At 37.5% G+C, this 58,399-nt stretch overlaps 7 protein-coding genes and 1 long non-coding RNA gene across 13 annotated transcripts; 5 read left to right on the top strand and 3 right to left on the bottom strand.

The window, feature by feature from the left end:
- Positions 1 to 11,802: 11,802 nt before the first annotated feature.
- Positions 11,803 to 16,274, bottom strand: LOC126803116 (protein IQ-DOMAIN 11). Of its 6 annotated transcripts, none has more exons than XM_050530875.1 (7): positions 16,088 to 16,274; positions 15,908 to 16,013; positions 13,958 to 14,083; positions 13,552 to 13,875; positions 12,849 to 13,073; positions 12,615 to 12,746; positions 11,803 to 12,528 (listed from the first exon to the last, which is right to left on the bottom strand). In XM_050530875.1, exons 3-7 carry the CDS (start codon positions 14,036 to 14,038, stop codon positions 11,914 to 11,916), a joined length of 1,377 nt encoding a protein of 458 aa, XP_050386832.1. In that variant the 5' UTR covers positions 14,039 to 14,083; positions 15,908 to 16,013; positions 16,088 to 16,274; the 3' UTR covers positions 11,803 to 11,913. The 6 variants fall into 6 exon arrangements, with proteins under 6 accessions (XP_050386832.1, XP_050386829.1, XP_050386833.1 ...); XM_050530872.1 differs by lacking the exons at positions 15,908 to 16,013; positions 16,088 to 16,274 and adding exons at positions 14,251 to 14,452; positions 14,551 to 14,656; XM_050530876.1 differs by lacking the exons at positions 15,908 to 16,013; positions 16,088 to 16,274 and adding an exon at positions 14,687 to 14,804.
- A 3,351-nt stretch (positions 16,275 to 19,625) lies between these two features.
- On the top strand, positions 19,626 to 20,563 carry LOC126803120 (uncharacterized). The gene is made up of 4 exons (XR_007673059.1): positions 19,626 to 19,884; positions 19,971 to 20,063; positions 20,195 to 20,281; positions 20,416 to 20,563. It is a non-coding gene; the product is annotated as an uncharacterized LOC126803120 (long non-coding RNA).
- Positions 20,564 to 26,147: 5,584 nt separating this feature from the next.
- LOC126802703 (uncharacterized) lies at positions 26,148 to 28,059 on the top strand. The gene is made up of 2 exons (XM_050530370.1): positions 26,148 to 26,282; positions 27,008 to 28,059. Exons 1-2 carry the CDS (start codon positions 26,174 to 26,176, stop codon positions 28,057 to 28,059), a joined length of 1,161 nt encoding a protein of 386 aa, XP_050386327.1. The 5' UTR covers positions 26,148 to 26,173.
- Positions 28,060 to 28,265: 206 nt separating this feature from the next.
- Positions 28,266 to 31,281, top strand: LOC126802701 (pentatricopeptide repeat-containing protein At4g20740). Its single transcript, XM_050530369.1, has 3 exons — positions 28,266 to 28,271; positions 28,420 to 30,554; positions 30,748 to 31,281. The coding sequence occupies exons 1-2, from the start codon at positions 28,266 to 28,268 to the stop codon at positions 30,538 to 30,540; spliced, it is 2,127 nt and encodes a 708-aa protein (XP_050386326.1). The 3' UTR covers positions 30,541 to 30,554; positions 30,748 to 31,281.
- A 1,509-nt stretch (positions 31,282 to 32,790) lies between these two features.
- LOC126802700 (MADS-box protein AGL24-like) lies at positions 32,791 to 33,482 on the top strand. The gene is made up of 2 exons (XM_050530368.1): positions 32,791 to 32,996; positions 33,194 to 33,482. The coding sequence occupies exons 1-2, from the start codon at positions 32,791 to 32,793 to the stop codon at positions 33,480 to 33,482; spliced, it is 495 nt and encodes a 164-aa protein (XP_050386325.1).
- A 281-nt stretch (positions 33,483 to 33,763) lies between these two features.
- Positions 33,764 to 34,627, bottom strand: LOC126803119 (uncharacterized). Its single transcript, XM_050530880.1, has 2 exons — positions 34,313 to 34,627; positions 33,764 to 34,098 (listed from the first exon to the last, which is right to left on the bottom strand). Exons 1-2 carry the CDS (start codon positions 34,595 to 34,597, stop codon positions 33,982 to 33,984), a joined length of 402 nt encoding a protein of 133 aa, XP_050386837.1. The 5' UTR covers positions 34,598 to 34,627; the 3' UTR covers positions 33,764 to 33,981.
- An 820-nt stretch (positions 34,628 to 35,447) lies between these two features.
- LOC126803115 (glycosyltransferase-like KOBITO 1) lies at positions 35,448 to 41,503 on the bottom strand. The gene is made up of 11 exons (XM_050530870.1): positions 41,063 to 41,503; positions 39,814 to 39,963; positions 39,606 to 39,658; positions 39,270 to 39,378; positions 39,018 to 39,152; positions 38,814 to 38,858; positions 37,963 to 38,150; positions 37,738 to 37,879; positions 37,033 to 37,079; positions 36,816 to 36,903; positions 35,448 to 36,131 (listed from the first exon to the last, which is right to left on the bottom strand). The coding sequence occupies exons 1-11, from the start codon at positions 41,399 to 41,401 to the stop codon at positions 35,847 to 35,849; spliced, it is 1,581 nt and encodes a 526-aa protein (XP_050386827.1). The 5' UTR covers positions 41,402 to 41,503; the 3' UTR covers positions 35,448 to 35,846.
- Positions 41,504 to 50,631: 9,128 nt separating this feature from the next.
- LOC126803113 (ubiquitin carboxyl-terminal hydrolase 24) lies at positions 50,632 to 55,649 on the top strand. Its single transcript, XM_050530868.1, has 7 exons — positions 50,632 to 50,942; positions 51,451 to 52,113; positions 52,270 to 52,454; positions 52,849 to 53,096; positions 53,528 to 53,673; positions 53,915 to 54,091; positions 55,092 to 55,649. Exons 1-7 carry the CDS (start codon positions 50,928 to 50,930, stop codon positions 55,278 to 55,280), a joined length of 1,623 nt encoding a protein of 540 aa, XP_050386825.1. The 5' UTR covers positions 50,632 to 50,927; the 3' UTR covers positions 55,281 to 55,649.
- Positions 55,650 to 58,399: the final 2,750 nt, after the last annotated feature.

The following is a 58,399-nucleotide window of genomic DNA, read 5'->3' as shown; positions in this document are numbered from 1 at the left end:
AATTCAATAAACTATATTATGCATGTAACTCATTGAATTAAATGGATGAGTAGACAAATTATATGAGGAATATTCCTACTCATACCTCTATGACAATCATATCCAGTCTATCGAACTTGAGAGTCATGAAAAGACCTCATTTATGTTGTCTAATGGTAGTGAACTTGTCATTAATGAGATTTAATATCTTTACGTTTCAGAAGAACGTTATGAAGCATTTAGGATATTCGAACTAACGTTTATCATGTTGAAACAACTAGAAAGAAAATTAGTTAATTATCTTTGCATACTTCAAGTGTATGACCAAAAGCATACTTGGACTAATATAAATCCGTTTGCTAGAAGCTAATTGATTCAAGAAAATTATCTCTATGACATCCATGTTTGGGACTCCCGTGTATAAATGAGATATGTCATATTCTCAACCGATCACACAAGCATCTCCTTCTGAATAAGGATTTTGCCATTAATTTCAAATTATGTCGAGCTTGCTCATTATGAATACTAGATCATCATATGCAAAGACTAGTATAAACACTACCTAGTACCGCATAGAATGCGATAGAGAAAAATTAGTTGACATATCCAACCAAAACGCTGACCAGTTTAATAATTTTGGTTGACGCATCGACATAGTGATCACATATTATACTATTGTCTACAAAAATAGCTACTACTGCTAAACTCTCACACTAATCATGACATTTAGGTTTCACCAATCGGATTATCCCATAAAGTCAATAAGGTTTGATAGTACTGTAGAGTTTATATCGGAATCATACGATGACTATTGCATATCCCTTGGGATTGATGTTGAATATACAATTCCCTATGTCTCGTAGCTTGAATCTTGGGGTTGTGCACTAGGTTTCTAGTTTTTGCGTGGGATGCAATACTGCATAATACAGCCATGTTAGTCTGATTGAGGCACATTGCTACTATATTTTACTCTGTGTTACAGTTGGTGACTTGGTATGAACCTGATGTTTTGTACTTACGCGTATCTGAGTTTGCAGTTCAAGTGCCAATTGTGCCGCCACACTGTACAAAATTGGGTCCTCAACAAAGGATGTACATACATGTCGATGAATTTCATCCATTATGTGCTCTTTAGATCCCTTGACAAGCGATCTCTTTACCGCTATATTTGCGGATTGTCACTATAATGAGACAGTTTTCCCGCCGTTAGGGGGAGATAAGAATGTCACTATTTCCTAATGAACGACGTGAATGATGTGAAACATCCCCACAATGTCTCATCTTGATTCTCAAAATCGCACATGTAATATGGAAGTGCAAAGAATTCTAGATAAAGAGTTTAGCACATAATATGCCTGACGTGCGCTTCATCTAATCTAGCTAAAATGACGAGATCATATACTTGATGCAAATGTGCATGTAACGATAAACATCCCAGTAGGACATGTCATCCCAACTGGATGAAGTACGGTCATGGCGGCTAACCAGTTTTATGTCCCTGCCCAGAAGCGAGGTAAACCATTAGTTCGAATGATTCTTGTCCCCAGAAGAGGGTAAACTTGGCACAAAAATGAATCTCTTTAACATCAAAATCTCAAACCAACTCATCTCACAAGTTAAATCCGGATTATGGGTCCATCCTAGAATATATGATGTTGGGGGACGCTCCAAAATTCAAACACATCACGAGAATTGACAATTCTTGATAAATTAAGTGAGATTGGCATTGGAATGAGATTATCATCGATGAGTGTATATCTGCAATGACCACCGAAACTATAACAAAGTGATGATGTCGAACCTTACTTTTTTGATAAATGTCAATAAAGAGACGACTAGTCAATATGAAACAAACAATCCAGGTCTAGTTAGAATCCTTAACTAAGAGAAAAGTGTTTTTGGCATGTTGTCCCTACACCTCCCCATATTATACATGTAGAACTTAAATGGGTACTAGTAAGGAAGCGTAGTGAGAAAAACAAAGATACTGATATACAAGTCTTGAATAGTGGCGCAAGAAATTTCTCACCGCCCCGTGATTAGTCACGAGGAAACGTATTTTCCCGTAATGGACGTCAATTTTCCTACTTTATCAGTTGATAGTTTTCCGAAAAAAAAATGAATATGCAGCTATGAACGTGGTCATATCTTATCTCTATAGGGATTATAATACAGAGATACAGATGAAAGTTTTTGAAGAACATATGATACACAATGCAAATAGTTCTTGACCACATAACATGCTCGGGGTAGAATATTTAAATAAGAAGCTACGTCTATGCACTTTTATTAGAAAAAATATTTCGGGTTTGCTAATTATGTTTGTCTGATGATTACATGGATTTAACTGATACTCCATAAGATATCAAGGAAATCACAAAGCATAAGGTTAGAATTTTATTGAAATGTCTTAGGATATCAAATGATTATATCAACCTGGAGTTCAAGCAAAGTGTAGGATAAAAGTTTTGATTCATCAATCAAATTACATGCATAAGATGTTAAGATGCTCTAATGAGGATAAAGATGTAGAGACTCTTATTGTCATGTAGATGATAATTATGAGATATTAGTGCCAGAAGTATCATATCTAATTAAGTGCAATAAAGCCTATTATTTCATCATAATCAATGCCTTAGACTCTAGGCAAACTTGTGCCAACACGCTGCCTATGTAAAAGGCATAAAAGGATCCTGAAACATATATACTCAATTGATCATTATGTACTCTTTTGTTCTTCGTTCAGGGTTATTTTATCCCAATGAGTTTTGTTACCTGGCAAGGTTTTAATGAGGCACACCTTAATATGATCACCATATTGTTACTTCATCTTGATAATGAATTTAATTGACATATAAATATGCATTTGCTCATCTTTTCCCTTCGATCATGGGTTTTTCCTATTTGGTTTATTAGGCAAGGTTTTGGTGTAGCAACTATTATGCATTTATCTCCCATGGACGCATAGCTCATGGTTCAGATAAAACTACTCCACAATAATTAGGGGTTCTGATAGCCACATCTACATGTATGTTGCCCTATTTTTCTCCTTCGACCAGGATTGTTTTTATCAAACTGGGTTTTTATTTACTGGCAAGGTTTTTGACGAGGCAACACTGAAGCACACACACATCTAGAAGACTAATGATGAAGAATACCCAAGGGAAAGTGTTGTAAATATATTATTAGTGAGCATTCTTGTAATTAGTCGTCTAGGGATATTATTGTAATTTGTACTCTAACTTCATCTCTATATAAGAGAGGGTTCTCTACTCAATAATACACACTTCATTCTATCATTATATGTGTCAATTCTCTCTTTTCTCAATCTCTTTTAGTTCATTTTATAACAATTTGATAATAATTAAACTCATGGTATCGAAGTAGATGATGAATGAAATTTAGAACAATCCATATGTTTCTTCTATTACAATAATTCGTACTAAAATTTTATTTATAGTAAATTAAGTGTTTATTATTTAAAGTCCGAGAATGTGGGATATGCCTGGTCTCATCCCAATCTCATCTTGATCCAAACAGGATTAATCCCAGGTAAAAAATACAAATCTCTTCCCAAATTTAATGAGTGGGACGAGACGTGAGTGAGTCTCATTCCATCTCATCCCTTTTAATGCACACCCCTAAAAAAATATGGCAAAACTCTAAGAACGTACAGTTTCTTCTCCAATGAGAGTCGGCAAGTTCTTCTCGTGAGTCTCCACTCTTTTGTAATGATATTTCTTTTACCTAGCTAGATCAACGGCTAAAAACATGTACTATCAGATTTATTGTCCTTCCATATCTATCACGTCCTTCCATTTTGTTTTTGCCTTCTTTTTTATTTTTCCAAAACGTACCATCATACATGTCCTTTTGGATTCATACATGTCGAGAAGAGCTGGATTTTATTACCTAACTTCACTCGTAAACGTTTAACCTAACCTTCATACATACTCTTAGCTACGTACACACATATACATACGACTATATGAGTTTTAGAGTGTGTGAAACATTACTTGATGCATCATATACCATAATATGAAGTAACATTATTGTAATGCAGATATAACAAGTATGGAGGCTAAAACTATACATACATTGTGCCACAAGTGAAAGTTTCTGATGTCATCTCTCGAAAACAAAGTAGGGAATTACGTTCTAATGGGGCGGCGAGTAGATTATAGGTTCTTTACACGTGGGATTATTGATTGTCGAGCTTGTGATTGGGTAGTCGGAAAATTCAATGTTATGCAATGAAAATGTGGCAAGTGATCGGAGGACTGCCACATTTCCCATCCACTGTCCTAATCATCATGCATGCCATTCAGGTTAAAGAGCACTTAATATTATGAGATTATATAACAATTATTCTTACCATGTCCCCTAACCCACCTTTTATTCCACTTAAATCACTGTCTTCGTGTCCCTTCTAATCCCAGCACTAAATGCCCTTCCCAAATCTCTGTTTACATTTTTTTGTCGTTCCTCTATTCTACATCATCCATAAGGTAAAAACTGAAAAAACAAAAGCCCAATTAGTGTCTTCCGAATCTCTCATGCGCATGTAAAAACTAATTACCATTTAACATTGTTAAGGTAAGACTTGGTTCTGAACTTTTGATTAGAGTTTGGATACTGTATTGTGAAACCATAGAAAAGGGAAATAAAATTGAAAAGGGATTGGATGAGATTAGTGATATAAGCATTTTATGTTATGATTATTTTGTCTAATTCCTCATATTTGATATGTTATTCTCTTAAACATTATCATTTTGACTTAGTTTTATTATTTTAGGTGTTTTTGGAAGCAAAGAAGAGAATTGTGGAGAAAAGATGCAATTAAAGCCAAATCAAAAAATCTACCTATGCAAAACAGACAAGTTCGACGGATCATAGTGAGCAGCTCATACGGTGGAAAATTATGAATCATATATCTATGAAAAGCCCTATGCATCTACGTTCTAGAGCCATTGAAATCACAACATCATCATTTTCCTACAAAAAGTTATACAAGATTTAGCAATCAAATATCTGTCTGGCCGATAATTACGTTGTGGATCGAAAGTTATATTTCAAGGCCCGTACCACTTCAAGCAGTTCATGAACGACTTTTGAAGTATAATTCTGATTTATTGAAGATTATGAAGTTAAATTATGAGGCAAGTCAGAGAAATCCTATAAGGAAACAAAAAAAGACAACCCTGGTTTGAGAAGGAAGTTTTGTAACTCTATAAAAAGGGGACTTCTCCTCTCTCATCGGCTCTTCCTCTCTTCTTCTCTTCTCTGCCCTATGGGACAACAACAACTATATTTTTATGTAGCTAATTTTTCTTAGTTAGGGGCGAGGTTAGAAACCCCGAATATGTGATAGACATGGTTTGATTCTTGGTTTCGTTATTATTCAGTTTTTGAATTTGTTTATTTGGTTTTGTTTTATGGAGAACTTTTTGCTTGTTTATGTTCATGTTGCGTATTATAGAACATTATGAACTTGTGAGTGGGGGTATAATTAGGTTGACTGATCTCCTAAATGGTTAGAATGCCTTTTTCAAAGTAGTGAAACCTATTGGACAATAGGTGAAACCAAATAAAGAGGATTGCATGCTAGGTAGGCGTTTCCACACTAGTTTTGCATACTTGTTCGATCAAACTTCCATTGTGTTTATTACTTACGGTAATTCATTGAATTGATAACGTCTATACCTGGATTGGTTATTATAAAGGCTAAGTAACGGTGCACCATCTTACTCTAGTAATTGTGAGAAGTAAAAAACGTATGCAGTGCGTTCACGGTTTGTTCTTCTTAGCCCGGCCCAAGCTAGTTATTTTAATGGGCGGGGATGGGCCAAGATATATTAGCCCATGGGTCGGGTCTGCCCCGAGCTAGTGCAGTACGTTTTGACATATGTAACGTTTTAGAAATAAGATTATGAAATATGCTGTAGTATTTTATTTATTTTACTATTCTAAATAGTTATATAAAATAAATATTTTAATCATACAATATTTTTTATTCTAATTATGTCTTATATTATTTAAAAAAAATTGTATATGCTAATGGGCCGGCCCGGGTTTGAGCCATAAGCCGGGCCATGAATAATATTTAAACAAATAGGCTGGTCCGAGCCTGACATAATAAATAAATGGGCAAATTCGAGCACGACACTGACATAATTTTGGCCCGCTTAAAATTAGCCGGGCCGGATCGGGATCGGGCTTGCAAGCTCTAGATGAGATATACGCACGCTTGAACTAATTCCATGTACTATGAGTTTGGCTTGATAATCAAATTAATTGAGTTAACTGTCTTGTTATCGGTTGTTTTTTGTTGTCATTTTGGTACAGATCAATCAATTGTACGTATATAAATATATATCTATGCTATTAATAAATTAAACACACTTTGTCAACCAAAAGGGTTGTGAATAGACATGAGAACTCTCCGACCATATTTTATTTTTGATAAACTTTTAATATATAAAGGGTGTATTTGTAAATAACAAAATATAAAAAGTAAATATAAAATAAAATGAATAAGTATCCACAACTTTGCTGACTATTTTTATAAATAACTTCCTAACTTCTATTTTTAAATGTGGGTAAATTCATTCTCTCGTAGCATATGTGCTAAGACTAGTTACTATATATCTCGGAACTTGATTTAAAGTTCTATATAAAATCAGTGGATTATATAATCATCGTACAGATAGAAAAAAGTATAATTACTATTGCCAATGCCTTTGTCAAAACAGAATTTATATGAGGGTAAATTTGATGTTGGAGTTTTATCTTAAACAATGACAATATGGATTAATCATTGCTTTGATTTCAAAGGTGGAAAGCAGTTTAAGATTTGCAAAGAAAAGACGATGTAAATAATTAGCTACTTGCCACGAAATCGGGGAAGCTGTCTGTGTTTGATTTTTATTATCTGAGTCAATTTTCCCTCATGGCATCTTTTTATTATTTTACATACAAGTCTCTGAAATAATCATGCAGTTACGAAGAATTGATGATCTCATGGACCGCTATGTCTACCAGTGGAAGACATTACATGACTTGTATCCTGTGCATAATTCTGCCACCTGTGGCACTCTCCCTAATTTTACATTCAATATCCCTAATTGATCACATGTATCTCCCTAATTCACTTAATTTTACATTACAGATCACTTTCGTTGTCAAATTTCTAGTAGAATCACACATGTAAAGTATGGTATAGTGGTATTCGATCTTTAGTTTGATCAATCAGGAAACACATCATGCAAATCGTTAACGCTAAAACGTTTGTATAATGCACCAATAGAGATGTATGAAAGGAGACGTTCTCAAGGTACCATCAGAAACTTACGACGCTTCTACCAAACACTCATCTACGCCTTATTACTCGAAGAAACTAGCCTACTTCTGTAGCCCTACACTAAAGAATGTCATGATTAAGTTTGACAATTACAAGGGACATAATTATAAGACTATTACAACCACCTTAAAACCCTTACTTCCTCCCATACCCTGTGGTACTAGCTCTCGATCACCATTGTTCTGATCTTATCATTATTAATTTTCACTGTAACTCTCAACATTTAGTATCCCAAATTAAGGATGCAAGTTTTTGGAGAAGAGTGAGGCTAGAAGCATAGGTGGAGATCCAGGATTACATATGTGAGGTCATCAAGGAAAAAGTATGAAGCTTAACCATTGAAAGTTGAAACACATAAAAACTCGTGATAGAGGAGAAGGAAAAGAGAACAGAGCAAATAAAGAGAGGGAGGTGGAAAAATTAACCTATGGTGCTGAGCAGCGCATCCCCAAATATTATTGTTATTATTGTACGTGAGTGGTCGGGGTTTGAAGAAGTAAAATCAATTGTTAACAATAAAAATTTCAAATGCATGACATGCTCCGTAGCACTATAGACAAATCCGAATGAGGTGAAGAGAAAACAAAGGTATCGACGTCGACATTAAAACAACATTTGGCGGCTGCATCCTAGAGTTATAGAGTTTTCTCTTTTTCTTTGATGGTTTGAATAGGATAACATTTTCATTTTAAAGCAAATTCCCGTTAAACATTACCTATTTTAGCTAAATAAGTACGTTTGAAAATTGCTCTTTCCGAATATCAGAATAGCGTGGTGTTACATATTAGTGATCCTTTTATGTGAAGATCTGGATGCTGCGGCTGCCATTTAAGTCAATGTATTTGTTGATGATGGATTGAGTTCATTTGATACCCAAGATCTTCTCCTTTACATCTCCATCACTAATGAAGCTTACCTGTCCTTTCTAGCCTCTACCTATCCTAGCTCGTGCATTTTCTTCATTTCCATTTTTATGAAAGCTGCACAGTGTCAATCACCCAACTCAGTTGTATCAAAAAAATCACCCAACTCAGTGTATGTACGTTCATCCATACGTGGGCGCTGGATATATCTTTGCATGGGGGCCGGATTTATATCTGGTTTCCCAATAAGATCAACATAATTGTCCATTATTGCATCTTTGCATCATTGCCCTCATTTTATTTGGTTCCCCTTTCACTTCAGTTTCCATTATGAATTATAGTCCATCTGTTCCCAAGTTGGCATAGTACTAAATTGATACGAGCTTTTAGCCATAAAAATTAGTATTTCACTTATCGGAAATGCAGTCCATGCATAATTAGCCTAGTACGTAGTTATACGTTCGATCGATTATCAATAGCATTCGAATGTTTTCCTTCAATTCAAATATTCACGAGTCCTTACTAGCTCCACTTTGGTATATCAAATTACTGTCTTAATTAATATTGAGTAATATATATATTGACCGTTCATGCCGTATTGTTAATTATTACTTGTAGCAACAGTTCATGCAACTGGTACTTGTACCAACTAGGCACCCTTTTCTCCAATTGATGAATTGAAAGGCTCGGGCAAGTGATTCGAGCATCAGAGTACCTCCGGAGGAAACAAATGAAGCCAGCCAAATTGATTTACGTATATATGCTCGACTCGAACAGCACGGATGAAACAGATGATAAATATATAAAAGGGAAAAATAAAAGATAGAAGTAGAAAGGGGGACCTAATTCCATCGACATCAATCAATTTGGTTCAAACTTTGAATGTCATTATCTAGAATCAATGATAGAGGATGAAACCTCCCCAGTTCCCCACAAGTCTCGACAAGAAGACGAAGACTAAAACGAGCATTGGCCCCAATCGACAATTTCTAGCCTAACAAATTCAGTGGCTGCAACAATTATGTTGATCCTATTTCTTTTCCACAATTCGATCAACATGCGCGAGACTTTGAAACTCGATCAGTTAGTTGAATCATACGCTGACGTAACATGTTCTTCTTTCTATGTTACTTATATGATCTTCAATTTCTGTTTGTTTATTTATGTTAAACAGCGACAAACGTAATCTGTGAATTATCAATGTATCGATATTGTCATATTTTAACTACCTTTAAAATGTTGAGTTTTAATTATCTCAGTATAATTAAGTTTTCGTCCACTTATAAGTTATATTTTATTTATTACTATTTAAATGTAAGATTCCTCGTTTCTTAAACAATTTAATCTTAATTCCGGAGACTAGAGATCCTCAATATTTTCCATTTGTTCAAAGATATAATTCTGGGTTCCGTTGTGTAGCAATCAAACCAGTACAGTTACTGTTACTTGTAGTAGACATAATTCTGGGTTTCGTTTTGTAGCAATCAAACCAGTGCAGCGTACTGCATGTTACTGTAGACTTGTAGTAAAGTAAAGCGTACTGTTAATAATTCTGGGTTTCGTTTTGTACCAATCAAACCAGTACAACGTACTGTTACTTGTAGTAGCAGCACATGGAATTAGATTATTACTTGTAGCAGCTAGCTAGCTCTCCTAGTCTTCTTTTCAGAAATTTTGATTCAATTTCAAAGCACGCGTCACGCGTGATTGGAGCTAGCATTATATGAACTCAGGTAAAAAGGTAATTGAAGCCAGCCATGCATGAAAACATATCAGAAACCCTAATCCAATCAACATATATAGATCGATGGATGTGGTTCAAACTCCCTTGAAAATTGCTAATAATCTGGCAGGGATATGATATTTTCCTACAACTCTACACGTCTCAGAACGAATACGAGGCTCCTAAAAAAACTCGAAGACGAGACATCGAACAACTCATAGGCTATAGCCTAACAAATTCAGTGCTTCAGCCACATTGAGGCGAATTAAAAGGTCCCGGGCGCAAGAATTAATTATCGATCTTCTACGTTGCTCAAGAATATCGCTAGAATACATGATCGATCGATTCACTAGATTAGGTTACATTTAACTTTCAGACAATTACATGATCGAGTTTCATATTGTTCAAAAATTTGAGATTTGCATTGAGAAACTCATATATATATATGCATGTTGACTCTATAAATATAAATATACAAATACATGATTCTTTCTATTAAATTAAGAACAATGTCTGTGGACTTGAGAAGGTATCACAAAGTTGGCACTCCGGCTCTTCTGACGGCCGGCCGGCAGCAGAATAGTCTGAAGTAGCACACAGATTGGCATCAATAATTTGTTCAAGCTAAGTGACTGATCCGTCGGCGGCAGATATTTTTTTAGGCAAGACACACGTGTTTTATGTATCATTTGAATTGGGATTGGTTAGGTCTAACTCCAATACATATTGGCCAGATGCTTAAGGTCCTCAATGTCACATCCATGGTGGTCGACCATGCTTACTTTCCTTTCAAGCATAAAACTAGTGAATAATAAGTCTACAAGGGGTTGATTGAATACTACATTGGAAGTCTTTGATTGTTCTCCATTCTCCAATAAATTTATGTGCACTCTCTCTTGTCTCCAGCAGATAGTGACTACTGCTAATGATTCGTTTCAAGCAAACTAATGAGTCACATTTGCCGTGAATACGTAATCTAACGTTAGTTATGATCCATTTTTGGAGCGGAGTTTGCTGTCCGAACGACTCCTATGTCTCGTCCGATTGAAGCCTACAAGACTACAAGTCAGTTTCAGAATGATCGAGCCAAGATGTATTGTCATAGTTATAAGTCGAATACCAATAAATACTCGGTCATAATTGACCTCATTGTCTGTAGTGATTATCGATCGATCGACGCTGCAAATGACCCTGTAAATTAGGGTTTGATGTCCTTGGCTTTTTTCTCTTCAAAACTTTGCATGTACTTCATGATCTTGAGGTATGATGTCCAGTGAACCACCAAGATTGGAACTAGCTAGTCTGTTACTCATGTGGAGGTTCAAGAAGCTGTTTTACGTAACTGTATATTTACATGGGTCGTAAAATCTTACCAGAGTAAGAAGTCTGGGCTTCCCGAACCATGCATTGGTTATTGGTATAATTGATATTTTATGATACGTAGTTACGTACCCAAAATGAAAAAAAGATGATAAAAATTAACGCTTACGTGATCAGAATTCCCATACTCCCATAGTCTCATTACTGTCAATTTCTCTCAAATGAATTGAGTTGTTAAGGCCAAGGACCCAAATATTTGTTAGTATCCAACAACCTTCCCTTTGGGCTTTGCCGAGACTCACTGTTTATGTGAATCTGTCCCCAAGGCTGGCAGGCTGGGCAACCCTTGCCCCAGCTTGTTCCTCCAGGAATTCTTGGACTAAATTTGTAACTTGACTGGAAAGATTTGTGGTTCATGTATTCAAGACCTGGAAACACGTACTAATACTATTGCTGTATATATGGTCTAGTACGTTCTATGTGCTTTGCAGAAGGTACAAATAAGGAAGCTTCAAGAGGAAAAGTGGCCATGCAGAAATGAACTCAGGAAGTTGGTTAATAGGCTCTCCATTCCACTTAGGTTATAGTTACAAATTCAGTTCTGCACACTCCAACACAAGACACTAAATATTTAAATTATGTATCTTTATCTAACACAATTGAAATAATCATCTGTAAGTACTCTGTCTATCCCAATATGATATAGAGCACTCTGAATTAATGCTACGGTCCTTCATGGTCTGGCTTGATTTTACAGGACTTGGAAGGCCCTTCATGCTTGGAGATCGTTGCTGGATACCACCGGACTTGCCGATCCTTCTGGAACTTAAAGGCACTTCACTGTTGATGGAAGATACAAGAGAGATGTTGTTGTTCTTGCATGGTGAATAGCTCTCAGAGCAAGTATCCAAACTCCATGGCCTTAATTTTGGGGAGCTTAAAGCCCTCGCTTTCAATTTAGCAGACTTTGTTGCAGCCATGTAAGTAGGAACAATAGGAGATTTTGTAAAGGAAGTTTCATCTCCCAATGAACTCTGCTTTCTGTGGTGTAAGGATGACTTTCTTGGAGAATCCATTCCTTCGTTAACAGGATGACTATGCTGCCTTTGCAGGTTTCTAAGCCTAAGTTGTTTTGCAACTCCGAACTCCTCTTTTCTATTCGAAGCCAAAACCGTGTCCAAGTCTTCCAGTTCTTTGCTTTTAGAAATTTGGGTGTCAACCCATTGATCCAACCAGTATCTCCATCTTCCATTTACCTTTTTTCTTTCTGATTCTGCTGATTTCTAGAGGAAAAAGAAATGCATGCACCTTTAGAAGAAGCTAGTTTTGACAAGAAACAAAGAAAGAATAATATAGTAGAGGGACTTACCCTATGGCTATACCAGTATTCCTTTATTCTTTCTCTCTTAATCATAGCCTCTTTCTTGCTCAAAAACAAGGCCTCTGCCTCTTCCTTTGAAACAAGTCTGCCATCCCACCTTCTTTGGCTGTCTGAGTCCATCTAAACAATTGTAGAATATCAATGTCACGTGGAAGCAAAGAAAACCGAAAAGATCTGTGAATTTTAATTGAGATATCAGTTAACAATTAGCCAAACATATACCCTTATTATTTTGTCCCTCAAATTTTGGAACTGATCGCTATAATCATCACACTGATATGAATCCCCTTCTTTGCTTTGGAATCTCCTGGCACATACGTGCGATTGAATGTTTATAATGGACTGCAAGCACTTCAGTGTAGCCATTGCTTGTCGTCTCACAGCTCGTCCTCGAATAATAGCTTGGAGCTTCACTATTCCCTTCAATGCCCTCAAAGCTTTCCTTGCCTGCAATGTCCTTACACATATTCATCAAAAATAATGCAACAGTGCTAAGTTTCATCAACCGGTCTTAACAAAATAATCTACAATGCCCAACATAGGTTATTAAACATTGTTAACTTCAGATTCACTACCAGACAACATAACATGCAAGAGTTTTTTTTTTTTTTTAAGAACATGAAAGATTTTTTGACAACAGAACAATTTCTAAAATTCATCTAGTTTTAATGTGATAGCAAAAATATGTACTTGATCTAGTTATGTAAATGGTGAATAAGTGAGTGACTTGGAAATATGAACCTTCAAACTACTACAATTCTCAGATATTCATAACTTGTACATCCTAGACATAAGAGTGATAAGACATTACATTCAAAGTTTCTTGGACCTTTTGCATCAAATCAAATGCCGCATACACTTAATAGAAAAATTTAACATAGGTATAGGTGATGCGTAATATAGAGAAAAGCATGAACCAACTCACAAGGTAACCACGATAGGCAGTTTGAATGTTAACAGCAGCAAGTTCTTGTATTTCCTTCTCACACTGCTGTTCCAGTTCAGTGGCCTCATTTCGCGCTTTAAGATCAGTTAGCCACACAACCTCAGCAGCAGCATGAGCAGCTGCAACAGCAGCTTCAGCAGCAACGGTGCTTGCAATAGCCACATTCAAAGCATGCTTACTTTGTTCTTCCTCTGCCTCATTGAGTGTCCTTTCCTTTGATGCTGATGGTGGTGGAGGCGCCGTTATTGAGGGTAACCTCTTAATCCTAAGCCTTCCAAACATCCATCTTCTTCTCTTTTCCTTCTACAGATAGTTTAGAAAATGAGGATGGGACTCAAATAATGAAACAGAACAAACTAGCAGAGCGAATAAGGAAAGTGCTTACATTATTTTGCTTTGACTGTGTGTCTGAACTAAAGAACCTTTTCACTATACTGAACCAGCTCTTCCCGCTCTTCTTTGCCATTGAAGAACCAGTAGATCACATCATACTACGAGGAACTGTATGAAGCTGGTTTCACAAAACCATTTGCAAAGAAGCATTTATCCATATGCACAAACAGCAAGAAAAGATTAGAAAATTAAGTAAATGAGCTTATACATCATGGCTTAAATTAGAATCAAAATGCTAAATTCTATGCACAGATTTTGTGTATAAGATTGAAAATAGTATCTCACCCATCTCCTGAAATCAAGTGATTTTCTGATATCAATAAAGAATTACAGCAACATGAACGTTCATCTCTATTGAGGGTACTTTTATAAAGTTCAAGAACATTACTTAGAACAGACTCAACCTTAATATATCATATAGCATTGAATAAGGTGTTGGGGAAGTCCATCAGAAATGGAGGAAGAGAAGCAGATGTGTATTGGAGAACTGAATTACAAATACCAAAGAGGGTTGTCAAACTTCCAAGCTGATAATTTAAAAATCTGAAGAGGTATGTTTGTTTGTCAATTGAACTATGAACAAACCTGCATCTTCCCTCTTTCACATAATAGGGATTTTTCTTTGCAATATGTGGGCCAAAGAAAGCAATTGTACTGCAAAGTAGAGCAACTTTGTGTTCATATGAGGAAGAAACTCATAATGAATTATGAGGAAACACACTTTGAATGGGGCCTCTCATCCTTCTGATGCAACCTCCAAGTTTCTCAACTGCAACAGACATGTTCAAATGTCTGTTGGAATCAAATTACTGAACTATCCTCAGATTTTGTTGAATCACTTCCACTACCATGCAACTGTAGTCCATTGCTTGTAGATGTTGATTATTAGAGCATGATCTAAGAGGACAAATATTTCCCATTGAAAACTATGTCTCTTTTTTTGCTCTATACTTTATTTTTTGCCACATGCATGTTAGGTTTGGTCTGTATTTACTCTATTGAATGGTCAAGATCTAGAGGCTATATTCTGAGAATCGAGCTGGGATATTTTTCTTCTTTGTTGACTTGAAACCTGAAACCATCCATTTCTGAAAGGAATGAGTAATTTATGTTCAGTTACAGATCAGCGTTGTGTAGTGACAATTAGTGAACCAGATGGGACCTTCTGGTTGATGAGATTGTGCCACTGGCAACTACGTTGGTTTTATTCGATCACTTGGTCCATCAAACAGTAATGTACAGGAGGAGATAGGTTAGAATGCTTCCATAATCCACACACACCACTACACAGAGAGAATGGGAGGCAATAATTATTGAGGGATGTGGGGAGTCACAATGTGCAAGAGATGAAAGAATGTGGGGAAGAAAATAAAGGGGGAAACAAAAGTGGCATTGCTAGCTGTTCAAGGGCCCAAAAGAGAGGAATGATTTTTCGATAAAAAGGTTTTTGCATTTTGTAACAAAATGGTTTCATAGGTAAATAAAAAATATTTGCTTCCCTTTCCTTGGAGGGTCACGCCATCTAACTTAATGAGGTCGCAGTCAGTCATTGGTGCAGTAAAAATCAGTAAAATTGTTGCCTTTAATCCTGCGCGTGGGATTGATTCACAACATCTAGGGCAGCAGAGGTGGGAATACTCCTGGCATTCTGGCAACTCCTTTCAGACCAGAAGAGAAGGTATGGCTTCAATTGCATTTGCAGCAATGATAGCTGCAGAATCTGATGGTGTAACAAAAAACCTTTTTCCAAGGATCATGTTACGATCTGCATCACCATCAGCAGCAACACCAAATTCTGATGGTTTCTGCAATTGAGGTCGCCATATAATACATGGTTTCGACGGCGGAGGCAGAGGAAGAAAAAGAGCAAATTTAGTATTCTGGATTGTCGAAATTAAAGATGGGATTGAGGTGGGTAATCAAACAAGGATTAAAGGGTTACCAAGATGAGAAGATGTTGGTTGCCGCAACTCTCAACTTCGCCGAGGGGCAGGTTGACGATCGACGGTGAGCGACGACGCGGAGGTTGTGAACATAAAGAGAGAAGTCTCCAAATTAGTTTCAATCAGAGAAACTAGGGAATTAATCGAATTGGGTAAGAAAAATTATAGAATGGGCTTACAAAAACGAAGAATGGGAGCCTCGTCAGAGCTCGACGGCGGAGCTGCAATCTCTTATTGCTCTTCACTGCTCAATTTCCAATTTCTTCTAAATCGGGTCGTGTGCTTGATTTACCAATATAACAGTGTAGAGGAGAACGAGATGAACACGAAGGTATGATTGCATGTGGCTGGATTCGCCGGACGGTGGCGGTGGTCTAGATTCAGTGTGAGAGAGAGTGGCTGAAGGGATTTTATGTGCTCGGGCCTTCGGCCGAATGTTTGGGGTTGACAAAAGATATGGGTTGGGCTTCTAAAACTGAAAATAACTTTACAGAAAATATTTTCAAAAACATTTTAAACTTAGCGAACATTTCGGCGATCAATAACTTTAGTTTGAAATACGGTCAATCAACACCATCCGATGTGATCAGTATATATATTTAGAGACACCGTAAAAATTTCATCCGATTTGGACATGGTTTAACCGTCTGTACTTACGGTTAACAAAAAAAGACGTTTTGAAATATTAAAAGTTCATTAACCGAGGCTTTACTAATGAGTTTTCTCAATGCTATTATGCACGCTCAGTGACAATAATTAGATGAATTTAGATATGCAAATGGCTTTCAGCATTCGCAACCAAGTAATGGGTCATCCCTTATGACATATTAGTGGTGTTTTCAGTTTACCAGAAATATTTACGGTCAAACAATGTCCGAATTAGATGAAATATTGATAGGGCCACTAGATATATATGTTGATCACATCGGCTGGTATCGATTAATCCCGAGATGTTTCCTTCATATAGTCGCTTCATAATGTGATAGTTTTATTTTAAACCTAATATAAAGGTTATGATACATTAGTGGACACTTCAGCGATCAACAACTCCAATTCAGAATATGGTCGATCGTTACCAGCCGATGTAATCAGTATATATATTTAGGTACCCCGTAAAAAATTTGTCAATTTTGGACATGGTTTGACCGTCTGTACTTACGGTCAACAAAAAAAGAAGCGTTTTCAAATATTAAAGCCCCATTAACCGGGGCGTTCCCAACCGAATTTTCTTGATTCGACCACGCATGCTCGGTGATAAAAATTTTAGAAATGCAAATGGTTTTCGGCGTTCGCATTTAGGTATTAGGGTTCTCGCTTAAGGCATATTAGTGGTGTTTTCGGTTTACCGGAAATTCGGACGGTCATACAAGGTCTAAATTGGATGAAATTTTTACAAGGTCACTAGATATATATGTGATCACATCAGCCAGTGTCGATTAATCCCAAGATGTTTCTTTCATATACTCACTTCATAATGTCAAAAAGGGAGCTAACTAAACTAGTTTTAATTTTTAACTCTTTTTTTTGTTTGTTTTAAAATTATTTTTTTACAAATATATAATGAAATGAGGCATAAAGACAAAGAGTGTGGGTTATAAGGTATCATTGCCGAAAAATATGCCAAGCTAAATTTGAGTTATCGACGTGATCATTCATATTTGAGTATTTTTACTAGTAAACATATGGTTTTATTTTCAGGAATTTTTTGAGTGTCAACTCTTCAAGTTGACGTTACATAATTAATGTACATGTTGATATGAGTTCGTAGTCACTCACAGATTAATTTTTGGAGTTACGTACTATTTTCTACGAATTTACAAAAACTTTAGAATTAAAAAAATTCCTTCTCTTAACACCAAAAATTGTTGATATACGTTTTTATTTTGTAACAAAAAAAAAATAGTTTCACAAGATTCTAGCACTTGGATCTCATCAACTGGAAATCTTAGCCCTTGCGTTCCTTTATTCATTTTCTTCCTACAATTCTAAACTCAACTTAAATCCTAAGCCCTTTTAGATTATTTAAACATGAATTAACCCTTACCGTCCATTTTTCTCTTAAAAGGAGGCATTAGTCAACTGAGCCATCAGGTCAACCGAGGAAGAGAGAAGAGGAAATTCATATTTCTTGTGCCTCTCTCTGCTCCGTCTTCTCCCCGGTGCAGCTTCACGTCCAGCCACCAATTGGCGATGGACCAAGCTCAAAAACTACTCCTCAACGCCTTCTTTCTATTTATTTCTTCAATTCTCACATACATCCACTCTAGAAACAGATCGGAGGAGAAGAATTTAATCCATGTTCTCTGTAATTCCGGACAAAACTCTTGCGGCCGGCCACTGATTCTCTTGCATGAGGTAACAATCTTTACCTCTTCTACAAGGCCTACATGCTTATGTCTTTAGTTTCTCAATCAGATAGTTTTTTATCCAAACCTTATTCTGAGTTTTCTGCCTTGTCGGAGTTCTTTATCGATGGTATTTAGTGAGGAGTGCTTGAAGGACTCTGAGGGGAAGGTTGTTTACCCCAACTCCGAGAGGACTCCGGCATCGAGATCCGAGTCAGATTAGAAAGATGGGTTCTGTTGCAATCTGGTGAATGCGATAGTTGGAAAGAAACAAAGATGATGAAAGAGTGATGAAGATGATAGGGCGTGTCGTCTTGTTTTTAACTAACAATCACGCGTGACAAGCACGCACGGTAAATTCAGAGCATGAAACTCCATGGTTGTGGACCGAATAAGCTCCGTTCCCGTTCTATATTTCGTGCATAGAGAGGCAAAGGCACCCCAGAAGTTCTGTCTACGTGGTTCTTTATGTGCATATAATGGTGATCAAGTATCAAACATGAGCCTCTCATTAGTCACTCAACAAACACCAGAAATAAAAAACAACAAACTCATATAACAGGGTGATTCCATGGCTCAAATAAAATGATTATATTCATAAAATATAAGTTCCTTTAAAACGATTACAATACGTTAATACCCTCCCTTTTGATAAAAAAACGTTAATACCCATATTTATAAGGGTACAATACTTAAAGAATAAGTAGACTTAAACTAATATAGAAAGATAATTAAATATAAATCTTAGTCTAAAAATAAAATAATACCCCCTAACACTATATAATTAATGAAATATCAAAGATTACAAATATATTTTTATTAAAAAATCACTACTGGCTATCTGGGCAATGGGCACGGACTCATTAGGGACGACTTGAAGATCTGTCTCCATATTTACTAATGGGCCAAAATTGAACGGTTAGGATTTTTCTGACCCAATGAAAGAAGTAGCGACGGTAACCGTCTCAAATCGGTGGAACAAGTCCTTTTAACAAAGCAAAGCTAGAGATTTCGTCCCCATATTGTGTCATTGATATATATCACGCGCTTTATGGTTGTATCCGTCCCCATTGTGGCACAAGGTGATGGATTTGATACCCAATTGAAATTTGATCAAGTAAAATACTCAATATGTGCGTCGCTAGAAGGATGCCAAACTTAATTTGATTACTGTGTGAACCCATTCTGGCACGGTTGGTTTGTGTTCGTCTCCGTATAGATGCAAAATGAACTTGATAATAAACATATAAACATCACCGTCCCCATTTGTGAACCAAATTGATTGAATACTGATTTAATAGAGAACAAATATGTCTCTGAAAAGGGAAAAAATTAAATGCCTCAGTTTCTTCTATCTCAATTGAAGAAAAAAGCTCATCACTCTCGATCTCTGTCTTCTTAACTCCTGAAAACCCTACCTCCAACCCAAACACTAGAATCTTCATCAACTCGATCTACCAAATTCTCTCAGTCCACCACCTTATCCGACCGCCAACGTTGTTTTTCAACCCCATATTCCTCAAGTACCATTTTCCCTCCCTCTTCCTCCAAATTTATGATTCCCGGCCATGAAGTTTTGAATTTTAGACTGGGCTCTTTGAGCATATCGTCTTCATCCCATCATTTCAGAGGTAAGGGGTTTATACCATCAAGCATGTTGTTTTATATATTGATGTCGATCTAATTTCTCCGATATGGTGGATTTGGATCTAATCAGCATTCTTATCCAAATATGATGATAATTGATGATGTGAGATCTAATATGTGAGGGGAAATTGAAGAGAACGGTGAACTCATTCATGAATCTCTGGTGAGTGACTTCTATTTCTCTACGTGAATTTGATTCTCTCCTTCATGTTTCATATTTGTATCAATTTCTTCTCTGGGTTGGCTTCGTAGTCGGATTGAGATAACTATAACCTCTACTCTATTTATTTCAAGATTGATGGGGAGCATGATTACTAGCAGTAGCTGGGTGAGCTTCATACTCTCTTTTGCAGCCATGACGTTTTCTCATAACCAAAGAAGGTATTCATCGATTTGATACTTAGATTGAACTTCCTGAAGCAAAAGTTTTGCCTAATTAAAGTCTTTATCAATATTTTTTGGTTGCAATTTAATGTCTTTGTTCTAACTACTTGGTTTATGTCTACATTTTGCAGCAATGACTCTTAGAACCTATATTGAGCAGATCCATGGTCTCATTGAAGTTGAATTGTAGAGCAGATCCAATTGAAAACTATGATAGAACACCACACTGGTTTTCTGAATACCAGAAGTTTGTAGATCTAATACCAGAGCAAGAATAAGCCGAGCCATAAGCCGACGACATTTTGCTAAACTAATATTTATTTATTTGTGTTCAAAAATTATAAATTGGGGACGAACATAACTGTTCATATCAGAGAGGACTTTAGAGCATCGCGTGATAGTTTTGAAACGGTGGTCCCAAAATGGGCAGAGAGAGCTAATTCCCTCCTCAAAATGTACCCAAAGCAAAATGGGAATGGTACAAATAAAGACGGACATATTTTTTCTCCTCATCTATCAATACAGACTGATTTCGTCTCTTATAACATCAATAGGGACGGAATGTTGTCTGTCCCCATAGTCCCAATAGCTAATAGTGAAAGATTACGAATATATAATTAAGTAATATAATAATGCATTTGAAGTTGTCTCGTATGAACCCGTATCAATACATTGTTAATCGACGATGATCTTCGGGCAACATGAAGAATAGAGGCAGACCATATTCGAGATTTGCATTGTTGACGTCCATGCTTGGTAGAGGCGTAGGTTAGGTATTGCGATGCTAAATATATTTATCTGTGTTCGGCTGAAGTATCTTAGGATAAATGGTGACCTGAATTTCATGACTGACTATGTTCACAGCAAAGCCCTATTCGTCTACTTTGATTTCTCTGCCCTTTGAAAACCAGAGCGGCGCCCAGACCTAGAGGCGGTGATAACTTAATCTAGATTGTGACATTTGCTATGATGGAGGAGCGGATTTGTCCCCTGAAAATTGAGCAAAAGTGGTTATGGTCGGCGGAGCCTCTAGGCTGGACCTTAGATGCACCTAGGTGAGGTATGATGGGCTCTTGGCAAGCAAGCCTTGTAGGTTTGGAGCGTATTTTTTTCCTAACTATAAACTTGGGTCTTGTAACATCCTGATTTTTCAAATAGGTAAAATTTTATTTTTCTTTTAGAAATCGACACTATAGGTCATCATGAGTCCGTGGTAATGTTTGGATAATTTTTCTGAGTCCTGAGTTATTTTTGACAAATTTTTGAAGATCGGATCGAAATAGATAAAGCCGGTGACGTGGCAGCTTCAGATTGGTGGTTGGACTGGCTTGGTCTCCATGGACCAGCGACCACACGTGATACCAAAATTAAGCTTAGTGGGCTGCCATGTCGAACAATGAGGGGTAGTTTTTATTTAGTATGCGACAATTGACGAGTGGGGAAGAAGAAATTGACTAAATTTTGACAAGTGGTGTCCTCTTACTAGTTAGTTGATCCCAACCGACCTTTATTATCTGCAAATCATCCAAATAAATAGGGTGAGTAGTCATTTTTCCCATAATTTCAGAGAGTTTTTCTCGCTCTCCTAGTTCTCTCTCTCTAGGTTTCTTACTTTAAAATTTTGGTGGGTCATAACTTTTGATTTGTAACTTCGATTCTGGATCCACGAGTAGTTACAAGTTCGTATTGACGTTATCTTTCTATTATAGAACTTTGAGTTAGATCTAATGGTGATTTCTAGAATGCTTGTTTTAGAGATTATGTTTATGTTTGGTATACGGGGTAGCGTGTTGAGATGAGTGGTTTATGTAATGTATTTCAAATATTCTTGTATGCTTTTAAAATAGTCGTAAAGCATGTTTTGGATCTATTTACGAAATATCTCTCTATTTTAAGTGAGACATGTCTATTTGCGAAATATGTGGAATATATATATATAATAATATGTGTTGGATCCATTGTGTTGATAAGTCATGAAATATGTAAACTTCTTGATTGACTATGCTTAAGTAAGGATGTGACACACAAAGTTATAGTCTGTGTGCAATAGGTGCATGTGGGGTCCATTAAATTGAAACATATCTAATAATAACTAAGGATGTGATGTGATGAATTATTGCGATCGATATATATATACGATACACCCTATTTTAAATATCGCTTCACTGACATATTACATGATATACTCATTGAGCGCATGGTTTTGCTCACCCACCTGTTTCTAATATTTTTTGCAGAGATGTTTAGATTTTACCAAGATGAGGTTGAATGAGCCTAGATCCAAATCTTTTATTTTTTTTAATTTGCATTACACTCTGTAATATTTACCTCACGCGTTCGGGACCGGTGTCCGATACGGTAAAAGCCACAAACCCGGGACCGGGGCGTGACAAATGGTATCAGAGCTAACTAGGGATAAGAACCCCAAGAGCTGTGGTTGATTAGAATTTTATTTTATAGCGTAGAGCCATAAGTGTTTATATTTTTAAGAAGTGTAGTAAATTTCAGGACCAAATTCTTTTTAAGGAGGGTACATTATAACATCCTAATTTTTCAAGTAGATCAAATTTTATTTTTATTTTTAGAAATAGAAACTAGAGGTCGCCACGAGTTCATGGTAAATTTTATTGGTTAGTTGATCCCAATCAACCTTTATTGTCGGCAAATCATCCCTATAAATAGGACTGAGTAGTCCTTCTTTTTCCCATAATTTCGGAGTTCTGTCTCTCTCTAAGTTTCTTACTTTAAAATTTTGGCAGGTAATAACTTTTGATCCATAATTTGGAATATGGATCCGCGAGTGGCTATGGGTTCGTATCGATGTTATCTTTTTATCCTAGAAGTCTGAGTTAGATCAAACGGTGATTTCTAGAAGGGTCGGTTCATAGATTATGTTTATGTTCGGTACATGGGGTGGCGTGTCGAAGTGAGTGGTTTATGCAATGTGTTTCATATATTCTTTTATGATTTTAAAATAGTTGTAAAGTTTTAGATCTATTTACGAAATATCTCTATTTTTAAGTGAGGTATGTCTATTTACGAAGTATGTGGAATTTATATATATTATAATATGTGTTGGATCCATTGTGTTGATATGAAACATGTGAACTTCTTAATTGGTTATGTCGAAGTAAGGATGTGACACACAGAGGTATAGGCTGTGTGTAATCGGTGCATGTGGGGTCCACTAAATTGTAGGATATCCAATAAGAACGGATGATGTGACGTGATAAATTGATGCGATCGATGTGTATACGATATATACTATTTTTATAGCGTGTATCAAAATGATATCGCTTCATTGGGATATTCCATGAACTACTCACTGAGCGCATGGTTTTGCTTATAGTTTTGCTTATGGTTTTGCTCACCCACCCATTTCTAATATTTTATGCAGAGACGTTTAGATTTTACCAAACAGGGGTTGGACAAGTCTAGAAAGAAGAGCCTATAAGAATTTTGGTATTTTATATTCTACTATGTAACATTTAACTTATGCATTAGGGACCGGCGTCCATTGCAATACAAGCCACGGACCTCAGGACCGGGGCACGATAGGTCTAGCACAACTTTGACACCTCATTACTCCAGTTTGAAGCTACCTAATACTTTGATCCACGGATGGCAGGCCCAGCCCGGCCCTGGCCTAGTGTCGGCCGTAAAATCACACTAAGGCCAAGGCCAAAGGGGCACATAATTGTGATATTAAATGTCTATTGTATCACTTATGGTTAGGCTTGTAAATTTAGTCCAGCCGACAGGCGTACCCAAATTTGGCCTAAAAAATTAGTCCATGGGCTAGCGCAACCTAAGCTAATGGGTTGGCTTTACTCATCCCATTATAGAATAGGCACCACTTTTCAAGTCTTAGGCCAGCCCAAAACTCTACCTATATAGTATATTAAAAAGCCGACACATGGCCCAATCCATTTGAGCCCATGTTAGTAATGAAATTGTTTTTTGTTGTAGATTTTAACCAACAAATTTCTTTAGTTCAATTGGAAAAATAAGTTATTCTTATAAACCTAAGAAGTAACAACATGACTTCAACTCTTGACTCAACTAAACGTTTAAAATCGATACTATATATACAAATCATGAACCAAATATAGGACGGGCCACGGGCGGGCTTTGTAGGCCCAAACTTTATCAGCCTAATGGCCGAACTCAGCTTTCACATATTGTGATAGGGTCGGCTATGTCGTGCCCATTTAACATATAAGGTTAAAAAGCATTGGGTTGGGTAGTTGTTGAACCACAGGTCACCCTCAAATATAAGGACCAAGTTATAGTGTAGTGGGATTGTGAGTAGGAGATATCGTACCCAAAAGAGTGGAATATGCAAATGAACAAATCATAAACCAAGGTGTAAGAGGGTGTTTTTGATCGGGTTGTACGACAGTGATATTAGCATGGCCGAGTCTAAAATTAATCACCTTTTGTCTGCGTAAGCGAAGACTAGGTCCAGAAAGCTTCGATGAACTAAGAATCCAAGGAAGCTTGTTGTTGTGTCCGTTCCGGAAACTCTTTTATTCCTTATATTCACGGCAGTTGCGTGGCATGACTTTTATTGATGTCAATAAAGGGATTGGCATGAAGTGTATGGCGTGGGAGCTGAAAAACATGAGTTTCGGAAGAAGAGATCACAACAATAATGCTAAGGAGGTTTTGGCTTGTGAAAGAAGGCCTCTGGGACTAAGGAGATTTGGGAAAGTTGAAATTTTAAGGGACTAAGGTAAATGAAGCATGGGGTGAAGAAGTGTGCTAGAGAGCTTTCTATCTCATCCCATTTTTCTCCAATTTGGTTAATAACATAAGGTATTTATAATAGTTAAAGGAATTTTAGTTGAATTCTTGTATTGTTGGGTAAAAAGATGGCTTAGTTAAAAGCATGTATTGGATTTTGTATTGCCTCTTGATATCAGCTTTTGTCCAAGGGTTGTGAAACATGAAAGCAGTTTTCATGGTAGGAAATCTGCTATTGGGACTGCTTTTCAAAAATTTCTGGTTTGTCGCTGGGAATCATAAATAAGCATGGATTCTATGTGTGTATAGGTTATAAAGTATTTTGGACTTGAGCTTTTTTCTCTTCTACCTTACCTGTATTTAGAATTAGGTCATCGGGCATGAATTTGGTTCCAAGCCTAAAATTACCGACAACTCTATACCTAATAACGAGCCTCATGTGTTTCCGTTACTTTCCACACCACACTCGTTCTTGTAAGCCTCAAGTGCATGAATGTGGCTTGGGTCCACATGTAATAGAATAATGTGTTGCTGTGAATCTCAACTCAAAAGTTGGAATCTAGTTGTAATAAAATAATGTGTTCCTCCTCCTTTGCTCCTCTATAGAGTTGGCCGAAAAATGCATGATGCACCGCCATAATAGTGCCGCCAAAAGTGATGGTGCTTGGAATATTTCCGGAATTTCATTTTTTTTCTCCTCTTATCAAGAATTTTTACAAAACATGAAAATAAATTAGTCCAAATCAAATTAAGCAAATATAACAAGAAAATTTTATGTTTTAGGGCATAAGAATGTAGTTGAATTATGATCCAGCAGTACGTGGGTCATCATATCTCAGGGTTTAGGATTTAGGGTTTGGGTCTAGAGGTGAATTCATAGAAAATAAAATACAATTGATATTTTAACAAGAGAAAATCTCCATATTTGAGTTGTCGTGGACTCTGTAGTGTCTAAATTAGGGCCAAAGCCCAAAAGAGGATTCTGGCTTACAGTGGAAACTGAGAAGACAAAGCGGATCAGAGACTTGAGATCATTCAAGTTATTTAACCCACTCTGCCGCCCACACTCTCACTTTATTTCAAAGCTTTATTGTTCTTGGATTTGGTTGTTCCGAAAGCCAATTCAGTTTATACATTGATCAGATGGGAAAATGGGACCACCGCCCCAATCGCAATCGGAAATTCTTCCATCAAGAAAAGCTTCCAAGCCCAACCCCTCTTCCTTTTCACCCTCAACCTCCTTCCCTTTCAGGTCATTCATTCTCTCTTTCACGTTCTGTTCTGTTCTTTTGTTTCAATTTGAATAATGTATCAGCGTTCACGATTTGTTCTTCCCCAGAAACTGTTGAAACTTGATACGATGGGGCTTGGGTACTCAATACAACGAGTTTTTTATGCCCATGGTTTTTCACTTTTTTGTCCGCATAATGCAGTTCTTATTGAAATTCAATACAACTTTGCATGTTGGAATAGGATGCTAGTTTTCTATATCTAAATGTGTGGTAGAATTTTGATTTAATTGATGTTTAGAATCTTGGGTTTTTTGAAGACACAACGATTAGTTGCCTTTTGTTTTGTGACTCCCCTTAATTTGAAATGAACATGTATTCTATGTTTAGAATCTTGGGTTATTTGAAGAAACAACTTTTAGTTGCCTGATCCATCAATCTATGGCACCCATTTTAGTTTTCAGGGCATCGTGTTGCAAAGGAAGACATGTCTTTGATTTCTTTTAGATGCATTGCACTGTTTCAAACATAACTGGTAGAGTCCCTAAAATGCTAAAGCAAGTTTAGACTATAACTTGTATAATCATCTGTATTGAGCAAAGTGATTGTATTTTAGTTCAAAAATTCCTACCATCATGTCTAATCAAGTGTTGTAAGTTTGGAGACTTTTGTAAGCATTACTGCAGTAGTGTTGAATCTGTGTTCTTACTTCTTTCTTTTATCTAATCTGAAGTTTTCCATTTTTTAGAGTTTAGGCGGGATGGTATACCGCAGTGGGAAAAGGAATATTGCACTTTGATCGGGTCCATACCATGGTGGAAGATAGTAGAAGCTAAGAATCAGATGTATAGTAGTAGTAATGTACTCAATTGGGACGACTCAGCTGGTGAGGAGGCATTTCAAAATGCAAAAAGCTGCTTTTGGGCAGACATCAATAGCCTCCAGTGTGATATCTCTCTGCCTGCTCCAGATATCTATATTGATGAAATAGATTGGAACCCTGTCATTGATCCTGATATCATGAAGGAAGTGGATCGTGAATACTTTTGTCCTGATGATGAAGGAAATGACGAGTTGGGGCAGAAAAAGAGGAAGACAGAACATTCATCTATGGTTCCTTTAGATGGAAAGAACTGTCTTCCAGATACCCTAACAAATCCTTGGGAATGTGACAATATGCAGAGTTGTGGGAATTCACAGACTCAAGTACAGGGCTGGAACCAGGGGAATAAACATATTAGTTTGGTTAATGGTGATGACAACCCCTGGGAACGTGGCATTACTCAGAGCAATGAAAGAAGGGAAAATCCTGCATGGGAAGATAATAGGGATAACTCATGGAGATCGAGCCAGATGGGAAAAAGCAGTCTCACAAAGAATTGGGATGATGGTGGCAATCCTTGGGCACGTGACTCTCCGAGTGTTACCCATGCGAAAGATTGTAATGGTTGGGCTAATCCCTTAAATAAGTCTTGGGGCTCCAACCAGCTGGAGACAAAGAATTCATATAATGGTAAAAATCCTTGGGTGTGTGATCCTAGTCAATCTAATGAAGCTTCAATGAACGATCGAGGATGGAGAGATGGTGGAGGAGAGGAGCGGCATTGGAAACGGTGCCAGAGAAATAACTTGGATTGTAGGATAAAGAGTAACGGTCGGGGAGCTAGGAATGACGGTGGCCAGAAGAGGGGCCATTCTCACCAATATATTGCAGGGTATCAAAACTCAAGACTCGAAGGGGGCGATTGTCAAACAGGTGGATACTGGAGGAGAGAAAACAACAGGAAGAGGTTCAGCTGACTCCGTTTTTGCTTGGTGGAGATCAGAACTGCTAACTGATCATGTAATTTTTTTGAAAAGATTTGTGGAAAAGGCATGTCTTCTCTGCTGTCTCTGTGGATCAAAAGATCATTATGTTACATCATGTATAATTTGAGGGCCTTAATTCTAATGGACGTCTCAAATTTTGCACCATGTCCATGCATTTAGCTAGAAAGAACTAGGGCATGGCTGTGCCATTATAAGTCGACTGGACTCGTGTAGGTACTAGTTTTTTTCTTCTCCATATAGTGCCAGCTTCTGCGTGCACAAGTAGGTGGTGTGTTGTTTCTTTCTGGTTAATCTTTCTTTCTGTTCAAGGGAGCGTGAATCGAACAAAAGAAACAAGCCACCACAAAATCAGTCCCTCCTCCAAAAACAATGTCAGCCCCCAAATTCTCGCTGTTCTACGGCCGCCGCAAACCCCGCCCCACCGTCCGCCCCCAACCCAAACCCACCCCCGCTCTATCCCAGCCCTTCGATCTCTCCAAATGGCACCCCGACGACCATTCTCCGCCGTCCTCCTCCGCCGCCGCCTCTCTCTCCTCCCTCTCCCCCGTCGCCCGCTTCATCCTCGACGCCTTCCGCAAGAACCGCAACCACTGGGGCCCGCCCGTCGTCGCCGAGCTCCGTAAGCTCCGCCGCGTCACCCCGGACCTCGTCGCCGAGGTCCTCAAGGCCCAAAACGACGCCGTTTCGGCCTCCAAGCTGTTCCACTGGGCGGGTAAGCAGAAGGGCTTCAAGCACACCTTCGCATCCTACAACGCCCTTGCGTATTGCCTGAACCGGGCCCACCGGTTCGGGTCGGCCGATCAAGTCCCCGACTTGATGGACTCTCAGGGGAAGCCCCCGACTGAGAAACAGTTTGAGATTCTAATCAGAATGCATTCCGATGCCAATAGAGGGCTTAGGGTTTATCATGTTTATAGAAACATGAAGAGATTTGGGGTTAAGCCCCGGGTTTTCTTGTACAATAGAGTAATGGATGCTCTGGTTAGGGCTGGGCGTTTGGATTTGGCAATGTCGGTTTATGACGATTTTCGGGGGGATGGGATGGTGGAGGAGAGTGTTACTTACATGATTTTGATCAAGGGGATGTGCAAATTGGGGAGAGTGGAGGAAATGTTGGAGCTTTTGGAGAGAATGAGGGTGAATTTGTGTAAGCCGGACGTGTTTGCGTATACCGCTATGATCAAGGTGTTGGTTTCGGAGGGGCGGTTGGATGGTTGTTTGAAGGTTTGGGAGCAAATGAGGAGGGATAGAGTCGAGGCGGACGCAATGGCGTATGTGACAATGGTCACCGGGTTGTGCAAGGGAGGGAGGGTGGACAAGGGGTTTGAGTTGTTTAGGGAGATGAAGGACAAGGGTTTATTGATTGATAGATCGATATATGGGGTGCTGGCGGAGGGTTTTGTGGAAGATGGCAAGGTTGGGGCGGCATGTGACATGTTGAGGGATTTGGTGGGATCGGGGTATCGAGCTGATTTGGGGATATATAATTCCCTCATCAGGGGTTTCTGTGATGTTAAACGGGTTGATAAGGCGTACAAGCTTTTCCGAGCTGCAGTACAGGAGGGTCTTGGAGCGGATTTTGCAACCGTGAGTCCCATTCTGGTGTCTTATGCTGAGATGAGAAAACTGGATAAGTTCCATGAGTTGCTTGCACAGATGGGGAAATGTGGTTGTCCTGTCATGGATGATCTTTCAAAATTCTTCTCCATTGTTGTCGAAAAAGAGGATGGTGTGATGATGGGTTTGGAGGTGTTTGAACACTTGAAAGCTAGAAGCTATTCTAGTGCTGAGATCTACAATATCCTTATTGCTGGCCTCCACAAATTCGGGAAAGTGAAGAAAGCACTATCTCTTTTTGATGAAATGAAGAGTTCCGATTTCCAGCCCGACTCGTCCACTTATAGCTCTGCAATTATGTGTTATATTGAAGAAGGAGATCTCCATGAAGCTTGTGCCTGTCACAATAAGATAATTGAAATGTCTTGTGTTCCTTCTATTGCTGCCTATCGATCTCTTGCTAAAGGGCTTTTCAATGTTGGAGAGATTGATGCAGTTATGCTGCTAGTCAGGGACTGCTTAGCTAGTGTGACAAGTGGGCCCATGACATTCAAGTATTCTCTTACTGTTTTTGATGCATGTAGATCCAATAATGCTGAGAAGGTGCTTGACATACTGAATGAGATGATGCAGCAGGGTTGTCCACCAGATCCTGCTATATACTCTGCTATAATCTCTGGCATGTGTAAGCATGGCACAATAGAGGAGGCAAGGAAGGTATTTTTAAAATTGAAAGAGCGCAAACTTATGACAGAAGCCAGCATGATTGTGTATGATGATATGTTAATTGAACACATGAAGAAGAAGACCGCAGATCTGATAGTGTCAGGTTTAAAGTTTTTTGGTCTAGAATCCAAGTTGAAAGCAAAGGGTTGTAAGCTGCTGTCAGGTTGAAATTATTAATCCAGGTACTGATTAAACTAAGTACTTTAGGAGTGACCATGTTAGTTACCAAATTGGTGGAAAAAATATATATGACTGGATATCTCTTATAAAAATTAATATCAAATTGCATGAATATGTCTCCTTCCATTTCTAGCTGTACAATTCCCAAAACGGAACCTGAAAGTAATTCTTTTTCCCCTGTGTTCAGCACTTCAGCATCAAAGTGAAGAGAAGCTTCAGCATGCTCCCCGATGATATCCTTTACATAGAGTTGGCACATTTTGTGTAAAGCCTCATATCCAATCAACCATTGTCCTCTTCTGAAATTCATAAATGTCTACCACACTCCAGTGAATTCCAAATTTCCTAGAATTTTCTTTTGGTAAAGATCTGAAAACTGTGAATTCTTGCTGTAGAGCCATGGAAGTTCTACGTATATTTAGTTTTTTGGTCACAATTTGGTGAACTACCTATTATGTGTTCATATATCATGTATGTCATTTGCAGATGTTGGACGACAAAACTCATGTACAAGGTGGTGAAACCTGGTAAACAATGAACCTAAGTTCACACTCTTGTGCTTGACAATTGAGATATGTTTCCTCTCTTAATTGGAAAAGATGAAGGAGGTCAATTTCTTTATGAAATTATAACGTAGTTATTTGAAAGTGCTTATATGCTACTTTACTAATGGTAATACAACAAAGCGATAGATCTAGAGCTCTTTTGAGTTTATGCGGTAGTTTTGAACTTTCATCCATTGTAACGTGAGTACTTTTAATACTCAAAAATTTTCATGCATTCTTTTCTCTTAGGCTAGTACAATGGGAAATTCAAGCAATTTCAATATTGCATTCAACAAATACTAAGAACAATTGTAATAATTTTGACTTCTTAAATTTTGGATAGTGGGAACTTTTTGAAGTTTGTTACTGAAGAATGCATGTGAGCGCTTCAGGTTCTTCAATATGTTTTTGTGTCAGTGCATAGGATGCAAGTCATCTGAATTGCTAAAGGCTGTCCATTTTCAGAAGATAATCTGAATTTACCTCACATCCATCATTCACTGAAATCCCATAAGTTGTCGTTTTTACATGCAAATAGTTCAGTTTCTTGATAGATGATGAATTATATTGTGATTTTATTCATTTGTTCTTGCAGTGTGATGCGTCATTGAAGATCAGCTGCTATCTCGTAGTGTGATGTTCTCCAGCATACAGCTTTGATTATGGAGGATTCAAATTTCAAGGCGTTATGAAATCCCAAAAAAAATTTGTGCAGGCTTTAAAAATGATGTGCAATTTTCCAGCTTGACGTGTCAATCCCTGCGTTGGTTGAATTAGTGATCATCTCACAATATAAAATGTCTTGCGTCCTATAAATTGTTTTATCAGTGGGAACTTTTGGCCACAATTAGGCTATATTCTGAAAGATAGCTTCATTTGCTCGTATCATTTTATTACAGGCTTTTTAACCAAAAAAAGAAGTTACATTACTAATAAGAAGATTGGGCAGGCTCAACCTTCTTGTGCTGCCATTGGGTATCGACAGAGCCGCAGAGGACAGGTAACATCACACGTTCCGACCGGAGCCACCTCAACCATCTCAAAGAGCTTCTGAATAGCCGCAGGATGCTCATCTCTCGGCACACCCATTCTTGTCAGATGCTCACTGATCAAGGCTTCTTACTCCCATAAATGTTTCTTGATATGAGTGAACTTTAGCTAGTTTATTAACGAAATCATGAACTGGATCTCGTCACAGGGTGCCATACGCTCATCTCGTAGGACAATCTGTTAGAATTCCATTAGGGGTTAGGAAAGTTTACAAATTGGAAATAACTGCAGGCATTGGATTCGTAAGACTGATCAAGTGCATGGAGTCCTTGTGAAACATGGAATGTGCACTGTCATGGAAGGAACTTGGTGACCTGGTAGGAGGTTTCCCTTTTCAAATTGACGCGTTACCAACATGCAATAGGAACATATTATTCTAATCTTCTATTTTTGTTTCCCTTTGTAGTCGGGAATCTAGCTTAAAATTTCCCAAAACGGTCGTCTATATAACAGAGGAAGCCCCACTGTTTAGGTTACAGAAAGGAGAGGCAATTGGGGGCAGGTGCTAATTACTACTCAAAACAGGCGAAACCTGTAAGCTGGCTTGAAGATTAAGTCTAGAAGAAGTGATACATTCATAGTGCTGGAACCATAAATTGATTTTAGCTTTACTTCCTATTCCTGATAGTAGAACTGTAGAAACATGGAACAGAGGAGGGCTCGCAAGAAGATGTATCGAGATCGAAAGATGAACATATTTAAAAAGGCGGATGAACTGTCCATACTCTGTGATACTGATGTTGCTGTGATCCTGTTCCAACCAGCTGACGAAAGCACTACTGCTCAACCAGTTGCAGAAACTTGGCCAAAAGATCCTACAGAATTCAAGTGCATATCGGCAGATACAAGGCAAAGCTTGCCTCCTCTCATGCTTCATCACCTAGCACTAGCCTGCCCGCAATCAAAGATACTACTAGGGGTAGCTCATCTTCTCCTTCGTCTCCATCCCCATCACCATCACAATCTCCATCTCCAAGTGTACTAGGGAAGAGAAATTACTTAGACTTAGAGTTGTCTTTGTCTTGTTTCCATGATTCGCGAATCAGAATTTCGAAAGAGGACAGAGGTAAGAAGAAGCTGCGTGTTGATAATGATGAGAACATAAATTCCGAAGAGGCAATGAGGATGCAGTATGAGTTTCACACAAATGGGCATGCTGCTGGAAAAGATGAACTGTACAAGCGCGACAACGAATTCAGGATTGGATATGATGATCTTGAGCTGGCAAAGCTTGCTTCACTAGAAGCTAGGCGAGATGCTATAACAAAGAGGATTGCTTCATTGGAGGCAGCTCCTGCGTGCATTCCAACTCCTGTACTTTATCACTTTATTTGAACATACTATTTGGCCTGACTCCCAAAATTAGTTGCAACAAATTGCATTCAAGAAAGGATGATTTTATCAATGCAATTTGGGGATGCCAGCTTCATGCAATCAATATTAGCTTAGGCCAATGAGCCACGAGCAAAGCAACTGCTGAGTTCCATCTTTCTCTTATAACTTTTCTACTTCCATACTATATTTTTCCCCTACGCCATCATCGATTTCAGATAGTGAACGTACTGCAATGTATCATATCAGAATTGTAAAACAACGATGAACAATGAAAATCCCAGTAGGAAAATATTGTAAGATTGATGTATTTTCTTTCCATACTCCTTTTTACATACAAACAACAGACACAATACATGCAACTTCGAATCTACAAAACTGTCAAAATAAGGTAACTGGCCGGAGATCGAGCTACAAGTCTACAAGGTTCCTCTATTCCCATTTTGCAATCATAACATCACAACGAACGCGCCACAGGCTAATCTATAGATGACAGGAAAATCTAGACTTCCCTTTTGGGACGATTACGAGTTCGTGGGAGGGCAGGTTTTTCTTCCGGAGACATGTCGTCTTCTTCATCATCCTCATCAGTTTCCCTAATAGCTTGGTTAATGGCTACCTGATTCACAAGCACATACATTGATACTAAGATAGAAACACTAGTACACACTACCATAAACATTTCTCTAACTAAAAGACCAACACAGATAAATCTCTACTCTTTGTTGTAGTGATGAATCAAGTAAACTAAACAGCAAACACTATCAAGTCTTTGTTAAACGTACTCCGGTTAAACTGAAACGCAGTTTGAAGAGAGTGGGGACGAACCGTACCTCTTCGAGGTAGTCGCGGTCGAGCTTGTCGGCGATTCGGATGGAGGTGAAGACGGTGAAGGCGACCAGGGAGAGCGGCAGGAAGAAAGCGAAAAGGTACTGCTGCGTGGTGGGGCCTGCTCGGGTAGTCACCACCCTGACGCCGCGGTTGCTGGTGGGTTTCCCGGCGAGGAGAAACCGAACAGGGGGCACGTGAGGAGGCTTGAATAAGGCACGTGAGGAGGAGGAGGAGGAGGGAGGAGAGAGAGTGAGAGAGGCAGTGTTGGAGATGAGAAGCTTTGCCATGGTAGTAGCTTCGCCCACTGTCCAACTGGATGTGGATAACCTATTTATTTATATCACCACCGGCAAAACTTTACTCTAGCGGCTTAACTTTTTAATTACAAACAAACACCTCTAATACAACTACCCCCTAATTATCAACAAATTAACAAACATGGTCAAAAGTCAAAACGGAAATAAATTTATCGACCACCTTCTATTTGTCCATTTTGTGCGAAGCCTTTTAAACTCATGACATTAGACACATTGCTCAATTATTATTTAACTTTGAGTTGAGAAAAGACACATGACATGAGTTTAGAATGATGGGCACAAAGTAGTCAAATAAAAAATATTCGTCAATTTTGCTTCCGATCAAGACCAGTTTGAGCATCAGCTGCAAAATTTTATCGGTATATAATTATATTTATGTAAATCTTGAATAAATGCGCAAACATAAAGTGTCTTTCTACTAACGGGTTTTATTTTCTATATTAAGGGATCGTTTGTGATCTTTTTTATCATCGAGTATTAACATTTTGATTGGCTAGATCTTATATAAATGAAAATGCATACGAATTTTCAGCCAACTGCAACATATGCTATGTAAAGGCCTAACAATGGATTGTGGGTATGCCTATATGTCATTGGAAGGTATCGCATAAAACTCCTTCAAATGGGCAGAGATACGGCATAACATAATTTGATTTAGTTTATTAACAACCCATTTTGGTACGCCCCTCCCATAATTCTGAACAAATTTGATTCTAGGTTTGCCCTTCGAGAGAAAAAAAAATCATAATGAATTGATGACCATTATGAACCATGAAAGACGACGGCAAGCTATCTAAGGACAGTTTACAAGAGATGATCCTTTTCCAGCGAGTCACAGATGATATCATAATTAAAATAACAAATGAAAATGTACACATAGTTTAGTATCCTAATAGGCAGCGTTCTATAATACACAACAATTCCAAAATGATTCATCACTGGTTTCTCTCTCTCTCTCTCTCTCTCTCTCTCTCTCTCTCTGTATACACACAATAATGCAAGATTTCTTGTTGAACCCCAACTTAGCCCGACATATAGGAGCTGGCACAGAAATCCATATCTATTGTTCACCACGCTTGGATAATGATCGGGAAGAACCAACCTGAATGAACCTCCAATGACAAGCCTGTCTACTCTTTACTTTTTCTCTCCTGATTCTTAAGTCACATTTAACTTATTCACACAGAATAAGTGATCATGTTGTTAGGACAATTACACTTCAAAGCTGATCTGGGTATAATCCACTGCTGGGGGGGGGGGGGGACAATGGTGGAACAGCCGATTCTTGGACTTCAGCAACTTCATCATCCAAGGTTTTCCTGGCAGTAGCCATACTCTCTCCACTTCTTCCTATTTTCCTCGACGGGTGGGATATAGAGGAAGTAGCTCGAGAGGAGTTACTACTATCAATTGTTGCCAAGAACTTTTCCTTTGACAGTGTAGTTGGCGCAGACGCAATAACAGAGCTGAAGACTCCTGACTCCCTTAGTCCTTGGATTATGGCCTGACATGTACACAAGATATAAACTTTGATATAAAACAGAGATATATGTATCCATCAATTAGTAGAACCAATTCAATCTGTGTTTTGTTCACTTCAGTTAAAACCCATTCAAACCTTTTCACTGCAAAAAGCAGATCAGATGGTGATTACGTGGATTCAACTATTATCAGAATCAAACAGAAGGCTACAACATACCATCTTATTCCTTTTTTTATATTCTTTTCAATTTGTAGCTAAAGCACTTGCCACTACACTGAGAGATCATCGGTGAGATTCAAAAGAGCGAAAGATGGGAGAGAACAATGAGATCTAATGAGGTGGGAAATGACGGAGCACATTAAGGAAAACATAGATGAAAAAAAAAAGATGTTGAAGGTGGAAAACTGACAATAAGAATAATCAAAAGCTGAAAATCATAACATTAAGATGACTGACAAAAGAAATGGAAAGATGTCTACAAACATCATGGGACAGAGGAGCATGTTAATGTGTAGTTATGTGATACTTTTACTTCATCTTCAGAGTATATGAAAATAAAAATTACCACAAATCACATAGTGCAAAAATAAAGAAAACTATGGCGGTGAAACTAAAACATTTTCCTGCTCTGGTAATTTAAGTCTTTTGTATCTCGTTACATATTCCTCTTGTGGGGCTAAGTGATTTGAAAAAAAAAAGTCTTACCATTGGAGCATATATTCGAGTCAAGATGCCTTTTCTCAGAAGTCTTATTCTTATATCTTTGTCATCCCATACAATGTGCTCATGGTACCTAGAACAGGATCAGAGAGCAGATATCAATTATAAGTAAAATTAATAAGGACAAATAAAATTAAGCTACTACCAATATGAGAGTAGGTGACAATAATAATGTTAGTAATTATAATATTAATGAACTTACCATTTCAGCATTTCCTCCTCCGTGGCAGTTGAAGCAATTATGAAAGCCTGCAATGTTAATTGCTTAGTTGAATATACGAGTAAAGAAGATACAATGCAATGAAAAAGAAAACTAACAGCTGGAACGTAGTACAACTGTTATGGTGTTACCAAAAGAAGTTATAATAAGGGACAACAGCTAGCCTGTATACATCAATTCTATGAGTAAAAGCCAAAACTTTGCTATATACAGAGTCAGATGATGCATGGAAAAGGAAATAGTGAACCATATTTTTCTTTTGATGTGGCAAACAATGATTAAGCATATATTCATATTTTCAAGAATTGTATATCTGTTGATAACTATGCACATCAACACTGACTCCCAAGAACCCCAACTAATGCATTCGCTAAAAACAACACTTAAAAGACCAATATATATGTACTAAAATCTTCAAATTATCATTAATCTAACAGGAATTGCAGCAACATCTAAATCTTTCACGAAACTGTATGCTAGACTTGAGATATATTAATTGTATCAGTATTTCTTTAAAATTCACCCTCTCTCTATTTAACACCTTTCAGCTTTCATATGATACACTTTGTAGATCAACTAGTTCATTTGATTTATAAGGTTATAAGCTTCATTGGTCATTTTATGTACTTAATAAGACTGTAAAAATCTAAGACATATACAAAGGACCAAAGAACACATTGAACTCACGGCTCTATCAAATTCCAACATGAAGCATCTTTTGACATCTTCCTTTGTAGGCTTGCAGCCACACCGATCACGTCTTGACGTTAAGTCCGAAAATCTGGCATATGTGTAGTGCAGAACAGCAGCCTCATCCAATTTGATCTCACTAAAAGGCATTGCGAGAGAAATGATTACTGCAATCAACAAAATAAAGAAACCAGTGCTACTTCCAATACAAAATTACCATACTTTGGGGTTTTCATATAATTGTGCCATCTGTGTGCACCATTAGGACGAAGATGTTCTTGGATTCGAGCAGCTGATTTCCCATTTCCATATGTCAGAAAGTAGTTTGGGTTGCCACGAGTTGATTCTTTGTACATTCCAAAGTATGTATCTTTTGGTACATGATCGTAATTCCTCTTAAACATGGATACCTATTAGTGTCATAAATACATAAAGAAAACAGGTCAAAGCCCACATATGCATTTCCAATTAAATGCAAATAAAACTATAATAAAACGAGAACATGTAGGTTGTAGCTTTATAGAGATCCACAAGGAAAAGTTTCTAGTAACTATCTCATGATGGATGTCACAGTAAAAGGAGACCTTGTTTACTGCTCATAACTAGCAAGTCATAAAGCAGCAGAACAATTGCAATATCTTTCCTGTCCTAACCACACACCTGCATCTTCCCAACTAAAAGCTTTATTGAAGTTTTTGACTGGCCACTACAAAGTCTATGTGGTGGAATAGGGCTAGACCAATGTGGGTGTCTTACCAATTGGACATAATTTTGTTCTCCAGTAAACACTTAAGTTAAATGGCAGGTTTAATTCATTCAGCTGGATAAAGAAATGAAAACCATGTTACTAAAAACTTGGTCGTTGTATTTCAAGTGACCAACAATAAAATTCTGTGTTTTAGCATGTCGACTTCAACCTATAATCATCACTGATTAAAAAAGATGTCTCCAATCAGACAGGCAATAACACATGAGAAGTATAATTGTTTACACTATCTATGGACTAGAAAAATTAAATGAAATCTACTGAACTACGTAAAAAGCAAGAACAACAGACAATAGAGAAAAGTTACCTCAGTGAAAGGTTCTTTAATATCATCACGTTCAACACTGCTCTCCTACTCAACAAAAATATCACTGTTAATTATATTTTCAAAATAACAAGCATCAAGGCTGAAACGTGAGACAAAATGTAAAACTAATAACGCTAGCATGACCATTAAGTTTAACCACCTGCCTACAAAAGTGTTTAAGAATGCACCTACAAATTCACTTACATAATTTGGAAAAATAACCATATCCACATTGCTTGGCACATCATGCAGCAACTGCCTCAAAGAATACTCCTTGGCACCAGCTGGGTGCAGCAACTCATCGGTATCAAGATGAATAATCCAGTCCATTCCAGCATCCTAATGTTTTCATATGCATGGAAAGTTCCAAGATGACAAAAGGAAATAAATTAACATAAGTCTGTATCAGAAAGTAAGATTAAGGGGATAATTAATATGAGACAACATCTTTCATACCCTTGCCATAACAATAGCCATCTCCATATTGAGAGATTGCTTCACAAATAGCTCATAATTGCACGGTTTGTAAAAGAAACTTGACAACCATGTCTCATTCCAAATTCGACTGATGGTACCAAAAACAAGAAGCACAAGTACAAGTATTTCAGTAAAACTATATCCAAGAAACAAGTACAGAGATAAATGTAGAAAAATGTTAAACTATTTAAAGATGATTTTCATTGATCATGAGCAAAGGAAGGAGCCTTAACAGCCAGGAATATAGAAATTATAAAGAAAACTATATTGGCATCTAGCATAAGACTAATCCTAGCAAAAAAAGTGGCAAGTTACCTTCTAGCTTGTTGCTCCTCGAGCTCCTTTGTTCTGTATATCACTTTTACCCCCTGAGAATACCAAAAAGTTTGACCACAATTCAAGAGAATTTACCCCAAAAAAAAGAAGATATAGTAGAAATGCAATTAAAGTGGGGAAAAGAGGACCAAAAGAAAATTAAATCAAATGAGCCGAAATAAGCGGAGAAAAACATAATATGACTCACAGGTATAGACTCCAGAACTTTGGATACTTCAGGAGATGCAGCCTTTCCTTCCACAAAAAGAAAAAAGGTGGAAACTCCAATAACCTTATGATAGAACATCCATGGTAAAATCTGATCTAAGCCTGCTGACGTACTTGTCGTAATTAATATCTGCAAAGCCAGAAGCCAAATAACACGATCACATCACATTTAAGCTTATAAAAGTTACAGTAACTAATAATATAACACAGAATCATTAAAAGAAGGGCAGGGTCATTTACTAATAATTTGTTCCTGTCTAACAAGTGATTTTATTAAAATGCAGTACTCACACTTGAAAACCAGCATTCATCAGGTTACATGAAACATCATCATAAGTATTACCAACACAAACAAGAAATCACATTCACCAAAAATTCGCTCTATGCAGGTGCCTGTGAAGCAATTATATTGTGTTGATCTAATACAATTCTTTTATCAGTCCAAACTAGATAAAACTCATTAAAAAAAGTAACTAATTCACCACTAATTTCCATTAGTATTGAGAGGTTGTGGTTAATTATCCCACAGTGCAGAACCACTGGACTTGCCCAGTTTTTTTTTTTCATGATCAATTAGTGGAGGGTTCGAATGAAAGACGGGACAACATCCCTTCTTCAAAATCTATAGCATATACCACCATGTATTGACGAGTCAATTTGGAGAGCAAGGTTAAGTTGAGGTTATCTAAAAAGTAAAAACAGACGAAGTTACTTCACATTGGACAGCTGAGAATGGACATGTATAGTAATTGATATGATAACATAGAGATTAGAATCCTATCACAAGCAGTTGTAGCTGCATTAACCCACTTCCATTGTAAAGTTTTGCTATTCATTTTTTTTTTTTTTGGTCACTCATTTTCTAGCTAAAGCAACTGGGCAAAGCAAATGAATATCCAAACCATTTGAAAGCAAAACTCCTAGTTTCAAATAAATAATATATCACAACTATCCATCAATCAAAGAAACACATAACAACAATAAAGCAAACCAGATGATCCGTGGACCGAAATCGCAAGCATCAATCGGGCAAGTGATCAACGAAACACAAGCATATCAACAGTGATAACACCTATTACTAAACCAGCATTGCACTAGATTACTCTCAACCCTCAACTTTTACTCATCTCCATCAATTTGAATCACCAAGTACACAAATCTGAGTCGCCTGAGCTTCACACACAGATCCAATTCCGAATCTGAAATTTTGAAGGAAAGAAATCACAAACCTTAGGTTTCAAATTGGAGGCAGAATCGAACTTCCAATTCTGGTAGTAAGGAAGCGACGGCGAGCCGCTGCGGCCGAGGTTGACGCAATCGGAGGAGGATCGGACGGCGGCGGAGGAGAGAGGAGAGGCGTCCATGCCGGGGAAGAGGTGGTGGGATCCGGGAGGGGACCAGCGCGTGGTGGGGTCGGGGATGCCGCCACGCCATTGGAGGATGAAGGCCAAGGCAGCGAGGGAGAGAGGGAGGAGCGTGAGGAGGAGGAGGAGCTTGGCGGTGAAGGATTGGGAGGAGGATTGAGGGGCGGAGCGGAGCGGCGCGTGGAGGTGGTGGTGGTTGGTCATGGTCGTTGGGTTTGTTATTTCATTTCAAAATTGTGGGTGTGCGCGTCCGTCTTTACTTGGGAAATCTGGGCGACCTTCTTCGGATGTAACGTGTATTTTCCTTTGTCCATTTCCAAGATAATTAAAACACACGTCAAACCCAGAAAATTCAATTTCTCTTTCATTTTGGTTAATTTCATATACACTTTTGCTACCATCTATATATTATTCCTAGTTAAGCATGGTATAATATAAGTGATTGGTAATACTGTTAAACTTTAATTATGAGAAGGCAAAATTTTAGCAAATGTACATGAAGTTTGGGCCACTATGAATTGTTGTACATTAAATCCTAAAACATATATTTTGGTACATGAAATTATAAGCATGACTAAACATACGTGGTAACGTCGTTAGTTTGAGCGGCAGTTGTCTTATAATTTAGGGTAAAATGGTCTGAGACACTCTCTACATCTATTTTCGCCTCTTATCCCAATCTCTTTACTATCCATAATTTAGGCCTCATCATTTAGCCCGCGGATCTGAAAAGTCTGCGGAGGCCCATAAGTCCGATGAACTTTTACTCGGCCCGGCCCACTAGAAACCCGTCAAAGCCCGCTTCTGTGGATAGAGGGCTAGACTTAGTTTAGAGGTGTGAAACCCAACCCGGCCCGCTAAAAGCCCGCAAGATCCGATCCGTAAAAGTCCGCCAAGAAATAATATATTATATATATATATCAATTATATATCTTTTTTTGTAATAATTATACATAAAATATTATATATGTTAATAATACTAGATTTAAAATTTTATATTTCTTTATATTATAACTTTATACTAGATTTAAAATAAAATTGTAGCATTATGAAGCAACTATATGAAGTAAACTTCTCGGGATTAATCGACACCAGCTGATGTTATCGGTACTAATATTTAGGGACCCTGTTAAAACTTCATCTAATTCGGACCTCGTTTGACCGTCGGAATTTCTGGTAAACCAAAAACACCACTAATATGCCCTAAAGGGATACTTATTACAACATGTGAACACCAAAAACCGTTCGAAATATCCGGTAAACTAAAAATACCACTAATATGCCCTAAGGGATGATCCATTACCAATATGTGAATGCCGAAAGCTGCTTACATATTTGAAATCATCTAATTTTTGTCACTGATCGTACGTGGTCGCAACGAGAAAACTCATTTGGCAAAGCCCCAATCAATGAGGTTTTATTATGTCAAAACGCCTCTTTTTGGTTGACCGTATGTACGGACGGTCAAACCATGTTCAAAACGAACGAAATTTTTACATAGTCCCTAAATATATATCGATCACATATACTGGTGTCAATCGACAATATTTTGAAACTAGAATTTATTTGTGACTTTTTTTTAGAATGTTTTCTAATAATTCTTTTATTGTTTCAAACCTTTAAATAAAAGTATTATGTTTTTTTTTTCTAATAAAAGTCCACAAGGCCCCACCCGCAAAGCCCGCTTTAGGTGGGGCGGGCTTGGATCTTCATATTTGTGAAAATACCCGACTCGTTGACGAGCCCTACCATAATCAGCCACCTCCACCCTCAATCTCACCACCAGCCTCTACGGCTCTACCACACTGACTTAGCCAACGAAGGTAATAAATGACATGATATCACACTCCCTATTCGACCGGCACAACCGATAGCTTCTACAGTGTTGCAGCGAAGACCAATGCCAATTTCTCCAAATCAAGCTTTCACACTCCCGAGGAGGTGACATTGTTGTTGTTGTTGCCGTAGGACAACCCGATCTCAAGCTCGTTGAAAACCATGTTTTTTGGGTCGGCGACAACGAGTTCAAGTGACTTGATCGAGACAGGGTTGTGATCCTTGTACTATGTGGATTTCTGGTAGTATACCATAAACCAGCAGTGATTGGTGATTAGGTGGGGTAGGGTTTTAGTGAAGTTTAACTCCAATTATATTTTGGTGGGTGCGGATCTAGAAAGAGAAGAGATGTAGTGGTTGTGATTATGGAGGCTAGGGGTGGCACTTTCGACCGAAAAACCGAGAACCGAACCGAAAAAACTAAGCCGACAAAAAAACCGAACTGAAAAAAAAAACCGAAAAAACCGGAAAAAATTCAGTTCAGTTTTCAGTTCAGTGGTCTAACCGAACCGAATTGGCTGAACCGAACCGAACCTAATACTGAACTCGTAAAACGACGTCGTGTTACATATGTATATATCAAACTGGAAAAAACCCTCGCCTCACTCGAGTCAATCTCACTCCGCCTCAAACCTAAAGCGAAAGGATTCGCTCAGCCTCACTCGATCTCTACTCAGCTACTCTCTCATCTCAAGACTCACGCCTCTCTGAGTCGCTTGGCTCGCAGCCATCAACCATGGTTCACCAGTCCACCGCACCACGTCCGACACCACTTCTCTACCATCCTAACTCCTAAGGTGATTTGCTTCTCCGATATTAATCTCTAAATATTCTCAAATTCTTTCCTTCTAAACTAATAGCTCTCAATTTCTTGATTTCAGTCCCATTTTAATTCAATTTCTATGTTCTGGGTTTCTCTGATCTGTCAAGTTCTCCGGCATTAGCCGAGTCCATGGCTTCACCTGGGCTACTCACTACTCTGTAGAAGATCCACTCTTCCTCCTCTATTGGTATGGGTAAGTAGTTTTCTTCGCAATTCAGTTTGGAGATTTTGCATTTTTCTTGATAAGCAAAATGTGAATCCATGTAATTCCTCTATTGTATTGAATATGTTATTATATTCTGCATCTACAATTAGACATAGCTTAATCTCAAGCATTATCATATCTCTCGGATTCAAATTGTTACAGAACCTCTTTATGAGACATATTGTAATTGCTTGCACTTAGGATCTAGATTGATATCACTACCTTATAAATCTGAACTCTGTGAATGAGAAATGCATGAAATTTATGTAGTTGAAGAAATGGAAGACAAAGGTTGAAGTTTGGCGTGGTTTGTATTTGGGTATAGATATTATCGTATGCTTAATTATTCTGAAAATTTGATAAATCAATATGGTAGCCAAGATGAATTCCCAGAAGAACAAAAAAATTCAATTATGGAGTGCAAATGCAAGTGGATAATCCCATTCCGTTTCTGTTTAATCTTGTTGGATTAATATAAGTTACAACCTTATAATTCTTGTTTGTAATTGCTATGTTCACAGGTTTTTTTCATTAGTGCCATCTTGTTCCAATAAGCAAACCTTTAATTGGAACCAGTTTCATGATTAATAATGAAGTTGGTTTCATGTGCAGACCCTATCTCCACCACTTTTTTAATTGGAACCAGTTTATGATGCGTATTACATTTTTTTGTAACATACTATCAACACGTAGTTTTAACTCTGAGTTCCTAGGTTTAGAACCCTAAAATTATGAAAAACATATTCTTTCTGCCATGAAAAATTTGACCGAAGAAGAAGATGAAAAATCTTTGAAAGAAAACATTTTCTGATGAAAAAAAATGCGAAAAGACGAAAAACAAAACCCAGAAAATAAACTAGGCCCAGAAATTTGCCCAGGTACCGAGTTTTAGAGGCGGTTAGGAGTGCTGCCGATACCATCCGTAGCCGTTGTGTGTAGTTACAAGTTTAAAAAAAATAGGATAAACATCAGTTTGCAACGGAATTGTCGTTTATACAATTGGTTTGTGATGAAAATTGTCACTTATACCATTGTGATGGAATTTGTCACGATTTATTGAATTGAGTTACCATACTTTGAGACTTGACCTACAATTCAGTACTTAAAAGTTGTATCGTATATTGATACATAATGAACATTCCCTCTTGTTGATCGCAACATGCGCTTGAAATTTGGCATTTTCATGTTGGATGTATTTATGTACCTTGTCGGATTAATTTCCTTTGGTGCAACATCGTTTCATTGAAAGACATAAACATTATGGTCAAACTATACAAGAGCGAGATATGAGAAATTCTTGAAACAAGACACTCATTATATGAAAGAACATGAGAATATTGTCTCACTATTACGGATTTCAAAGCAATATACATTGGGGTTATTAAAAGAAAATAATGAAGCATAAATGCTTCGGTTAATAGTCTGAATGACTACATATCCGTTTATTCCCAAGTTTATGTGACTAATGTTACTTAGTCAATACATTTTTAATTGATTCATGATCAAGATCTCAATACAATTGTTGGTATAAAATTCTCATGAAGTTCAAGTAAACGAATATACGAGAATGTCTCGATGCAATTATGGTTTCATTACCAAAAACATTATGTTAATGCAATGTAACACATTATATACTACATGACACTACCTACATAAGTCCACGGTTTTAATTGTGGCATAAGTCAAGTTTACATGATCTTTGTGTTGCGCAATGCACACTTATATGATCTTTGATGTTGTTATTATACATCTATTTTGGTTCTCCATAATCTTTGGCGGATTAGGTCATCATCTATTGATTTTGATTTAAACATTGCAAACTTGCATTGCAAAACCCTGAAGGACTCTGAGTCATGAGCATTTTATCTCGGCTTTATTTTGAACCGACAATGCTTGTTGTATCATATTTATACCTCGTTGGCATGATGAAGCCTCGATTGATGTCTTGTTATGACATATTTCCACCTTGTTTTGGTGATTTTTGTAGTGTTACGCGCCACGTAATGTACTTTATATTCCACCGTTTTAAATTATGGTGATATTTTCACAAAGTTCGAATTGAACTAACGCTCGTACAAAATTAGGAAGTGGCAAACTGTAGCAGGTTCGCGAGTTACGGCCTTGACAGTATCGCCAAGATGTTCCGTCTGACACAAAGTTTTACCTCTAATGGCATCAAAAATTGGCCGAGCTCTTATTTTGGCCCCTAGGCATTCTGCAGCCCCTGCAAGTCCCCCCACATGGCCTCCGCAGCCTCCCCCGCACAACCTCCTTACGAACTCCTAGCATTTTTGGCTCTATTTTTTTTTTATGCCAGCAACCCTTTTTGGGTATGGCTAGACAACACCGATCCTTGCATTTTGGATCTATGGTGTATATGCATGTCAAAATTACTCATGAATGACGTTTGAGGGTCTAAAACCCTTAAGTAACGTTAAGCGGCTATTTGAGACTATATCAATGTACTTGCCGATGTTTATATTGTGATATTTATATGTTTTGACCTAAGACTACTTGTCTCTATATTTTTGTTTATGAATATGTTAAAAAGACGTTGAGTGCATAGCTAAAAGAAAGCTATTAATGGATTTAGTATTTTAATCCATTGTGACTATGATGACTAAATCATCACAAAGAAGCAATAGCGGTTTGAATGCTCCAGTTTAAATGTCTTATGGCGTTATGATTCAAGTCACAAACTCTTATGCATCAAGAGTTGAACCTATGAAATTATTTTTATCATAGTAGTTGCCTACGTTGATGAATTAACAACGGAACCATGAAATTTGTGAGACGATAAGCTACTTGAAGACAATACTTATGCCAACGTGTATCACCTAAAAACTCATTTTGAAAGAGTTCTTATGTATCAGTTCTAATGATGGAGTCCATATCATGAGTCGAAATAGTGTGAATTATATCCTTTCACATTACTATGATTCAAAATAATGAATCGGTGACTCGTATAAGCTATTTTAAGCAAAGATATTATACAGATCAATATAATTCCTCTGACATAAAATGAGTCATAATCTATGTGTTAACAAGTGCATAACCCCCTATGATCCTTAATTAACTACGCTCAACTCTCAATCTTATTCTTTAGCAAAGTTTAGGAGTGACATACACCCTCCTACGCTAAAGAGAATGAGACATAAGATGGAAGCCGAAATTGGCTTATCATGATTCACTTTGAGGATAAAATATGTTGTGGTTATACATATATCATGGTTAAACTCAAGCTATAACACTTAGATGTTATGGAGCACCCAAACAATGACAAAAAGTTGAGAAAAGTTTAAAATTTCAGGATTTACATATTGCGGACTTGTCATTGTGAGGACTGGTTCACCTACTTTTAGGTGGGCTATTGAAGTTCTACTTGTGGATACTGATTCCTAACATCCAAGGCTACATACTCACAAAATTTGAGCCCATTTAGAGTTGGAACATGGTGAACCGCTCGACACAATTGGTCACTGACTTTCGGCGAGTTTTATGGCTGGGTCGGTGCTTTTCTGACCGGCTCTGGTAGTGAGGCTAGTGGCATTGGATTCCTAATACCTATGTTTACTTGGTTCTAAAATTTCGTAGCATTTGGGGTTCGGAAAGTCAGTGAACCATTCAAGTAAGTGTAAAACAGAAGTTCGGTATTGGGTAATGATGTGTTCATGGTCAATCAAGATCTATATTGGTCTCATGCTTCACAAGATAAACCAAAAGTTTTTTTTATGGAACCATAAGCTACGACTTGTAGCGTGTTTTATTTTACGGTATCCATCTATACCATCATCATTGACGTTACGGTTGTAACGATTCACATGTTAGTGTTTCAAGTCTAACAATATGCATGTTTGTTAACGGATTATCATCCATATATTTTATGTGCTGAATTTGCGCCTCCACAAGCGCATAATGATGAGTTATTTTGATGTTGAATTTTATCTTTGAATAGGACATGAACTTCCACCTATGTCCGCTTATAAAGACCTTAACAAGTGATCTTGTTTAGTCACGTTTGATGAGTCAGTCTCCCCGTTATTACAGTGAGAGAAGAACAAGTTTGTTCAAATTAAACGACTTAGTTTTTGTCGTGGTTTGTCCCACTGAGGCCTATGTTCCTAATAGTCCTATAAATGGAAGTGACGAGATTGGATATGTCCGACAAATGGACATGTAGTCGCTCTTTGTTGGTGACGTGGTGACTCCACAAATGTGGTAGATGGTGTCATTAGGTCGTGGCTCTCACGTAAGTGTGGAGATATCACTTGGTTCGATAATACTTGTTGAATGCGAGTTATGAATACAACTTGATCTATGATCAATGATGCTCACTTGTCTATTTTCTTGGATGATAGTTATCATTGGAGATGCCTCAATGTCAATACTACTTCAAATGAGAGATCTCGAAGAATGACGATGTTGACTGAGTTTGATGTCGAACCACACATACTCTGTTGAAGAAAGATTCCAACATTATAGATTGGCCTACATGGAAAGTGTTATCCGGTGGGAATTGATGGTGATGATCGACCCACGTCGCCGTCACAACCTCCTGGAAAGCCGTAGAATCCGGTTTTAACAAAGAGATAGGTCATTGGTCAGGTAATGCCAACACCGCACATGTAAATCCTATCGATCATACTTTTATTAGGCGTAGTGAGAAAGATAAGAGTTCAGACTCACCTTATGGCCAAACTCTCTGACAGAACGCCATGGAATCAAATATGAGATGGTTTGTTCTCATAAAACCTTATAAGTTAGGTGGTTTCTAAAACAACTGAATTTTCAATTTGTGGTCATATATCATCTCTATTGGGACTAAGTTAAGAGATGCAGATAAAGATCCTGAATGGATTGGTCTTAACCTAATTCCAGTGCCTCCAGACCACGGAGAGCGATAACTTGATTAAGGTAGGCATATTAAAATGAAGTGTGAAGGACTCTTAATGACTAAGAGCCAAATGTTGCAATGTCGAAGCTCCTTACTTAAAACTCAGGGCTCACCACCTTGACCATCCAATCAAGTCTATTAAACTGGGTAATGTATGAGAATTCACTTCGAAAAAACTTTTTATTGCATGGGATAGATGTTAAATATCCTGCAACTCCATGTTCATTCTACATAATGGATGAGCATGAGCGATAATTAAGTGGTTATTGCTTATAGCTAGGGCCCGAGTTACGCATAAGTAATTTACCCATAACTGTCTGGGGATATGCAATATTGCATGCAACTATACTTAAGAATGAAACGATCTTGAGAATATTAGGTCTCGAAAGTGATGACCGCTATTGATGATGTTATTCATCGGTTGACTAAAAGCAGTAAGGACGTTAAACTAATGCTTACAAGTATTCTATGAATCAATCGAAGTCATTAGAAGACGTGTTTCCGCCGTATGAGCGACGATAAGTTTTAAGAGATGAAACTCTCCATATTTAAGTACGATATGTGTATGCATGTACTTGTTGTAATATATTTGACTCGACATATCATTCGGTTTTAACTTGTAAGGCCAAGATGATGGCTGAGTGTGCCAACACATATGTTAGTGCTTGATCACAACACGTTATGACATTAAATCCTATATCCCAACACAAAAGACACTTTAATGAAGTGATTTCAAAATCTGCCCAGATTCATAGGTCAAATTCCATGGAACCTATAAGGCAGCTCACTTATTGGAAAATGGTGAATTTGATATCATTGAAAAGTTCTATGTGTCTATTTTCCAAGGGCACTAACCATTTGACCATATCTATTATACTGAGTGAGTTATAACTGTTTTAGTAAAATAAGACGGATCTGTTCGGAACCTGCAGATAAGTCAATATCGACTGAGCTTTGTGATCAGCTCTGAATGAACTAGGTTGTGAACCACATATCACTGGAAAGCCACGGGTGTTTACTTTCCTGAAAGTTTTACGATTCATTCATACTTATTGTATCGAAGACGTTATAATTGTTTAAGTGCGTGAATGTTTTACTACGCGTGAATCTGTTTTTCATTGCAAACTCTTGCTTTGAGTTGTTATGCAATTCTCTTTCTTTTGATCCATGTATGGATACATGTACATGAAAAGTTTTTATCAAGGCAACAATTATGCACCATGACACATTAGGATCGCGATACAAGGGAGAGTGTTGTAGGAGAATTATCTCCGTAATCTTCCGATGTATCTTGTCATAATTAGTATATGTCAATCCAGATAAGGGAAAATATATGATCCTTTATTTTACGGCATACTCAATGTAATACATATACAAATGTCTCCTTATCAATGAATAAAGATGATGTTTCTCTCTATTATGATATGTATTACAGTCTTCTGTAACACTTCTTGTTTTATTAATATAAGATATAGATAAGCAATGCTAATTACTTTCAACTATATAATTAGGAATTGGGCCTTACGGGCCTGATCTAGTTATACTAGGCTTATAATACAACACCCTTATTACATTTTTTGTTTTTTGGAAATGAGCACCCTTATTACATAATAATAGATAGAATAGCTCCCAAAGTGTATCGCATCAAAGTCACCAACCCATACACATAGCCAACTCTTTTCCTCTCTCTCTCTCTCTCTCTCTCTCTCTCTCTCCCTATTTTCGTGTTGGGGGCAGTCGATGCTAGGGTTTGTCTCAGAGGTTCGTGAGGGTCAAAGAGAGGGTTCCTTCCTCAAATGCTCTCTCCCTTCCACAGTCTCTCACTCGTCGTCTCTCTTTACATGTCTTCAATCGACCCCTTCCTTCTCTTTCCTTCAGGGCCTCTCAAAACCCTGATTCTTGCTTCCTGTTCTGACTTCTTCCACATACCCCTTTCTTTTTATTTACGCGTTTCTGGGTTTCTCTGCACAAAATGACTGATTCTAAGGTCCCAAAGTTCTCTCCTTTATACTTGTTTTCATTTCAAGATTGTGTTTTTATTGATGCCCTGAACTTTGTTGATTATAAAGATTGTGAATTTCTTGTGTTCTAGCTAGATTATGCTTAATTGTTTTGCTTTCCGTTTTAAAGTTGATGTTTTATTTGAGTCCCTGAACTTGGTAGATTGTAAAGATTCAAATTTTCTTGTATCCTGGCTAGAATTTGGTTTATTATGCTGATTGTTTTGCTCTGTGAATGAAAAAGTGCCTTAATTTGCTATGTTCATTGTGTATGTTAGTGAATTGGGAATTGCAACTATTCTTTCAGCTCAATATGCTTTCAGCTCAATAGGATTTAGATTAGCTTCTGAATTAGAATTTAGCCGAATTGTGAGGAATGTTTTGTAGAGTTGATATTGGTTATGTGCTTGTGTAATGCCAATGTTGTTATGGGTGCGGGCTTTTACTTCTCCTTGTGCTAGATAGGTGCTGAATTTTTGTTTCATTCATTTGTAGCTATTGGTATTTGGGTCGTTCTCTGAAGATGAGACCAAGTCATTGTTTCTAAAGCAATCACCGGGGAAGCCGTCACCAGTGAAGGGTGGAAAGCCAGTGGAGACAAACGTATTGCAGTTTGGTTCGATAAAGTTTGATAAATCTTTAGTCAAGTTTAATCGTGAGCAAAGTTGTTTACAAGTACCCAGGAAAGTGGAGTCTTTAAATGAAAATAATAAGCACAATGGAGTGAAGACTGCAGAAGCAGGAGATGATAATTTAATAGGATCAGTAGAAATTCCGAAACAGAATGGGTATGCTAATCATTACAATCAGATTTCTGCTCATAGTAATGGCGTGAAGGAGGTTACGACAACAGATGACGTTGGTTTATCTTCATCACATCTATCCCAGAGTGAAGCAGGGTTCGCAAATCAATTTTCAAGTTTGGAATTGCAGAATAGAGAGCTGAATGGTAGTGTTGGTGATTTATCACTCTCTAATTCTAAGGGTGAACTCCATAAGTTGTTGAACGGGCCTGCCACAATCTCTGCAGTATTGTTGCCTCGTGGTTTAATCAACCCGGGAAATCTCTGCTTTCTTAATGCGACTCTGCAGGCTCTCCTAGCCTGTTCTCCTTTTGTGCAACTTATTCATGAATTTAGAAATCGCAAGATCCCCAAGGTACACACTTCCGTGATCTGTATGTTTGTAGGCTTTATGTTACAATTACCAAACTATCCCACATTTTCTGGCAACCTTGACGGCTTGACTAACCCTTGTTCTTTTACTGGCTAAACACTATACTGATATCTTCTTCTCTCATTTGGAACTCATTAGATTGGCTATCCCACACTGTGTGCATTTTCTGAGTTTGTCTCTGAATTCGACATGCCTAGTTCAAGTTCAAAGAGTAAAGATACAAGTTTTGTGGAAACGGGTAGGCCTTTTAGCCCTACCATGTTTGAAGCTGTTCTTAAAGCTTTTACTCCAGATGTACCAAGTACCATATCTGGTGGGCCAAGGTTTGTGTTTTATCCTTAGATTCCTTTTCCTTTCTTCTTCATTGTTTTTTACCTCATGCTAGTTGTCATAAATTTGTCAATGCCTATTGTCACTTTTTTGGGCTTAAAGATGTTTGATTGATCATTCCTGTGGTAGATAGTGTCTTAAGGTTACAAAAAAGTGTCCCTTTCCAATGCAGATCATCTATGTGATGGTTGTTTATTACACCTATTGACAAGTCATTTTAATGTGAAATATATTGGACTGAGATAGTTTGTAAATATACCGAAGTTTTAAATGTGCCTGCTCACCATCTTCAGCCTTTTTACATATAACCCAAATATTTATGCCCATCTTGCCTTTATTTACTAGCTATTATTAACATCTCCTGATGAAACTATTTTTATTTATCAGACAAGAAGATGCTCAGGAGTTTCTTAGCTTCATTATGGATCAGATGCATGATGAGTTACTTAAGCTTGAAGGACAATCCTCATTCTTAAATGGGAGCAAATCGTCTATTGTATCTTCTGCAGAAGAAGATGAATGGGAGACAGTTGGCCCAAAAAATAAATCTGCAGTAACTAGAACACAGAGTTTTGTCCCTTCAGAATTGAGTGATATTTTTGGAGGACAATTAAACAGTACGGTGAGGGCAACAGGTGGGGAATTTGCACCCTTTCTGCTGCTAGTTCAGTTTTAAGATTTTGTTAATAGCTATTAGAATATATTTGATTTTGGTTTTGAGCTATTCACACTTGCATTTTGAAGCACAAAATATCTTTTAAATTGATCCGCATGCTTTTGTAAGTTCCTTTTCTGTATCATTTGCATTTGAGTTGCATTTTCTTTGTCAAGGATTGCTGGTTTTACACTTTTCATTTTTCTGGACTGATGGAATATGAATTTTGAAGAGGTCATTTTATTGTTTCACCTGCACTATTGATTTGATATATGTCTTGTTGAAGGAAAGTTGTAGGAATCAACAAAATTTATGCTTGTTCATTTAAGTCTATTGTTGGTCATGTATTCTGAACGACCTTGCAGTTTTGGCCCCTATGATAATGTGCTTATGTTCTTTTTTCTTAAACAGGAAATAAAGCTTCTGCTACTGTACAACCATATTTATTGCTCCACCTTGATATTTATCCTGATGCTGTTCACTCTATTGAAGATGCACTTAGGTTGTTTTCTGCTCCGGAAACTCTTGAGGGATATCGAACATCAGCTGCGGGCAAGGTACCCCTTGATCTTAGTTTGCATCCACTTTGAAGATGTGTGATTTCTTTAATCTCCCAAGCAATACTCTTCCCAGCATAGAACTATTTGAGTTAGAGAACATTTAAACCAACCACCATTATATTTGTCAGAGCCAATGTTTTAAATAACCTTGACTGTTGTCATACCTGATGTTTCTGTTTGGGTACAAGTCATAGTGTAAATTATAATTCTAACTTCTTCACTATTGATTGTTTTGCAGGCTGGTGTTGTGAGTGCAAGTAAATCAATTAAAATACAAAAGCTTTCAAAGATAATGATTTTGCACCTGATGCGTTTTGGTTATGGAAGTCAAGGAAGCACCAAGTTGCATAAGCCTGTGCACTTCCCACTCGAATTTGTATTCGGCCGTGAATTACTTGTTTCTCCAACGTCTGAGGTTATCTTGTTGACATTTCAACTATTCTAAATTATTTTTTCACATTTTTAGTCATCTTTTCTGCATAATTATAGTTGTTGTCTCTGCCTATATGTTGTAAATTATATTTATATTTGATTAAAAAAAGCATGCGTTAAAAGTGAGAATTTCAAGAACTGTTAAAAAATTTGTTTGTTTTTTCCTGTTTTCTCTAAATTAACTAACTTAATCATAGTAATGTAACATTATGCTCTAGGAAGGTGTTAATTGGTGGATGGTGTTTCACATGCTCTCTTCTCTTCTCCTCTCCAAACAGTAAATAGGAATTTGTTCTCCTATTTACCAGTTTGTTCATGTTAGCTTTGTTCTGCTATAGTTTCTATAAGGCATTTTCTATTAGTGGAGTGGGAATTTCAGACTGTAAAAAATCGTGTTACCTATTTATCAATATACATAACTCCCTTTTGTTTTCTCAGTTGAAACTCTTGTAGCATCTATAACGATGAAATAATTGGATGGAACTGGAAGTATTTCTGGATCCAAAATTCTGACAAAATTTTGAGCTTTTGAATAAGGAGAATACAAGGGCATATCCCTGGGAGAGTGTTTGGTTTTAAGGGTTCGAATTCTATAGAGTTTTTGGACTCCACACCTTAGTTCTTAGCTTTTTGGATGTTGTCTTGTCTTTACTGGTTTCTTTGAATTGTGGATTTGCCATGCACTCTTATGTAAAATCTGTCTTGATGAACTTATGTCTGTATAAAATGAGTAATACTTTGAATTCGAATTAGCACCTTATAATGAACCAATGATGTTTTGATACGATTCTTTTATGTAGTTGTAGCCATCCACTCATGTATAATCTGTCTTGAGGAACTTATGTCTGTATAAAATGAGTAATAGTGTAATACTCCGAAGTCGAATTAGCACCTCATAATGAATTCATGATGTCTTTGGATGATTTTTGTATGTAGTTGTACTCACCAGTCAGTTCTAATTCTAGTTTTCTTTGTTTCTAAAGGGTCGGAAATACAAACTGGTTGCTACAATTACTCATCATGGGAGGGACCCCTCCAAGGGGCATTATACAACTGATGCTCTCTATGCTAGTGGTCAGTGGCTCCGGTTTGATGATTCATCTGTCACAGCAATTGGGACCAAAAAAGTGCTGCATGACCAGGCGTATGTTCTTATCTACAAGCAGTTGTAGGAGGACAACTGGGATGAGTATGGTGTTGCATGACTGAATGTATTGTGTGCGAAGTTGGCCATTCCCTCTTTAGAGACTCATTACTATCATCGGTGTAATATATGCAGTAGATGTGAAGCAACCACTTGGGATCATCATATCTGGCTGTCTTATGGGGTTGTAATGAATTCCCGTTACGTTCCCATCTATGATCTATTGGTGGCTAAAGAAAATGACTACCATATGTAGAACCTTGATGTTTCAGTGCAGCAGTTTTTTCAGGTATTATGATGTAATATATGGAAGGACGCTGCTGCTCTGCAATTATATCCTTACGGAATGCTTTCATTGTATACAACAATCTTGAATGTATTTAGGGCTGTTCCCATCTGATTGCACCCTTGGTAGCAACCGAAGATTCTGCATGTCATTTGAAGTGAGTTGATGTCTGTCATGTACAAGTTTTTAATATTTTTGTATTTGTACTATATGTGCATAATGAAATATTTGCATTTCGATTAGGCCTCAGAATAGGATGGCAATTGGAATTTCAGGAGCTGAACAGCTCAGGTGAAAATGACTAGAATTCTTTCTGGAAAGTACTCACCATTAACGGCATTGAGAGCGTATTCCAAGTAGAGCCTGTTTGAAATGATCAATTGCACATAAACACGTAAAAAAATAAAAAAAATTGCCCAACCTAATTGTATATGTGCCCATTCCAATGTTTGTTTGAGAAAGTATGTTACTACCATCGTTTTCGTTGAAGTGACTCTGCGAAGGAACAAGCAAATGTTCGGAAGATGAAGATTGACGACGCCGGGGACGTTAATCAATGGCACCGTCGCCGATGATCAACGTTATATTGAGGCTTGTGTCCGACACTGACGAGCACTCGACTAGGCTGCAGCAGAGCGATACCTGATCTCTGAAGAATATCCTGGATCCGGTTCATCTCGCTCATCGGTTAATGCCGAAAGATTTATTCACATACTTGTTCTGAGTTCTGACCATTTTCGTTCTTTTTTGTGAAAGATTAATTTTGGTTTCAATCTATACTTCTTGACAACATTGATGGAAGTAATCAATTTATTAGATCTGCAAATACATATGGAGTTACATCCATTAGAGTTAAAAGACGATGGTACAACTGTAGAAGATGATTAAGCATCTATCTATTTACATTCTTTAGAGAGTGATCACAATATATTGGAGGCAAATAGATATATGCTTAATAGATATATTGTGACAAAGTATATTTGGTTTCCTGGGATATTTGGTTCTTATGTCACAAAGTATATAATTTTCAGTCTTCGATGCACAGTTCTGCCAATCGACTTGAGTTTGAGGAAAGGAAATGAATGAGCATCTACTTTGTCATTGACTCATTTGAGCATGGTGCGTGTGTTTATACAGGCTGATACCCCTATGCAGTCTATTGAAATATCACAAGGGTGGTGTTATTTGTACCCAGTAAATATCTAAGTATACTATGCATTCTCTAATTTTCCAGCTTTTCACAAAAAAAAACTGAATTTCCTTCTCTGCTTGGTCCTCAACTCGATCAGATGCCTTTCCGGTATTATGATTCTCTTTTGAAGTTTGGACGCTAGAACTGATAGGGTCAGTCCCTCCTTAATGGAGGTGAGAAAACTATGTGATGTTCACATGAGTAAATCAAGCACACCTATTGTTTTGGTGATCCATTAATTGATGGAGCTGATTTTGTTGAAACTTGGAGCAGCCTTTGTTGAAGGTAAGAAACAAAGCTACAACCTTATGGTGGTAGGTGGTTGGTTTGTTTGACAAAGAAAGAAGAATGCATTGATGAGCATGCCAACATTGAGCATGAATCAAGGAAAAATATTAATTTTGATTCCATGCATGTTACATGCAAATGCATGAATTGCACAAAGATATTTGCTTATATAAAGGCATGAGAAGTGGTGCAATAAACATAGAAGAACAATAAGAGAGAGATCATCTTGTGTGTGATCAAGAGTGAGAGATAAAGAGAAAACTCCAAGTAGAGAGTTTTGTGTGTGTAGCAAAATAAAGTGTGTGAGTGTATCCCTTCAAGTGTGAGTTTTGAAGTAGTGTTTCTCTCGATGTAACATTTCTTCGTATAGTAGAGGTTCTTTATTGTTGCTACCCGTGGACATAGGCACTTTGCCGAACCACGTTAAATCTCGGTGTTCTCTATTATTGTTTTTTTCCGCTTGTGGTTGTGAGTTATTTCGATTTTCATTTTACAGTTCATTCTTCCGCATTCTTCAACAAGAACGGTGGCTGGTCAAGGAGGTTTGAATGAAATCGCTATAAGGCATAGGCTGCAGAGAGAACTAATATATATGATTAATTCGATCAGTAAATTGAATTGAAGAACTTATGAGACATGTTTGGTCTCGCACAGGAATTCAAATCAACACTCCATTTATAAAGGGTTTTAATCCAATGTTTAATTGTGACTTAATCTTGCATCATTAATTATTAAGACACCTCAACGTCCAGGTTAATAGTAGTCATAATATTAGAATTGATTATGTAGTTATATACGATCAAATATACATATGATGGGGAAGATGATTATGCTGCCTTACTAATATACATTAGTTGCTAGGTTTTGCAAGGTTTGATTAAAAGGGTATTATTAGAAATGTGGTCAGTTGTTGGGTCTACATAAATATTTACTAGGTACATTTAGAAGCATCTTATTATAATTTACTGAATGTTTGTTCGTCTCTCGCTTATCCAAAAAAGGTTATTGAGTCGATTAGTGAATATATTTTGCTCTTGGCAGTGAACACCACTTATTATGATTTGATTGAGGAGAAGTTATTTTCAGATTATTGGGAGTCGGTAACTCATTGTTGGGAGTTACTGGACATCTGTAATTTATTATTATGTAATTGATAATATGTTTGATAGAAGTCAGTAATTCATATTAGGAGTATTGAGGGTCAATTAATTAGGAAGAAAAAATTCTTGTAGTTTTTTTTTCCAGAGTTATCGTTAACCGTCACAAAAGAGATCCAAAGGTAGGAAGTAAATTTAACCTCGGATGTAGGTGTTAACTAACTGAATGGTACTCCTTGTAAGTTGTTAGAGAAAGCAGTCAAAAATGAGTGTGAATGTTGTCT

Source organism: Argentina anserina, chromosome 7, assembly GCF_933775445.1.
Source record: "Argentina anserina chromosome 7, drPotAnse1.1, whole genome shotgun sequence".
Lineage (NCBI taxonomy): Eukaryota > Viridiplantae > Streptophyta > Magnoliopsida > Rosales > Rosaceae > Argentina > Argentina anserina.
Note: the sequence above shows the minus strand (reverse complement) of the source record. Positions and strands in the feature narration are given on the sequence as shown.

Bases quoted from the DNA above. Each gene is read 5' to 3' on its own strand.
- LOC126802700 (XM_050530368.1), top strand. From the start codon at position 32,791: ATGGAACAGAGGAGGGCTCGCAAGAAGATGTATCGAGATCGAAAGATG. The intron at 32,997-33,193 runs GCAAAGCTTGCC...TTCGCGAATCAG, and splicing joins TGCATATCGGCAGATACAAG to AATTTCGAAAGAGGACAGAG.
- LOC126803115 (XM_050530870.1), bottom strand. From the start codon at position 41,401: ATGACCAACCACCACCACCTCCACGCGCCGCTCCGCTCCGCCCCTCAA. The intron at 38,859-39,017 runs GTAAGTGAATTT...TTTGTTGAGTAG, and splicing joins TGGTTATTTTTCCAAATTAT to GAGAGCAGTGTTGAACGTGA. The intron at 37,080-37,737 runs GTGAGTTCAATG...TTAACATTGCAG, and splicing joins TGTTGGAATTTGATAGAGCC to GCTTTCATAATTGCTTCAAC.
- LOC126802703 (XM_050530370.1), top strand. From the start codon at position 26,174: ATGGGAAAATGGGACCACCGCCCCAATCGCAATCGGAAATTCTTCCAT. The intron at 26,283-27,007 runs GTCATTCATTCT...TCCATTTTTTAG, and splicing joins TCAACCTCCTTCCCTTTCAG to AGTTTAGGCGGGATGGTATA.
- LOC126803113 (XM_050530868.1), top strand. The intron at 52,455-52,848 runs GTTTGTGTTTTA...TTTATTTATCAG, and splicing joins ACCATATCTGGTGGGCCAAG to ACAAGAAGATGCTCAGGAGT. The intron at 54,092-55,091 runs GTTATCTTGTTG...TTGTTTCTAAAG, and splicing joins TTGTTTCTCCAACGTCTGAG to GGTCGGAAATACAAACTGGT.
- LOC126803119 (XM_050530880.1), bottom strand. From the start codon at position 34,597: ATGGCAAAGCTTCTCATCTCCAACACTGCCTCTCTCACTCTCTCTCCT. The intron at 34,099-34,312 runs GTACGGTTCGTC...CTTGTGAATCAG, and splicing joins ACCGCGACTACCTCGAAGAG to GTAGCCATTAACCAAGCTAT.
- LOC126803116 (XM_050530875.1), bottom strand. From the start codon at position 14,038: ATGGCAAAGAAGAGCGGGAAGAGCTGGTTCAGTATAGTGAAAAGGTTC. The intron at 13,074-13,551 runs GTGAGTTGGTTC...AGGACATTGCAG, and splicing joins CTGCCTATCGTGGTTACCTT to GCAAGGAAAGCTTTGAGGGC. The intron at 12,747-12,848 runs GTATATGTTTGG...ACAATTGTTTAG, and splicing joins TGAGGGACAAAATAATAAGG to ATGGACTCAGACAGCCAAAG.